The following is a 70,810-nucleotide window of genomic DNA, read 5'->3' on the forward strand; positions in this document are numbered from 1 at the left end:
CAGTGGGTTCTACCGCAAGAGCTAAGATAGCGTCCCAAATGTCTTGAGTTATCAAGAATTTTCCAGAAGGACCCGAATGGATAATCTCAGCATCCTACATTCGAGCCCTTTCCAAAATGAACCTTGCCGACCGAACTGCTTTTTCAAAAAGTTTAGGTATTTTCTGGCCAACTCGATATGATAGACAATATAGATAATTGTAAGTGTAACAAATCTGAAGGGCAGCCTACTAGAACTGCTCCTCAGGTACTCTATGAAGGTATCAACTGGGTCGTTGCATAGAGCATCTTCTGAAAAATTGTAGCCAATCTCCGTACCCGCACCGTGTTTCCAAACTGAAAGAGGACATGACAATGTACCAAAAAAAGAGGACATGATAGATTCCACCGTCTCTCAGCGGGAGCAAATCACGGTAAGCTCAGAACGCATACGGTCGGAAGGCACCTCCAAATATCTTTAGAAACATGTAGTAACAACGCAAGTGGCTTGGATGTATATCTGTATGGTAATTTATATGATATACAGCAGGCTTAGAGACATGCAGCACTGCCCGAGGAATCGTGATGCAAATTTCAGCTCTCGCTGGTTTTGGCTTAGGAAATGACAGCCTTTCCGATGAGAAATCCTTAATATAGGTGATTTATGGCCAGCTTTACAAACAGCTGCAGCACCGTCCTAATGTCGGCAGATATGAGGGCACTGCGATGCAGCTTTCAGCCCTCATTGTTTTTGGCTCAGAACGTAACAATGGGAAGCATCGCCGGCAGCTTTTCAGAACTCACTTGTGTTTCTCGATATCGCCAGGCTACCTGGATCGAACCTATATTGGAATAATAAGCAGGCAGTTAAGAGGTAGATCTTTCCAGACAACAAAAAAATGATAACTAGAACCTGATACTGCCTATGCAGCGCAATTGCTGCCCGGAAACCAATTTTCCCCAGTAACTCAATTTCGTAAGAATGGAACTTTTTTTTTCTATTGCAGAAAAGGCTAAAAGAATAAATGGGAACTTATGCGACGAGCCAAACGAGGAACCAGCATCACTTTCGGCTCACCGTGGGCAAGCCTTCTTTGAGCGGAGCATGCAAGGTTACTGACATTTCAAACAATATTTTAACGTCATTTATGCGACGTGACACATGGAAGCATTGGCGAAGTTATCATTTCAGGGAAAAACTGCCTCACAAACCCTTGTTAGTCGTCGGTGTCATGTTTTCTTTTTTCTTTTTCCTCACCTTTTCTACAAATTTCCAGGAAATCTGCATCCACAAAAAAATTTAAGCCATGAGAAAGAAACAGAACACAAGCAATGAGTTCAACAGGAAGGATGCCAGCTTTCTCCAATAGTTCGTAGGACAACAGAATGGACTACAACATAAAGATGCACTCCACATAAATAGTCCAGGGGATAAAGTTTACATCCGTTAAATTATAAAACATATCCATATCTAATGTAATTTAACTGGATAAGATTCTTCCTAATAGCTCGCTGTTACTTCTTAAGGTGGGGAAAGCACTGATAGAGATCGGATTTTGGATGCTTTGCTTCAGCATGTTCTCTGCACTTCACTTCTGATGTGGTACAAATAAAGGTCTGCATGCATACCTTGCACTGCATTCAGGTCAAAATAGCAATATGAATAATTGAAAAAAAGGCTTTCAAGCGGGAGACCTACAATACATAACAATGATGAAATTTTGGCTTATGATGATAACACAGTTCAACACAAATCATAACAATTAGCCTGGAAATTCAAATCATAACAATTAGCCTGGAAATTCATGGAATCGTAGCTCTGCACTCAAAAGCCAGAAAGAAAGTGTCATTAACGAGGTCTCTATCAGCAAGTTCAATGTTAAAAAGCAAAATTGTGAACAATAATCCTTCCCCCACAAGAGAGAAACCTACTTCACATTCAAGTATTCATATCAAAAACTCTTCATCGCCAATTTCTTTCCATATGTTTGCCTAAGGATAAGGGCAGCCTTGACACAATGTAATAATATAGAACTTATCTAATGTAAACAATAAATTATCTCATCAGAGAAATGAAACAATGTAGCAAGGTATTGCTAAGGTACGTCCATGACACATACAATCCCTATATCTTAAGTTTTCTAGATCTGATATATTAGCATCAGAATTATAATTGTAACCAAAACCATGATTAACTTGTTTGCGAATTTCTAAATGAACCATAAAATATCTCCATAAGAGAGAGAGAGAGAGTAACAATTCAGTAAAACTTTGCATTTCCATCAACGTGACAGAACACTTGTTTGTAACCAGCTAGTAAAGAATCAGATGACCTGCTATTGTAGCTATAGTTGATGAGCTGGAATTGATGGAATTGAGCTAATAAGCCATATTTACCCTTGTAACCTCCATACAAAAAGCGCAATGGAAGAAGCTACCTATAGTTACCTTATATGATAGTACAGATCTAACACACACAGCCGCATAGACCCATATAAGGATGTCCTTCACAATCAGTGATCATATTCCTCAGCTAAAAGAAATTTTGTTTCCACAAATTTAGTTTAGCCAAAACAAAATTACCAAAATGAATTTGGTAAATTCTACCTTATCTTTGTTTGATACAACCCTCACTCCAAGATACCTTGAACTTGATAATTCAAATACCCCACAAGTCCGAAGTTCAAAAAATTCTTGACCTGATGAAAACAGCCCTGGTTTGCAGCGCCATTGTACAACAGAGTCACTAGTTGGGTCTTTTAGGCAGCATGCAACTATTGCAAGTGTTATAATTAAGTGCAGCAAATCTATGCTCAAATCACTTTACGGATATTGCGAGTTACATAGATTTTATTTACCTCTTTAGCAAAGGTCAATGATGGTTAACCACCAACATAAATGGTCAACCAAAGTTGGCCATGCAAGATGATCTTTGTCCTTGTCTTCCTCTAACATTAGCAAAGGGTCAAATTTATCATGCCAGCTTCTTGCATGTTTTCTTTTTAATATTCGACTATTCATTGCTCCTATGGCCTTTAGTTTATTTCCTTTCACTGACTTGAAGTTGCAAAATTAACTTTGCCACTGACAAGTATGGAAAAACCAACTTGTTCCTTTTACTGCTCTGTACCCGATTTTTTGAATAACAATCCTCTACATATAGATATAAACAAGTCATCTACTTCATAATTGACTGAAGCACTTGATCAACTATGGTTAGATGCTTTTTACTAATATACATGAAGCTTAAATTTACAATAGATTTAGAATTAGTTAATTTATTTATTTCAATTTTTCATGTATTATATTACCGTTATAAGTATAGATGTTTTACATTTCTTGCAAATTTGGTGCTCAGTGTTAGGGCTATTTTCTGGTGAGTCTTGGATACTTATTTTAGCAAGGCTGCATTTTCTTGCGAGATTAACCCAGATAAGAGTGGGGACAGTGGGTTATTCCACCAACCTCTGCATCTTTTTTCTGGGACAGTTATTCCCGTCAACACAGCATACCCTCCTTTTCATGTAATAAGTCGATTCTGTCCTCCCCCATAGAACTGACTTATGTGGTGATTTCTGCTATGGATTATTCCTATCTTTACCATTTTTCACTATCCCTTTCCCGCTTCTACTTTTTCTATTACATTTCTTTATTCCCATGCCTTTCACAATTGCTCCAGTTACATAAAAACAAGATCATTCCCTGACTATGGGAAAAGTACCTTTGTGGAGGAATAACAACCAATAAGGATTGCTATCCCCCCCAATTCCCTCTTTCACAACCAAATGAAGCTGTAAAAATTAGTGTCAATAAGTCCTACATTAGATCTAGCTGCACTAGGAAAGTTCTTTGAGTAACTATGATTGTGTCACCAACTGATTTTGAAGGCTTTCTATGATGGACTCTACAAAGGGGGGAAAAGCATGCTACTTTTTGGAAGTATTACATATGTTTCTTTTTCTTATTCTTTCTCAGGGTCATGAAAATGTCCAGAGGTGTCCTAGTTAAATAAGGAGGCTATTTGGTAAATCTTGATGTTTTTAGGTACAAAAGGAGGAGATGAAGGCGTAGTTGATTTGATGATCATTTGAAAAAATAAAACTCTCTTATTTTGTCTTTTCCATCTACCTTCTCCCCCTTTTTCATATTCTACTTTTCACAAGCCCAATTTAACTCTATACTCTGTTCACTTTGTTCTTCTCTTCTAAATTCTAATTAGGTATATCTAATTAGGTATATCAAATTAACAAACTAATTTCTGCTAATTACATCAGCCCAAATCTGATCTAAATGAACCTAGAATCACCAACACGTAGCTTTCAATCAATGATGCACCATCAAAAGGTCATGCAAGATAAGGACAGGAGAAACTTGCCAAAAACATCACAGGTAGTTCAGCACCAATTATGAAATTATGAAGAAAGCAATCACCACTGATGGCTCAAAAAGACTTGTCTAGTCCTATGACCGTCCACATTAGTTGGATGGGCCACAACATAAAGAAAGAATAGTAGCAAGCTCGTTAAAAGTGATTTTTATCCCTTTAAGTGGTTCTAGACAAGTAATACATAAATGAGGCAAATCATCACCATTCAAACAAAGACCAATTGACCCTCATCCTATTGAAACCCAAAATTGTTCCCAAAATAGTTGATACACACAAACAAAAATGTGTTGTGTATAGACACAGTGATAACAAAAGGATTATTTGCACAAATCCCTCTAGTGCCTGATCATTGTCCTATGGGAGGTCTATAATGCTAAAATAAAACATGCAAAGCTACATTTAACCTCTTATAGCACTTCATAATCATAGACTACAAAAAAAAAAAGATACTTAATATTACATGCAATTAAACATTAGATTTGATAGGAGAATAAATGTACAAACTGATCAGGAAAACTGTGGAGTGATTGATTAAAACCCTATTTGATTTTGATGAGCTCAAAGCATTTGAGTATATCTCTTGTTTACTAATGAATTCAATTAAGTGTTTCAGTGAAAATCTTGTCTAAGTGTCTCTAGACTTGGTTCATAATATTTTGGATAAGTTAAGAAGTCAGCTTGAACCAAAGTCTGAGACTCGAGTCGACTCCAGAGTATCACGAGTCGACTCCAAGCGTATCAAGTTCACTGACACGAGCTCGAGTCGACTCCGGATCAGTACGAGTCGACTCCGACTGAGAACAGACAGACGAACAGAAAGCATCAACTCAAAACCTGTCAGCGAGTCGACTCCTGAACTGCGCGAGTCGACTCCGATGTTCACCGAGTCGACTCCAGGGTAGTATGAGTCGACTCCTAGAAGTCACAGGCAGAAAAGTCAGAGAGCAGTTTTCGGGTCTGAGATTCGAGTCGACTCCAGTGGAACGCGAGTCGACTCCGATGGTTGGCAAGTCGACTCCAAAGAAAGTGAGAGTCGACTCTCAGAGGAACACAAGGAAAAAGTCAAAGAACGTTTTTCGGACTCTGAGATTCGAGTCGACTCCCGCAATACGCGAGTCGACTCCTAGACACCGCGACCCCAAAGAAGACAGAAGACCAATCTGCTGTGTCTGAGAGCCGAGTCGACTCCTAGAAAGCTCGAGTCGACTCCAAGGCAGCGGTACACCAAAAGGGCAGAAGACTTAGTTTCGGAAACTGAGAGCCGAGTCGACTCCGGGGAAGTTCGAGTCGACTCCAAGACTGGACGAGTCAAAAGACAGAAGATCGGAAGTTCGGGCTCTGAGCGCCGAGTCGACTCCCAGGACAGTCGAGTCGACTCGAGTTGGCCAAGTTGAAAATTGGCTCCGTGGACTTCATGGGATGAGCCGACTCCGAAAATGCCAAGTCAGCTCCAGAAGTTGGCGAGTCGACTCCGGGTCAAGACGAGTCGACTCCCAGTCAAAGAGGCTACTTTAATTCAAATCCGAAACAGTTGCCGAGTCGACTCCAGAAAAGCATGAGTCGACTCCCGCTACAGCCGAGTCGACTCCTGATCGCGCGAGTCGACTCCAACCCACCAACGGACATATTGTCAGGCTGTGCAGAGTGTGCAGAACGGGCAGAAAAAGGTCTCTAACGGCTAGTTTCCGTGGGGGGTGGTTTAAATAGCCACAGAGGACTGTAGCAAAGTAGAGAACAACCATTCCACTCAAAGTAATCAAGCTTTCAATCTCTGCAACCTGGTTTTCAACGAAAAGAGGAAAGAGCAACATTAACTGCATCCACCTACTTCTTCCCAACATTGAAAGAGATCTCCTCCTGCATTCAAGTCGACCAGACATTCAAGAGGAGACCCGAAGTTCAAGAAGCCCTACTCTACTCCAACTCAAACGTGTTTGAGGGCTTCTAACTTCTCTTTTGTTTATATTGTTATTTATCTGCTTTTGAGAAGCTCTGTTTTTTCTGTTACTCCTTTTTTACTTCCATCTTGTCTTTGCTTGGTTCAATCGGGGGATTGAATCAAGGGTATTGAGGTTGGTTGGTGAGCCGAGTGTAAAACCAACGTGTAAGAGTTCGATTGTGATCCCGGGAAAACAATCGGGTTGGTTCTAGTCGGTGAGCCTGGGAAAACCGACCGAGTTCGTTGTGAGCTCGTAAAACAACAAGTTTGGTTGTGAGCTTGGAAAACAACCGGCTGTAATCCAAGGAGTTATAGTGAATTCCCAAGTGAGACTTGGGGAGTGGACGTAGGAGCAAGGGTTAGCTCCGAACCACTATAAAACATTGTGTTTGTGATTGTTTGTCTCTCTCTATCTCTCGCATTTCATTCACCGCACATAGAAACTAATTAATCATCTCGCTAAAGAATTAATTAGTTATCCACAAAAGATTTAATAGCCAAATTATTTTAAAACCCAATTCACCCCCCCTCTTGGGTTGTCTATCTGGGCAACAAGTGGTATCAGAGCCTAAACTCTTCTATTCTAAGAGTCAAAGATCAAAATGACAACCCCATTTGGATCTTCCCACATTGAGGGTCAGTCCACCCAAAGACCCCCATTCTTTAATGGATCTGACTACTCATATTGGAAGGCTAGGATGAGAATATTCATCCAAGCCCAAGACTATGAGATGTGGACCATTGTAGCAAATGGGCCATACATCCCATCCATTTATGTAGAGGGGGTCACTGTACCCAAACTCGAAAAAGATTGGGATGAACACGACATGAGAAAGGCACAACTAAATTCTAAAGCTATGAATGTGCTTTATTGTGCCTTAGATAGAAATGAATTCAATAGGATCTCTACTTGCAATTCTGCAAAAGAGATTTGGGACAGACTTGAAGTGACCCATGAGGGCACGAATCAAGTCAAAGAATCCAAAATAAATATATTGGTTCATAAGTACGAATTATTTAAAATGGATTCTAATGAAACAATCACATGCATGTTCACTAGGTTTACTGACATTGTCAATGGCCTAAAAAGCCTTGGCAAGAACTATACTAACAGTGAGCTTGTCAGAAAAATTCTTCGCTGTACACCAAGGTCATGGGAAGCCAAGGTGACGGCAATCCAAGAAGCTAAAGACTTGAACAAGCTTCCACTTGAAGAGCTCCTTGGATCCCTAATGACTCACGAGCTCACAATGAAGCAGCACAGCGAAGAAGAGTCCTCCCATAAGAAAAAGGTAATAGCTCTTAAATCTACATCATCTAATAAAGACTTGTCTTGCAGCAGCAGTAGTGAAGAAGAAGAGCTTGAGGGAGATGATGGTGAGGCTCTTCTTGTGCGCAAATTCAGAAAATTCATCAACCACAAGAAGTCCTATCATCAAAGGAGAGGCCCCTCAAATTCCTACCGCAAGGACAAAGGTAAGAAAAGGAAAAATGAGGGGATTGGGTGTTACGAGTGCAAGAAGCCGGGTCACATAAGAGCTGAGTGCCCTTTACTGAAGAAGGGGAGCAAGTACAAGAAGAAGAAGGCTCTTGTCACAACACTATCCGACTCTGACTCATCATCCTCTTCATCGGATGAGGAACAAGAGGAAAAGGCCAATTTCTGCTTCATGGCCAATGAAAATGAGGTAACGTCCGAATCGCCTTTAGATTTTACTTTTGATGAGCTTTATGATGCTTTTAATGAACTAATGATTGAATATAAGGCTATAAATGCTAAAAACAAAGAACTAAAAGTAACTAATCAAACTTATATCCGTAAGTATGATTCATTAGTTAAGGATAAAGATGTTCTTATCAAAGAAAATTTAGAACTTAAGACAAGCAATCAACTCTTAACTCAAAAGACTAATACCTTGAGTAAAGATAATGAAAAATTAACTAAGAAAACTTCAGAACTTAAAAACAATAAACAAAACTTAAACGAGAAACTCATAAAAGATTTAAACATTCTAAAAACCGAAAAACAAACTCTAACTAAAGAACTTGAAAAGTACAAACCTTTGGTAGAAAAGTTTACATATAGTTTTGAAAAATTGAACATGATACTAAATAGTCAACGAGCAGTATTTAATAGAGCGGGTTTAGGGTATAATCCAAAAAATAAACAAAAACTTCTTAGTAACTTCTTTGTTAAAGCTGGAGAAAGCAAAACTAAGAAAGTAATCTGCTTTTGTTGTGGAACTGTAGGACATAAGGCAAATGTATGTGACTATAGGAAAGGGAAAACTAAAAGAAAAATTAAAAGGGTATGGGTTCCAAAAGGAACCAATATGACTAACCATAAAGGACCCAAGAAAACTTGGGTACCTAAGATTATATGATCTGCTTGTGTAGGAGTGTCTTGCAGCCAAGGTCAACAAAAATTGCTGGTACTTGGATAGTGGCTGCTCAAGACACATGACGGGTGACAAGGATCAATTTTTCACCATTGAAGCTAAGAAGGGAGGTGCTGTGACTTTTGGAGACAACAACCAAGGTCACATCATTGGTATTGGTAAAGTTCAAATTACCTCTTCTACTTTTATTGATAATGTTAGATATGTTGATGGTCTTAAGCATAACCTATTAAGCATTAGTCAATTATGTGATAAAGGGTATGATGTTATGTTTAAACCATCACTATGCATTATAACAAACCCAAATGACAATAGTTTAGTTTTTAAAGGAATTAGACGTGGGAATGTGTATGTTGTAGACCTTGAAGATCTTGCCAAACATAACCAATGTTTAGTTGTTAATGAAACTAAGGATAATGATGCTAGTTGGTTATGGCACCGTAAGTTAGGTCATGCAAGCATGGACACAATAACTAAACTAGTTAAAAGAGATTCCGTGATAGGTTTGCCAAAATTAAAATTTGAAAAGAATAAAATATGTGAAGCATGTCAATTTGGCAAACAATCTAGAAACTCATTTAAATCCATAAAATGTGTCTCTACCTCTAGACCTCTAGAATTATTACACATGGACCTATTCGGACCAACTAGAACAACAAGCCTAGGTGGAAATAAATATGGTCTAGTTATTGTAGATGATTATTCTAGGTACACATGGGTCATGTTCCTAGCACATAAGGATCAAGCATTTTTTGTTTTTAAGAAATTCCATAAAGAAGTAACCAATGCTAGAGATACCTCAGTAATAGCTATTAGAAGTGACCATGGTACCGAATTCGAAAATCAGTCATTTGATGAGTTTTGTAGTAAAAAGGGGATAACCCATAATTTTTCTGCACCTAGGACACCACAACAAAATGGAGTTGTGGAAAGAAAAAATAGAACTCTAGAGGAAATGGCAAGAACTATGTTATGTGAAAGTAACCTCCCTAAGTACTTTTGGGGAGAAGCCATTAATACTTCTTGTCATATATTAAATAGAGTTTTATTAAGACCCATTATAAAGAAAACACCTTATGAACTTTGGAAAAACAGAAAACCAAAAGTTAATTACTTTCATGTTTTTGGATGTAGGTGTTTTGTTCATAATAATGGGAAAGATAATCTAGGTAAATTTGACTCTAAATCTGATGAGGGCATATTCTTAGGTTACTCCACAACTAGTAAAGCCTATAGAGTCTTTAATAAAAGAACCCTAGTTATAGAAGAATCTATACATGTTGTGTTTGATGATTCTAGTGATTTTTCCTCTAGTAAGAAAGGTAATTTTGATGATGAGGCTGAAATTCTTGAAGAAAAGATAAATGAGATGACATTACAAGATGACAATCAAAAATTGATTGAAGATGCATCATCAAGCCAAGAGGCTATTGTGGATCATGGGCTAACTAAAGCTTGGAGGTATGCTCACGGGCATCCTAAGGAACTAATTCTAGATGATCCATCTCAACCGGTTAGGACTAGAGCATCCCTTAGAAATTTAAATAACCATCTAGCTTTTGTCTCACACTTTGAGCCCAAACACATAGAAGAAGCCGAAAATGATGTAAATTGGATAAATGCAATGCAAGAAGAATTAAACCAATTTACTAGAAACAAAGTATGGAATCTAGTTGAAAGACCTACTGAATATTCAATTATAGGTACCAAATGGATTTATAAAAATAAACTTGATGAAAATGGTACTGTAATAAGGAATAAGGCTAGATTAGTAGCCAAGGGTTATAATCAAGAAGAAGGTATAGATTTTGATGAAACCTTTGCTCCGGTAGCTAGACTTGAAGCAATTAGACTTTTACTAGCTTTTGCATGCTCTAAGGACTTTAAGTTATTTCAAATGGATGTAAAAAGTGCATTTTTAAATGGGTATATTAATGAGGAGGTATATGTAGAACAACCTCCTGGTTTTGAAAATCATCAATACCCTAATCATGTTTATAAATTGAACAAAGCACTTTATGGTTTAAAACAAGCACCTAGAGCATGGTATGAGAGGCTTAGCAAATTCCTATTAGAACATGAGTTCTCTAGGGGTAATGTAGATACTACATTGTTTCTAAAGAAGAAAAACAAAGATATGTTGTTAGTACAGATTTATGTTGATGATATTATTTTCGGTGCTACTAACAATCGTCTCTGCGAAGAATTTGCTGATTTGATGCAGAGTGAATTTGAGATGAGCATGATGGGAGAGCTGAACTACTTCCTCGGGCTTCAAATCAAACAGTCTGAAGGAGGCATCTTCATCAATCAAGCCAAATACATCAAGAAGATGCTCAAGAAGTTTGATATGGAGGGAAACAAATCAATCAGCACCCCCATGAGCTCATCATGCAAATTAGACCAAGATGAATCAGGTAAATCTGTAGATCAGAAACTGTATAGAGGTATGATAGGATCTTTATTGTATCTTACTGCAAGTAGACCTGATATTATGTTTAGTGTTTGCATGTGTGCTAGATATCAGGCTAATCCTAAGGAATCACATCTAATTGCAGTAAAGAGAATCTTTAAATACCTAATAGGAACAAAGAACATAGGGTTATGGTATTCTAAAGAATCTAGCCTAAACCTAATAGGATACACAGATTCAGACTTCGCTGGATGTAAGCTTGATAGAAAAAGTACCAGCGGGTCTTGTCAATTTCTAGGAGAAAACCTAATCTCATGGTTTAGCAAGAAACAAAACTCGGTTGCATTATCTACTGCTGAAGCTGAATATGTTGCAGCCGGGAGTTGTTGTGCTCAAATCTTGTGGATCAAACAACAATTAGAAGATTATGGCATTAAACAAGATAAAATACCTATTAACTGTGATAATACAAGTGCCATTAATCTAACTAAAAATCCAATTCAGCATTCAAGAACTAAACACATTGAGATAAGACATCACTTCATAAGAGATCATGTACTGAATGGTGATGTGACACTACAATTTGTTTGTACTGATGATCAATTAGCAGACATTTTTACAAAACCCCTAAGTGAAGAGAGGTTTAGTGTGCTTAGGAGGGGATTAGGAGTGATTGATCCATCCTAGTGGTAGTTTCCACTAGATTCGTTGATTTTGATGATTAGATTGTGGTTAAAATAGAGTTTCTTTTCAATGATCATCAAACAGATCATAATTTAGCGATTTTCCCTCATTCGGCACGAACATAACATGATTTTTAGGTGCGTGCCAAAGTTAGAGACGACTCGAGTAAGTTTCAGAGTCGGCTCCTGAGGGGGAGTCGACTCGCGCATATTCTGGAGTCGACTCGAGGTCGAGTCGACTCGCAACTCAGTGGAGTCGACTCGCAGTCGGGATCCGACTTTTTAACCCTAACTTTGTCGTTTCGAAAACACTTCTATTCTCCGCCGCCACTGTTCACAAGCCCTAGAGCCGACTCCTAGGTCGTCCCCGGTCGTCCCCAAGCCTTTTCCGTCAACCTTTCACCGTCCCTTAGGGTTTTCCTCCCAATCTAGGTCCTTATGCCGCGTAAAACCGTAGTCCGGAAGAGGTCCCGACCCGAGGCCGGTCCCGAGAGGCGCTCCAAGGCTCGGCACGATCCCGCGAGGCAACAACCTCCGGCTCGTTCCCCGCCGAGGGCGGTTCCCGCAAGGCCGTGCGCCGGGAAGGCCGTCACCACCGGGAGATATGTCGATTTCGACTATCTCTCCCGGGAGGGTTTCACCATAGGTGAGAGATTGCGTGTCCAGGGCTTAGAGTATTTCCTCACATTAGATCTCCCAACTTACCCTGGATTAGTTAGAGAGTTTTACGGTACCGTCCATCGAGGAGATGGGGGTATCGAGGACACGGTAGCCGGTGTCCCTCTGTTCATTACGGAGGATCTTATTGCCCACATCCTCCACCTTCCACAAGTAGGGGTGGCTCCCACACACCCCGAGGACAGGGTTGAGGCCCTTACGGCCATTCTAGGGCATCCACCCCAGTCACCCTTAGACGAGGTATCCGCTAGCTCACTTCCGATTGAGGTGCGGATCCTCCTGAGTATATTGTCTAGTTCCATCTTCCCTAAGACCGGGAGATTTGATTTTGTATCTGAGAGAGACCTAGCTCTCATGTTCTACATGCTTCAGGACACCCCAATCAACTTCCCCAAACTCATTTATCGATACCTGTGTGAGCCACTAGACAGACCTAGGCTCACCCTACCCTACGGTATGGTATTCACTCTGTTGTTTAGGGAGTACGAGATTTCTATTCCTGAGGGGGAACCCTTTCGCGCATTGCGATGGACTGATCGCATGCGTCCGGGGACCCTACACAGGATGGGGTTTCGGAAGATAGAGGGGACATAGGTTAGGAAGTCCTCCATCACCACACAGACCACCAGACACTCCCCTAGTCCTGAGCCAGATTCTGACTATCCTGACTTACCGGACTTTCCATCCACTTCTGCTCCTACCACCTCCGCCGGACCCTTCTCCTCGGCTCCACCACCCATGGAGGTCCGCATCGCTCCTGAGCAGCTCAGGGAGCTGCGGCAGGAGATAGTCCGAGATCTGCGGGATAATCTGCTTCGGGAGCTCCGAGGTTCAGTGCTTGCTCCCTCTCCCGCTCCATCTTCAGCGTTGGTCCCTTCCCTGACGGCCGTGACTGACATGACGGCTCATGTGCGGGAAGAGATCTACAACATGAGGACTTTGCTCCAGGCCCAGTTCCATAGCCTGAGTGAGGTCACGAGCACCACTCGACAGATGCGGGATGACATAGGACGTGACATGCACACCACTACCGAGGGGGCCGAGCACTTGTCGAATGTGCTCATCGACAAGCTGGACGCACTTCAGACGTCGGTGACTGAGCTCTCCACTACACATAGCAGAGCCACTTTGTCGATTATCACTCAGCTCGGGCATGTTACAGATGCAGTCACCCTCCTCATGGAGCAGAGCAGATTGAGAGGAGGAGCCACATCCTCGAGAGGAGGAGCCACATCCTCGAGAGGAGGAGATACATCTTCGAGAGGAGGAGCTACATCCTCGAGGAGACCATAGCTGTTTTTTGTGTTTTGTTTTGACATGTATTGTTTTTGCTTTACTTATTGTATTCTCAAATGTATTTACATACAAATCAATACAATGAGTAGCCATATCTTCTTCAATTCTGTGCCATTTGATCTATGATTGATTGTGTGCTTACCTCCTTTTTGATACGATGACAAAAAGAGGGAGAAATATGTATAAAATATGTAAAAGGAATCAATAAAAATCAATATAAAAAAAAAACTTTTAAAACACACAAAAATTTGTTCTAAGTGGATTTGGTACCTCGAGGCTCATTATCTCTCTTTTGGGGCTCCTAATGGAGTAATCTCCAGAATCTATTCAAGGGATATTCGGAGATTAGCTGAATCCTACTCAAGAACAAATTGACAGATTTTCCCTCTAAAAACCAAAAATTTAAAAGTCAAAAATTCTTATGAATCAAAACAAAGTAGATTGCATATGTTGAGGGGGAGAATCTGAATTTTAAGCAAGCTAAATCATTAAAGATATATAAGCCAAACAATTGATTGCATGATATGAAGGCTTATATAATTCCAAATGAAAGGGGGAGCTTTAACTCCGAAATTTATTGTTCACACCTTTCAAACTTGGATAAATTAAATTACCAGACATCTGAATTCATTTATGGATTTTACTTCCTTGTTTATAGAGCAATTCACTTTACATATACTCAATGTTTTGTCATCATCAAAAAGGGGGAGATTGTGGAGTGATTGATTAAAACCCTATTTGATTTTGATGAGCTCAAAGCATTTGAGTATATCTCTTGTTTACTAATGAATTCAATTAAGTGTTTCAGTGAAAATCTTGTCTAAGTGTCTCTAGACTTGGTTCATAATATTTTGGATAAGTTAAGAAGTCAGCTTGAACCAAAGTCTGAGACTCGAGTCGACTCCAGAGTATCACGAGTCGACTCCAAGCGTATCAAGTTCACTGGCACGAGCTCGAGTCGACTCCGGATCAGTACGAGTCGACTCCGACTGAGAACAGACAGACGAACAGAAAGCATCAACTCAAAACCTGTCAGCGAGTCGACTCCTGAACTGCGCGAGTCGACTCCGATGTTCACCGAGTCGACTCCAGGGTAGTATGAGTCGACTCCTAGGAGTCACAGGCAGAAAAGTCAGAGAGCAGTTTTCGGGTCTGAGATTCGAGTCGACTCCAGTGGAACGCGAGTCGACTCCGATGGTTGGCAAGTCGACTCCAAAGAAAGTGAGAGTCGACTCTCAGAGGAACACAAGGAAAAAGTCAGAGAACATTTTTCGGACTCTGAGATTCGAGTCGACTCCCGCAATACGCGAGTCGACTCCTAGACACCGCGACCCCAAAGAAGACAGAAGACCAATCTGTTGTGTCTGAGAGCCGAGTCGACTCCTAGAAAGCTCGAGTCGACTCCAAGGCAGCGGTACACCAAAAGGGCAGAAGACTTAGTTTCGGAAACTGAGAGCCGAGTCGACTCCGGGGAAGTTCGAGTCGACTCCAAGACTGGACGAGCCAAAAGACAGAAGATCGGGAGTTCGGGCTCTGAGCGCCGAGTCGACTCCCAGGACAGTCGAGTCGACTCGAGTTGGCCAAGTTGAAAATTGGCTCCGTGGACTTCATGAGATGAGCCGACTCCGAAAATGCCAAGTCAGCTCCAGAAGTTGGCGAGTCGACTCCGGGTCAAGACGAGTCGACTCCCAGTCAAAGAGGCTACTTTAATTCAAATCCGAAACAGTTGCCGAGTCGACTCCAGAAAAGCATGAGTCAACTCCCGCTACAGCCGAGTCAACTCCTGATCGCGCGAGTCGACTCCAACCCACCAACGGACATATTGTCAGGCTGTGCAGAGTGTGCAGAACGGGCAGAAAAAGGTCTCTAACGGCTAGTTTCCGTGGGGGTTGGTTTAAATAGCCACAGAGGACTGTAGCAAAGTAGAGAACAACCATTCCACTCAAAGTAATCAAGCTTTCAATCTCTGCAACCTGGTTTTCAACGAAAAGAGGGAAGAGCAACATTAACTGCATCCACCTACTTCTTCCCAACATTGAAAGAGATCTCCTCCTGCATTCAAGTCGACCAGACATTCAAGAGGAGACCCGAAGTTCAAGAAGTCCTACTCTACTCCAACTCAAACGTGTTTGAGGGCTTCTAACTTCTCTTTTGTTTATATTGTTATTTATCTGCTTTTGAGAAGCTCTGTTTTTTCTGTTACTCCTTTTTTACTTCCATCTTGTCTTTGCTTGGTTCAATCGGGGGATTGAATCAAGGGTATTGAGGTTGGTTGGTGAGCCGAGTGTAAAACCAACGTGTAAGGGTTCGATTGTGATCCCGGGAAAACAATCGGGTTGGTTCTAGTCGGTGAGCCTGGGAAAACCGACCGAGTTCGTTGTGAGCTCGTAAAACAACAAGTTTGGTTGTGAGCTTGGAAAACAACCGGCTGTAATCCAAGGGGTTATAGTGAATTCCCAAGTGAGACTTGGGGAGTGGACGTAGGAGCAAGGGTTAGCTCCGAACCACTATAAAACATTGTGTTTGTGATTGTTTGTCTCTCTCTATCTCTCGCATTTCATTCACCGCACATAGAAACTAATTAATCATCTCGCTAAAGAATTAATTAGTTATCCACAAAAGATTTAATAGCCAAATTATTTTAAAACCCAATTCACCCCCCCTCTTGGGTTGTCTATCTGGGCAACAAAAACCAAACAATACCGTGAAATATCTCATTTTCTATGTGTTTTCACTAACACAAAGCATGTAAGAAACAGAAACAACATATGTACAAGAATGAATGTCAAAACAGTCATACATAGTCATACTACTGAATATAGAATAACGTATTTTGCATATAATGCAAACAATTGTTCCAATGGGGGATCCATAAATCCATTTGCATAGCAAACCACAAAATAGTTCAGAACAGATATAAATTTGGTTTGCTCCAATAACTAAAAGATTAAAATGCTTATACAGTGAATGACAAATAGTAACAAGATTTTAAAAATATTTTATTGGTTATGAGTATTAACCAAGTCTCATTCACCCTCTTCAGCAATGGAAAGTAATCCACCAAATTCATAAAATCATCAATATTCGGTGTATCCAGTGAAAATTTCTCATAGATGCCAATGTATTGTTTTCTAAAGGAGCATATCCTCTCTTTCGCTATATTATTGTAACTATAAAAATATCTGATTTTTTTATCATCGTTTTAATCTCTACTGAGCATTCTTAGAACATTCTTCCAAGAACCACCATGCTGACAAACAAATCCCCCAACAAAGCAAGATAACCAAACAAACAAATAACCTGCCATTAAGCTATAAACTTCAGTGGGTAATCCAAAGGCCTCGAGATAAAACGCTGTCCTCCTCCATTATGACTAGTACTCACCTTAACCATCTAAATTTCCACTAAACAAGAACGATTCTGCAAGATCTGACCGATTTCATATGATCTCGAAAGAGACAACGGAAAGATCAAACCCTAAAACATCTTTGAAAAAATCAGAACATTATTCCAATTGAGAAGGGGAACGAGAGATGAACCTGGATGGTCATGGCCTTCTTGTTGGATTCCAACTGGCTCCCTGCACCGAAAACGTCAAAACAGTCGATCGATCGGTGAGAAAACAGCTCGAAATCTAAAGAATTCCAACAGATCGAGACATCGAGAGAGGGGGGATGAGATCAAAACCCTTGGGGGGCTTGTTCTTCTCCACGTTCCTCTCGCGCGCCATCTTCGACTTCTGCCCGTTGCCTCCTCCCATCTCCGCTACCTTTCTCTTCTCTTCTTCTCTTCGAGGTTTCTTCCTTCGTTCGCTGCTCAGTCCCAAGAAGGGAGAAGGGGGCGGAAGGGAAGCGTCGCGGTGGGGGGAAGGCAGGGGCTGGAGCTGAGCGAGAGGGGAACGAGAGAGGCCCGGAAAATCTTGGAAGCGATCCAAGGGTTAATAAGAGGAAGATAAACAGAGAGAGAGAGAGATGTATAAAAAAGCGTGGCTTCGTGGACAACGGGAATAGATGCAAGCGGAATTATAATAGTCTGATACGGGATTGCTTTAAGTGATATTTTTTTAAAAAAATTTCTGGTAATGACCTCCTGATCCTAGATTCCAAATTCCCTATAATTTCGTGTAGTATTCCTTTTTTTTCACAAAAAAACCCTTCCCAGATTGGTATTTGTACATCGCTATAGTCTAAGCTGGTTTACACTTTATATTAAGCCCCTTGTTTTAGATGAGTTGTAAGAAGCTAGTCCTTTCTCTTAATGATTATTTTAGTCTTTTAGATCCATATATTGTAGGGCTTTTCTTTTTTTTATCTTTTGAAGTAGGTCCTTTGCGTTGGTCAAAAGCATCAAAATCATTCTATTTTAGAGAAAATATTATAGCTTGCTCAGAATATGATTGGCATAGCGATCATTGTTCAAAGTGATTCCTCACTCTAATTAACTCTACGAAAGAAAGTAGTAGCTTCACATGTTCGAGGATATTCAAAGCTACCTTAAACACATATTTCTATTAAAATACAGAGGTTAACAGAAATACAAATTGGATTATCAATAAAGGTCAGTTGGAAGAAACCAGCCTGTTTCGGGATCATGCGCCACTCGATTCTTGCAATATTTTGCATTTTGATATTTTATCTATTTATATTGAGTTGCCGGAAACCTCCTTTTCTTGTTTTGTTTAAAAATATATATATATTTTGTAGTAAAAAGAATCATTCCACTTCAATCCTTCTTAATATTTACTCAACTTCAAAGTGCTCCTTTCCTTTGATATATTAGCCTCTTCACTAGAGCCATATCATGCGCCACGTATCACCATTTTGGAAGAGCTTTATCTCCCTTTTGCTCTACTCATGCTTGGTTGTATTATTGCCACTAGTTTTAAGAAAGCTTGAGTGGCCAAACTGCAGTTTATACGTCACTAGGTGAAAACCCAATCCAAACGCAAAACTAGGCGAGAATAAGTACTTTGCAGGAGGTGATGTTATAAAACGAAATAATTCCATACCATTAGCCGTCTAATATTGACTTTAAGAGCAACGTAGCCGCGGACCGCTTTGCCAGTGGTCTTATCCGATCTCCACCGGAGAGGAGAGAGAAAAAAAAGATGGCATGCTGTTTTTGGAATAAAGTAATGCTTTCAAGGAAAAGCTCAATAAATGGAGAAGCGGCAGTTGGCAGTTGCTAACCTGTGGTGGACAGGGAGGACAGGTGTACGTAGGGCCCACTCACCCCTACATCAATGAGTGTGCCTCCTGAGCTGTCCTCCACTTTGACGATGTATCACGTGACAGAGGACCTGCAGTCTTAAATTTTTTTTTTTTTTTTTTTTTTGCACCATGCACTAATGTCGCATAAGTTCAACCAACATAGTAAAAAAAATAAATAGATAACTCAACAGTAAAGACATTAGATTAGAAACTGCAAGATGCTTAGAGATTCCCAAATATAGATAATGATAAAATTTATTTTAAATTTGATCCGAATATATATATATATATTATAATTTTTTAAATAAAAATAATTTATATGTGAAAAAAATATTTTTTATAATTTTATGCAAAACTCTATCCATCTTGTAAACAGAAATCTGGGATCCATCACAACCTCAATCTAGTCAAAATCTGGGATCCAAAATCTGTGCAGGTTCCATATCTATTGTGGATCCTTTTCATAGACTGCAGATATTGTGACATCTTGGTATCCTTAATAATATTATAAAGCAAACTTCCAGCTTGAATGGATATCCAAATAATCTCCTATCTTTCTAACAGGAATACATAATTTATCAACCAAAATGCTGAACCGGAACAACAGTAAAAGTGGCCAATCTCTCTAGAGGTGTTTTGTGAGTCACAAATAAGAAGCTATCTAAAGTGCTCTATAAAGTACTGTATTTTGATCTTTTTAGATATAAACGTATTAAAATTATATAAATTATTTATTTTAGCAAAAAAAAGAAGAAGAAGAAGAAGGAGAAGAAGACTGTAAGAGCCATTGGTTGGTGGGGTGGTTGCACACTGCATACATGAAAAGCATGAGTACTTGCGTATCGATAGGCTGATACAAAGTTCTCATAACAGGTCTCTTCTTAATTTTTGAGGATAACAATAGAAGCAGTGGTCATATTATCCAAGCCGAACTTTTGGGAAAAATTCCATATAGGTCTTGAACCCTGGACATCCTCTTCCTCTCAAGTGATATGCAGGGGAGGAGTCCTATTTGCATAGTTTTTTACGACTTTCAAAGAAAATGAAAAATGAACTACATAGTGTCAGAAAAGTAAGGAAATTAGCTCACAGGCTGCATTTTTATGTGAAGCTGCTATTCTTGGTTAATGGAAGGAACAACTTTAGGCAAGAAGGCGACATACTTCAACATAAATTCTCTGCATTTAACTCAGTCCCAAGCTAAGCCTGGTATTAGTATATAGACCTAAGGTTGGAGCAAGTCTTGAACTTTGGGCACAAATAAATATTCGTGAAATCAGACGCAGAGCAGTTCCAATGAAAACCAGCTGGAATCAATTGAGGAATGATACAAAATTATTTAGAAACGATACCAATGATCATCCAGATTCGGCCCAAGCAAAATCCTGAAAGGGTTATGTCTAGTCCCAAATTTTAATTTAAATCCAGCTAATAGAGTTCTAAGATGATCAGTTTAAAGCCATGCAGTGCCTATATTTTTAGTAACCTCGCTTAGATTACTATTTTATTTGTGTATCAAAAACAAATTTATGGAAAAACAATCAAGTCTATACTCCTTTATTTTGAATACCTTCTTCTTGAGTAGAAGAAACACCAAAGACAGCATGAGAATCTTAACAGTAAAATAATAAATCTTCTCCTTTCCCTTTTTCACTTCTGAAACTCTCCTTCTAAGGTGGTTTTTAAATTACCTTCCTTGGTTTTGTCGTAAATTCATAACATGCATAAATATATATTTAAAATCTTAGCTCCCCTTCAAACCTGATTTAACTTTGAATTTTCTGGGTTCGGAAAAAAAAAGAAACGTCAACAAGAAAATAAAAAATATTTTATATTTAGTTGGAATATTTGTAAAAAATCTATAAAAATAAATTTTTAGTATTTAATAAAAAAAAATTTACGTCGAGCATGAAAAAATTCAATTCTCACCAGCTGCGCATTAGAGTTTTTTTTTTTTTGGAGGGGGGGGGGGGGGAGGGGCGGACGTTGGCGAAGCACGGCAGGAGCGAAGGTTGATGGTATTACGACAGCTCATGATCTTGCGGAGGAGGATGCCAAAATTGAAAGATGTCGGTCTTGGTGCTAAGATTTTCCGGGCCGGGTGATGTGGCGGGGGTCAAGATAGCTAGGTGATATGGGAGCAGCTTTTATATAGTACTAGAAGGTTGACTATTTTTGACAATTTTGATAAAGATCGATTAAGTTTGGCACAATCAATTATAAACTAATTAAAATTTTAATAAAAAATATATCTAAAATAATTCTACCAGTCGACGAGCCTGCATCTCTCGCCGGAGGCACTACTCGTCGTAGAACCACTTATTGGAACCCAGAAACCACCCATGAGGGATTCCTCCAGCGCGACAAGAGGGGTGGAGGCCACCAAGGGTGGAGATCAGCGGTGAAAAGAGAAGAATGGGGTTCGGGCGAGGGATCAGAAGAGATACTTCTCTCCCTTATTGGAAATGACCCAAAACTTTTAATTTTTAATGGTTAACAGAGTTAGCGTACAAGAGATCATGAAGCTGAAATGATTACGAATGAGCTAATTTATCCCAGACCTTCATATACCTGCTTTCAAAAATCAGACCTTCAAATATATCCCAGAAAAATCCTGCACAAAATATATGATATCTCCGTGATATAATCTAATTTATCAGGAAAAAAAAACATCAAAATACAAAATACAAGATATGATTTCAAAATTCGGTTTCCAAAACAGACTAATAACAAGAACTCCATTGGGAACGGAACCAGCATGGGATAGCTTTGATCGAGGAGTTGGGCTTTTCTTTACTGATGAATCGATTACATTATGTACCGATTAACTCGTTGGTTCTAAAAATGGATTAGACTTCATTCCTGGTTCATCGCTCATCACCACCATGAGATATATTTTGAGATAGATCAGATTTTCGAACTATATATAAATTTATTTTAAAACCGGTTTTGCATACATAGTCCAGAGTCCAGTTTTCCATCCGATTTTACAAAACAGACTTTAATAAAAAAATTTAAAAAATATATATTATTCAAAAAGGTACTTGGCTGGAGCTCTCTCTGACAGTGCCCTCTCTGCTACAACGATAGCTCACATAAGTCTAGTATAAGTATTATCAGCCGAATTAAGAAAAATAAGACGAAAAAATTTAGACCATTTTTTGATTTATGCGTATCGTCCTTGTGCAGGAGCCATGCTAATCTCCTTTATATGGTTCTAATTTTATCGGATGTCTCTGAAAAGACCATCGTCCCTTCATTCTCTCCCAAAACCACTCCTCTCTCCCTCTATTTCTCTCTTTCTCCAGTTCTCTCCCAAAGCCATAGCGATCTCCTCACCTCTTTGTTTTTCCCGTTTTTTCCCCAAACAGCCAGTGCCCTGCCTTTGTAGGCAACTGGACCTCCCGCCCTCGCTTTATCTCTCCATTCCTCTCCCTACTCTAAACCTTTCTTCTTGTCACCATACAAGGAGAACATCAACGACTTAACAGTTCAGGCATTCTTATCTTTTTTTTTTTTATTATTTCTTGGATTTTGGCTGTCTTGTTGCTCGACATCCATATATTGATTTAATATGACATATCATGCATCCGTTTGGTGCTAGAAATCCATTATATTAAGAATCATGTGCAAAGTGACATCGATGGTGAAAAATCCACAAGAGCATAAAGAGCTAAAGAAAACCCTTGCATGATAACTTAGAAAGATATAGCTTAAAATGAAACAGTATGATGGTTTTACATGTTTACGTTAAATCAGGAACAAATCCCTTTTTGGCATTCAAAAATGCATCATAGTAGAATGGATATGTCAATCATTAGTTTCAACTTTCAGATTGTCTTTGTTTTCCATAAATCCAGCAACTTAGAAGCACCGAGAATATTAAACAAATAATTTATCTTTTTTTGAGCAAAATGGTGGGGTTACTATCACACCCCAAACTCATCACCCGGGTTGGCCACATGACACGGTCATACGCTTCCTAGGACAAAACCCTAAAAAATATGCTAGGCCTGAAAAAGTTATTACAACCTCAATATCTATGAACAAAAATAATCTCATTTCATAACAAGTAATAAACTTTATACATAATTACAAAATTCATTCATCCAACCAAGAATAATGATGCTCTATCTATTTCATCCCTTTCATTTGTGATCTCAACCATAGCCAAATACTAAAAAAGAGAGAAAAATGATTGTGCGCTTTACGACCTAGTAAGAAGCTCTGCACATTTGCACCAATAAAATAATATAGTTTGAAAATAGCAATCAATACCAAAATAAAAATATAAATTATGAAATCGCTTTTCAAACATCCAATACAACTCAATTAAACCAACAAGAAAGAAATCCAGAAAAGAAGCTTGGAGTTCGTGGTTATTTCTCAAAAGATTAGTGATGGAATTCAACGAAGGAGGAGGACTTTAATAGATGAGAACCTAAAGTTTTAGATAAACTTGGATTGCCCTAGGAGTCTCAGATTCCGCCGAGATAAACTTGGGAGTCTTCTTCCTCGCCCACTCCGCCCACACGTGCAGCGCACGTGCTCCCCCACTCTAGGGCCCTCACAGGCCGGCCCAATAGCCCAAGGGATTGGGCTATTACAGTTACCACCACTCGTCACATGAAAACAAGGCATCGCCTGTTACAATAGAACACCCTAAAAAGACAGCCAAAACACCCCAAGGTCTCAACACACAACCCCGCAGAAGTTAAAAATCCATCCCTTTTCCACATGAAGTATATTAGTGATGGGGTTCAGCAGGGTCAGTTCTGACCTTTGATTTGAAAGCAGACCTTTGCAAGTGGTAGGCACATCTCTTCCATTTAATCTTGGCTATAGTGTATATTGGAAGCTGAAATTACTAAAGTGACAATTGAGATTGTAAGTTGGGTGAAGTATATATTGAAATTAGTAGATTTCGTAATGTTAGAAATTAAGCCACAAACAGATGGAAGCCATCATAGTTTCAAGAAAGAGCTAGTTTTTGGCAACTAACTGGTGCATGCAAATCCTACAATGGAGGTGGTTTTAAGAAAGCTCTGAGTTGATCCTAAGTAAATCCTATTTAATACTTGATAAGTGGTCAAAAGTCAAATTTATCTCATAGAACGAGTTTTGCAAAGCAAATTATAAAAAAATATCCCTGGAATATTATTGTCGGAATTTTCCTTCAAGGAACTTCAAGAAAGAGAAAACTTTGTTTAGTTTAATGCCTACCTACTATAAGAAACTCAATAATAATAAGAACAACTGTAAATTTTAAGTCTTAAAATTAAAATGAATTAGTGATTAAAAAAAAAAACCTATAGCATAGCCCACCAAATGAACAAGTGGAACATAATTTTTTTTACTTCAAATCTGAGATAGAGTGATGTGTTTCTATATGCAACGATCTTGTAGAAAATAAACAGATTCTTGTAATTTACATGTGGCCATGATTTAAAAAGGAGATCTGGCATAGTTGGCGTAAGCTACGTGCTTTGTCTATAGGCCTTGGGAATGATTCAGCTATACCGATGTAAAGTACACGTTCTAATCCTCATATATTTGTGATTATGCTTGATCTTTCGAGAATAACAATGCTGTGGATCACTGAATATGCTCACATTTTGTTCCTAAGACCAGAGGCCTGCTTGAAAATTTTCAGTATTTGGGAAACTTGTTCATGAATCATGATAGATTTAATATAAGTTCTATATCTTCATCGATTTTCAATAGAATTGGACCCGACTTGGGCTATTGGGCTCAGGAAAGGATGGAGAACATTAAGGATTAATTTCCAATCTTTCTGCAAAACTAATGTACGTTCTTGCTGTGAGGAGTAAAGCATCCAGCAGTTTACATTGACCATTCATTTCACGTTTAATTCATCTTCTTAAAATACATTTTTTGCCTAATTCATCTACTTAAAATACTTCTTTCTGCATCAACTATCAAGTAAATGATAAGACCATACCTGCAGTCGCACCACTATAGTCACCGGATAATGGGCATGTGACTCACAAATAGGGGCTCAATTTGCATAGCAAAATAAAAAGCCTTTTCCTCCCCAAGAAAATAAAAAGTTTTTTTTTAAACCATTTGGAAAGCAAAGAGTATCTGATTTAGATGGTGAGATTTCATATTTGAACTGGATAATGGCTGAAAATGGACAGAGTTTACTTTTCCAATTTTCATTTGTTTACATCTTAGACACCAAGATGCCCACACATTGTGAGGATATAAAATTAAACTGATAACTGCACGAAAAAGGGAAAAAAACTTTGTAAAATTCCCGAAAAGGATAAGAGTAAATACAGCTCAAGCTCAAGTAATGCCAGCTGAGGGTGGAGGCACCTACCTTATTGGTTATGCGGTTGAGTTCAAGTAACTGAGGAGCAGTCCTCCATTGTCCCCCTGGACCTGGAAAGAGTTCAAACATGCAGAGAAATAGGCAAGGGTTTAAGTAGTTCCTGCAAAAAGGAATCAAAATATATTCATACAGTAATAAAAGTATTATCTTCTGTAACCATAATATGGAATTCTTATTTTTGATTTACAGATATTTTGTAATGGCAGTTTCTTGAAACGTTTTCGATCCTTTGAAGCATGGGATTAACATAAAAACAGTAAATAAATGACATAAAGGATAACTTAATTCCCATATTCCGTCTATGGAATACTATTGCTGGGAGAAGAATGAAGTTGGCTATTGACCTTTGCTGGTCTCTGATGCGAGGAGTGGTGGTAGGACATGTTGCATGCTCGAAAACTGGATCCTCCTTTTAATTTCATAGGGTAATGAGTCCAAGTTGTATTCATTGATATCATTAAGATACGAAACCTGGATATTCCTTCTGTACAATACCAAGAGATAAGAGCTGCAAGATTGTCTTGTTCATATAACTCACCGTTCTTGGACCTACCATTCAGTGAAGCCACGTCTGAACATCAATGCACACAAATGAAAATTTATAGAAGTTGCATTATAGCAGGGTCCACCATATTATATCCTTTTGCAACTGTTTGCTACTTTCAGGTGCACTGTTGAGACACGAACCACAGATGATAATGGTGACAATGACACATCCTTTGAAAAGATAAACTGAATATTGTCAAAAGGTCCCAAGATAGCAGAAGGTCCGTAAAATTCCTCCTCTTCCTATGTCCAAAATCCAAATTTATCAAATTATAGAAGCTTCTGACACCAATGAAGAACACTATAAAATTTTGCTTCCACAAAACCCCTAAAACTTCGTTTCCTTCTTTTTGCATCCTCAAGATCTAATGTTCTATATGCCAGAGCCAGCAAATACATGGCAGGATGCAATCTCCTGCAATTCACATACTTAAAAGTCTGTGACATGCAAAAGAACCAAATACAAACTTCTTATCAAGATTTTAGTTTATCTAAATATATTCATAAAGGACTTTTAATTGGCCATGTAACCAGAATATTTAAAGACAAAATCAGAATCAATATATATGAAGCAGCATTGCCTAACAATTATGACTAGATTATGGTCACACCAAGCTAAGCAAACATAACTAGCTACTCCTCCTAATTGAAGTTAAAGTATTGTAATATAATGCAAGGAATGGAATGTGCTTCTAGTTTTGTATGTACTTGTCATCTTGGAAAGTATCCTTGTTTGTTTGTCAACAGTGAGAGAGAGAGGAGGGGGGATTGTGCTGAGATTTTCTAGATGTCAATATACTAGTGATGTTTGTTACGCAATTACTGGCATGTACTACAACATAAGAAATGCAAAGGCATCATCAGAAATCTAGATATCCACAACTATTCAACTTTTAACTCTTTTGTTACATCAAAGTCATGGACATGTCAATTGTCCATGCCATGTTACATATCCATATCACTGTTCAAAAGTTAAAAGATTGTCTTGTTCATAGAGCAGAGGATAGTCGTTGGTAAAGTCTAGGTGTATAGTATTATGGTAACCTAATAGCCTGCTGATTAGAAGTGCGCAAAAAAGGGATGTATGATGCATGATGGTGATACATTGGAGAACAGTTTTGTGGATGAAAGCAACGTATATCATAATGGTCTACATTGTTCTGTCATGTGTCATTGTTGAATTGTTGAGCACAATAATGAGGTATTGGATTTGTCAAACCCTTACTGGATTCAGAAATATGAGCAAATTCAGAAATCGGTAAATGAACATCTAACATTATGAGCTACATGTCCAATAAATAAGAAATGTGTAAATGCAAAGAATAATTTAATTGAAGGTAAAACATGCTTGTATAGCAGAAGATGACGATGTGTCTATCATAGCAGCAAAATAAGATGATTACAGAATCAGGCATCATAGTCACATGGTACACTTACTTTTCAGGATGTTCAGTCATACCATCCCATTGCCTTTGGGAAGGCACAGTCCTTCTTTTCTTGTCCTGACCAAATGTTTCAATGTACCAGCCACCAATGTCATGCATGCTACAACGAGGCTCAAACAGCCAATATCTGCAAAATAGAGATGCATACGGCATGACATCTTTTTTTTATTTAAGAAAAAAGAGTGCATATCAAATGTCTAGTACTCGGTCACTAAGAGCAATAGTAATTTAATGATAGTGTGCAAGTTTTTCTGTCCACTTTGGACTCTCTGGCCCCTATGCTCCAGTCTCAGTTTTACATCCAAACTGCCACAGCTTTGTAATGCTTTTGGACCGCTCATGAGTTTGTTTTTTACTTTTTTAATGCATATTGTTGTGAAAACAATTCTTGTTTCTATTGAAGTCATACTCATTCTTCCAACAAATTAAGAGTCCAGATATCATGGGCTTTATAAAACAGGATTACCTTATTTCACTATAAAGTACATTTACAAGCACCATTGAAATTTATTGCATTATCTCTTACTTCATATATAGCAGATCTTCAGAAGATTCCATGACCAACAAGTCAGTCGGTAGCACCTATGGATTTGGTTTGATAATCCGAGTCATAATTTGTTAGAAGTTTGAGAACATTTCATGTCTGGCTCGGCCTATCATCAACAGTCTACAAAGTTGAGGTGGGGCCAAACACAATTTGGCATGAGAAGGAATCTACACATAACCGGTACTGGTTGGCACCCATGAAGACTGTTAACGAAATTTAAACCCATTCAAAGTAGGAAGCAATATCCAAGATTCTGCTGAAATTGGAATGCCTAAATGAAGTTGAAAGAACACAATGTTGAATATAAGAAACTGCTTGTTAATGCATAAATTACAAGCCAAAGAGTCAAATTGCTAATGTATTGCCATTTAAGTCAAAAGGCATAGGTAGCTTAAACTAGCTCGAATATATCGGTAATATATTACTATTGATCAATCCTGACATTTACATAATCACACTCCACTTGTGCCCTGCATGGAAGTCTAATGACACCTTACATGGTCACCTTCCACTTCCGCCCATAACACATTATACCCAAGAACCCTTGACTCAGACCAGTGGACTAGGCACTATAAAAGAGGAGTTCTAAGGATAAATCTCTGTCACTTGCAAGTTACCTGTATCTATTTTAGCAAAAATCCATCATGTAAGACTCCAGTAGTTTCTCATCAATATCCACACAGTTATCCAATGTTTTACCATGTGACAAATGTTAAAGCCAACTTTATATTTCTGGCATACATTCCCTTGCCAACCACAATGCCCACAAGACTGCGAGGTATCCAGCTTGCTAAAGAAACTACAGCATAAGCTTAAATGGTTAATCTGCTAATATGGGGAAAAACTAAAGGTGAGGTAAGCATAAGATTTGACACTATGACAGTTAGCTAGAAGCCAATAAAAGGGTCCATCAAATTATAAAGAGTCTGGAAACAAGAAGATAACAACTTACTTGCTAGGTGGTAAGCCTGCTCTACTACACTGGCATTCACAAGATGAGACCTCACCCCCAACTCGAAACCAGCGCACGTGCTTCACCTGGGAGTCGATAAAAGTACTATTACCAATTGTAGAATGTGCAGCAGAAATACAATAGATACATATAACCACTCAATCTAGGGACATGAAGAACACTTGCATTAACTTTTTATAAAAGAAACACTGTTTTAGTTCTCATATTCTGTATCAGATTATAAGCTGACAGGTCAATTTTTTAACAAAAAATTTAATTCTAGATGACATTCAAACATTTCAGGTTTCTTTGAACATTAGGTGTGTATTCATATTCCCAACAGATTACGGCTCTAAGAACATGGAGCCACAATCATGGCAGTCAACGATGAAGGTTGCTATCTTTACCCCTTAAAAAAATTTGACATTGCTGGGAAGCTCAGATTCCAGAGAGATGACCTGACAACCAAATAACAACAAATTTCAATTTCTCCCATACTAGAGCAAGATCTTTCTTGCTCTCGTATCAAGTTGTAGCTCTTGGATCCTAGAGACGTTAAGCAATCTAAACTACATAGATGAACAACAAGAAAGAATATAAGAAATAGAAGAGGAAGGAGAGAAGAAAAGAGAAGACGAAGATGAATTAACCGGGTCCAAAACTGGCCCATGCAACTGAAGATAAGCCAAACAGCCTGTTTATGCTTAAAACTACATGGTCTCGTCTATGCGGTACACAGTCTGTACCACTCATGACAAACAAAAGCATGCTTTCTTTCTTTTTTTTAATTGTTTAATCATGATTCTTCTTAGACTTCCTCTCCATTCTCCTCATCGTGCTTGGACAAAGTGGAGATAATGACGAAGCATGCTCTAACACCTAACTCAGTAAGATGAAATGCAACTTACCTAGTATGATGGACAACAAAGTCTATGCATGCTTGCAAGAGGGTCCCAGGATGGTGAACAAAAAACTGAAGAGGTGAATATAATGTTGGAAAAATGGAAACAGAAATGCACCATATAATTTCATTATAGCACTGCCGCAAAAAGAAAAAGATAATCATTTGAAAATCAAGTTTTTTGATCATGAAAGTTAAGAAATATGCAAAATAATTAGACCGATTTAAAATATCTTCTATTTCATGAGTAAAGGATGATCAAGGTAAGGTAAGGTAAGGTAGAGAAACCCTTGCAGCAAGTTGAAAATAATGGCACTAGACTAATAAAGAATCAATATTACATCTAAAATAACTAGGAATATGAAATTAAAAAATCCTAAAGTGAAATAAAATTACAGACCAGCAAAGTTCTGTGTTTCATAATCACATGAGTTTTTGTACCACTGCCATCATAAACAGAACAGGATGCTTCTTCTGCACTTGTTCCTAATCCAGTTATTGTGCCTAGGAGAATTTTCGATCCAGATGAAACTGCATCTTGAGCATCATGTAAAGTAAGAAAGACATGAATGTGATCTTCAGAATCTATTGTTTGTGTGCCAATGCATTTGCATTTAGGGCTCCTAGTCGCAACAGCGACTGCTCTTCCATAGATATGCAATTCAAGATCTTTGTAAACATCTGATTGAAAATTACTGTCCTGTTTAACATCTTCTTCATGGATATTAATGCTTCCAAAAGAATCACAACATTTTTCCATTGCAGTATGTGTAACATACTGACAAAGTCCAGAAGCCACGGAATCAAAGGGATTCAGCTTTTCATGGCTTATATGTGACAACTGAGGAATCTTATCAACTATATTAACAATTCCAAATAGATCTCGTCCTGAAACCAAGTGCAACACCTCAGAAGTTTCATATACAGACCTCTCTTCAGCTTCAAAACAGTCAGGAAGAAGATCCATAGACTCAATAATTGGGCCATAATATGCAGTACGTATTGCTGAATAAAGTTCGCTCTCAAGTTTACCGAAGTAACCAGATCTTGTCACAACTTTTTTCTGCATAAGAATGTCATCAATAGTAAGTCTGTACCACCTTAGCCACTCCACTACATTATTTTGCTTTGTCAAAATTACAGGTGAATTGTATGCATAAACAGCTGAACCAAGCCCATGATCTTTATGAGGTATTGTTCTCTGGGAATACAAATAGCTGTCGTAGTGGGCTCTTCTCTTAGAATCCGAAAGAATCTGCAGTAGAATAACAACAAATATGACAAGAATTAGAAGGATATAGCTGATGCACATCTAACAAGTTTCTTAGGAAGCACAATTTAATTTAGTTTGTTCTTGCAAAATGCAATCATATGCTAGTACAGCACTGAATTTTTATGCCTATGGAGATATACAAGCCAGCATGTTAGCCTCCAACTAACATATTTAACATTAAAAATAATAATAATAATAATATCTGGGCCAATATAGTGAGATATTGTAAATTTAGTGACGGGACATTATACTTTCCGGTAGAACAACTGCAGAGTTTAGGTTAACCAGTTTACAAGTTGTCTATTGACTACTCTCAATAGCACCATGCTATTGTCCTATCATCTTATATGATATAGTTTGCGGTAAGATGGTATTGTTGTGTGATTGCTCCTTCCTTTCATTTAATCTCCCTCCAAGTTTTCGCATCATAGTTTCACATCATCATGTGCACCTCACAAACCCAACAATCGTTCTTCAAATCACTTATCTAGAATCCCATGTATCATTACACATTCAGCTCACCTGCCCAATGCTAATCCTATACAACATAAGTAGAGAGGGGAAATTCTTAAACAATAGTGATCGGATAGCCCGGATTAAATCTAAAATTTATAACGAAGAGTTGAAAAGGATTGCAATCATCAGTCCCACCAACATTGACATCAAATCATCAGGTAAACAAACCTCAACCCTTGATGCAGCACACCAACTGTCACTCATCCTTAACCTAAAAACTCTGAACGAATTTAGTAACTCAAACACTAAGCTTACTCACTACTACCAGCTCACAGGAGATAATAATCCCAAAATTCATCAACCTAAACACCATAATCTTGACAAATTCATAAGAACCCTCTATCTTGTCAAATCCACCAATTCCCCTCGACTCGTAACCTAAGAGTTGATTCTTTTTTCAATAAAAAAAGAACCAAATTTTTGTCTCCTTGGGACAACCGAGTCATTCGAACCATAGTCTTAATCACTACCAACACTCCACAGTGATCTAATTCCCCTAAATATATCAATCTCTACGAATCCATAATAGACACATATCAAATTCAGCAAAACGTCAAAGATATTAAATTCTCACCCGATTCAGATCAAGCTATCAAGCACTCACAAGGATGGCAACTTCGTACCTCATAAGCGGCGAGGATCTGGAGGAACCGCTGGGAGGCGGCAGGGTCATCCGGCGACGGCGAGACATCGGGGTGGGTCTCTTTGGCGAGTTTCCGGAACGAGTCTTTGATCTCGGCAAACGAGCTGGTCTCCGAGACCTCAAGCACCTCGTAGGCGCTCTTTCCGGCGAACTCCTCGCCGCTGGTGTTCCCGGCGCTCAGCAGCCTCCTCCCACCGCCGGCCATCCCGTAACCTCCGCCCCTGGAAAGCGATCCAAAGGCCTCTGGGAGTAGGTATTGAAGGCGGTGGAGCTCTCTCGCTCGAAGTACCATTGCGGCCGGAAATCGGCGTCGGAGAAGAGAGAGAGAGAGAGAGAGAGAAGAGGCCGTCCTCCGCCGACCGAGCGCGGCTAAACGGCGAATTACCCTGAAGAAAAGTGGTGACGTGGCTTACCAATAGACCTCCACGTATGAAGTAATTCTTTTTGGGGCCGCTGGCTAAGAAATGGATTTACGGTCATTTAGGCCTGTTAATGATAACTTGGGCTTGTCTCTTTTTGGGCCGTTTCCGAATAACCTTTGCAGGTTTATTCCTTGGTCATGCAACAGGCCCATGCACAATCATATACTTTTGTATTTGTAATTTATTTTCAATTTCTTAGGTTCTATTGGTCCTAGAGAAAATAAAAAATATAAATTAACCAAAAAAAAGGAAGGAAAGAAAATTGAATATTTTTTTCACATTTTTTTGGAGACTTGGAGTAAGATTTTTTTTTTTTCTCTAGTAAAAGATTAGGCATAGACTAGACTTTTTCATCAAGAAAATTAAAAGGCGAAGGTACAAAGAAATCCCAAGGGTTCAAGATAAAGAAGAAGGGAAAAGAAAGAATAGTAAAATAGATAAAACAACATGGACTAGAAGGATGACAGAGTCATGCTCAAAGCAGAAAGGCAAAATCTACTAAAAGTAACACATCCTTCACAATGTCTGAAATTGGTTTGATCTCATTTCATAATCTATCGCTTCTTTAGAATAAGAAAATTGAAGAGATCATAATTGAGAAAGTAATTAAGATACAAATAAGTTATCTTAAGCTATATGCCTGCTTATTTTCTCTCAAAATCACTACTTTCTGAAAAAAATAAATTATATTACATGAAAAGAAAATTTTGATAATATAAATCTTCTCTTTGGATTTTTTTCTTGAGTTTTATTTTTAGTGCCAACAAAATTAAAGAAATTAGATTCTTCTTTAACAATGGTTTTTTTCTTTCGATTTATTTCCCATCAAAAAAAGCCTTGATGAATTAGCTTTGTCAAAAGCAGGATAAAAAATTCAATGTTGATCGACTTATATAATTTTGTATTTATTTTTATGATATAAATGATATACCCAAACTTTGTAAAAGGATTTACTAGTAACTGGTTGAGGAAATTTTCAGCATACAGGAATTAATTGGATAAACTATTTCTATATAGTTTCTAATTCACAAATTCTTTATTCGTATTTATTCTTTATTTATATTTTTTTATCAAATTAAAATTTAAATTTACAATTCATTTTTTTATTTTTTGTTTCCTTTATTATACCAAAATATATAATTTATAAATTCGAATCACATCAGCTATTGAGTTGCTTCAGAACTAGAATTTAGGTAATTATATCCATGGTTTAAATATGGGCCATTAGTCCATCGAATAGCAGGAACGTACGGCGACTGTTTTGTTAGTGAATTGTTGCATGTGAGAGGACCATTCAATCTGCGACTGTTTCGTTAGTGAACTGCTACATTTGAGAGGGACCGTACAATTTTATTGCTGTCATCCTTTGTTTTGCATTAGCCAATTTTTCTAATCGAAATATCCAATCTTGAGTGGATATCAGCATCAAAACCCTAATCATATGCTGCACCTTGCTGGATTTTGTAACAACTTAAAACCTTATCCAAAATGGCTAGCCGAAATATATTATTTGGGTTCCTTGGTCCTATATAAATACCTAAAATCTATCCAAAAAATAACCGATGTGGAACTAAACACACGTCCGCACGGGTCCTCACACACTCCTCCTATTTAAGCTCTAACGTCTTTATCGAGCTAAGAGTTCAAATCCATATAAATCTAATTACAAGAATTACAATCGACCCATGGTCAACACCAATAGATCCGTGCTACAGTGCCCTCTAATCCATATATAGGTCGGATCCGCTCTAACATTATTTGTAGCTTAGTCAAAAAATATTATTTAGATTTTTTGAACTTATATAAAATTCCTAGGATCCAGCGAATAATTGGTATAAGACCAAACATATATCCGTATATTTCCATATAGTTTTAACAATGAATATGATTGATCATTGAAGAGAAAAGCTTGCCGTTAGTTTAAATTACTAAATGACTCAAATCATATCAACATTGACCGCGGTCCCAAAATTTGGCATTAAGCATGAGAAATGACGTGCTTTCTTTGTCCATTCTCCCATGCAAAGTCTCTCTCTCCTGGCCCTCTGCATGGAGCGAGACAAAGATAGCTGTAAGCCAGCAAATGCCCCAATTATTGAAGGACGCGATTATTTCGGATAAGATCTGTTATCTGAAGGAGAGAAATGGTTGGTAATCTTTGCCACAAATCCCGGTTGGATTTGTTCTTCCATTCCGCTACCAATTTGCAATCCAACTAGATTCCTTATCTGGATGCCAATTTTCTACTACTCAATATTAATAAAAAAAAAAGTCATCTTCCTTCCAGGTATGGAAGACCACATATTATGAGCTATCTGGACGATGACTCGCAGCTGTGGTTGGTGTCTCAGCTCACCAGTGGGACACCTAAGAACCATCTTGATGCCCAGCTATCATGCTCATAATTTTATACATGCATGCATAGCATCCAACTTGGAACAGATAAGATAGATTTTATTCCAGTTTTATAAAAGAAAATAAGAAGGGCAAAAGAGGACAAGCATTACGTAAGTAGAGAATGTGCAAAAGGGAAAAATTCAGAGATCAATGAGGCACTCAAACCACGTAAGGCCAACATGAGTACCACAAATCACCTTTTTCAGCAATAATCTTAGTGCATAAAAATCTAACTCAAACTTCATAACAATGATTTGCCTTCTCCAATAGTAAGGAAATCAAAAATCATGGTTGTTCCAGCAGTACCTCAAAGGTCTATTAATATGTTACATGTATACATAAAAATGTCAATTATACAAGTAACATGCTTTCTAAATATAACCACTATTCTACTATAACGGTCATTATATGACAAAAATAATGATGAAATTTTGGCCCATTTAAACCTCCCAAAAAGTTGGTACTGTGTCGTAGATTTTAAAAAGTTATCCAATCTGGATAAAAAGAATCATCTCAATTGAATGTCGTATGGCTAAGTTTTTGCCTCCAAAAATAGCACACAATTCGGCTTTCAATATAGTAAATCTTGCTCATAGATCCTATCCATCCCTACTTGTAGCGGCCAATATAGTTCATATTGAGTTTTTTGATCCTTCTAAATCAAACCAATACTTTTTTTGTTAGCGCTGCTGAAAACTTTGATTAAAAGTGGGTCTATTTTTCATATATAGTTTGTCTATAATGTAATGGAACACCCAGTTCAAGAATATAATTTTGAATTTAATTATTAGATCAAATCTTTGGTTAGGAGGTCACTCATGCTAAAATCTCCAAGAAATGCCATTTCGAGTGTACATAAACCATTCTACCATCGTAGTAGAAAAAATAAACCATTTTGATAAAAAAAATTGCCACTAATTACCATAAACAATTTTACTAAACATTTGCAACCATTAACTCTTTCCTCTATTGGTTTTCCACCTTAATTATAACTTATTTATAGGATTTGCTGGCTAACCTGATCTACTAACTCTTACTCTACGCATAGTATTTGAATATTCTAGTCTTGCAGTTAAGGATGTGGCTGCTTTCGAGAGCCAAGGCTATAGCTTACTAGTCCCTAAAATCAATCCAAGTTATAGGGTTTGGGTCTGAAAAATAGATCCAGTAAATTATTAGGTCTGGTTTGCTTGAAAAAATTAGGATTGAGTCTTATTCAATCTGCCATGAATTTAGATCGATACACACATACTTGAAAACTTTAATCTGACAAAGTATATATCTATATGTACACACACACACACACATATATATATATAATAAAATATTGAGTAGAGAATAAGCAAACCATAATCCACTCTATTCAACCAAATTCTATCCATTCATGTATGGCTATGACCAATTGATTTTATTAAAATTTTAATATTTTAATATATAGAGACATAATATTTCAACTAAGCTTGATTATTTTGAAAATATTTCTTTCTTCTTCATGTCTTTTAATTGCATTGATGCTTAACAATATAATAGAACTAATAGCTAAAGAAAAACCATTTGGCTTTTTTTCATATTTTCTAAATTAATTTCCTTTTTCATGTTTCATAATTTATGATTCATCATTTAGGGTGCATCAAATAATCTAAACAAATGATCCAAAAGTGTAGCAAATAATTTACAAATCATCAAATTGGGTTTTTTTTCTCTCTCTAACATTGGATATGGATGGAAGTTTTATTTGCATTTGGTTTTTTTTTTCTATGTTTTTACTAAGATGGGTAATTCATACAATACGTGTACGGATACACCCCATGAAGTCGGAAAACAGAACATCACAAAGCCCCCGAGGCAGCTCCCTATCTCTTGCCCACATGATGTTGTCGGTGTAGTTGGCTACTTCCGCAGCTCCCCATCTCCTGCCCACACGATGCTGTCGGCGTGGTTGGCCACGTAGGTAGCCATCTAGTCCGCAGCCCCATTAGCTTCTCTAAACACATACTTAGCCTGGACAATCCCTCCATCCCTCATCATCATCCAGATGTCTCGAAGCAAAGGATGGTCGCCAGCAGCAACCCTCAGACCCTCTGGATCCAGCAGATGACCGTAGCCGAGTCACTCTCCAATATGACTAAACTAGCTAGTAGCACATGCTAGGCACGTTGAAGGCCCGCCTAGGCGGCTCTCAGCTCTACACCAAGAACCATGCAGTCAAATAATTGACAGCCACTCGCTGCCACAACCCTAGAATTTGAATCCCTAATGACGAATCCTGCTCCACCCTTCATGCCTCTATTCAGCACCGACTCATCGAAGTTGACCTTAAGGAAGCTGGGAGGTGGGGGCTCCCCGGTGAAAAACACCATGCGGGGTGCTGCCAAGGCAGAATGAGAACTTCAAATATCTCGAGCTATCAAAGGTCCTTCTAAGAAGGAAGCGTGACTAATCTCTGCCGCCAGCACCCGGACACTCTCTGCTATGAGCTTGGCGACATACTATGCTCACCGAAAGTTCGAGCATTCCTTGCCAGCCAGATCTGGTATGCTATGCAAGCCGCTCTAACCGCCACCTGGCATGTCAGTAGGTTGCCCGACCACCAATTGCGTTTGGTTTTGAATATAGACATGGGTATAGCCAAACTTGAGCATATTCACATCTTACCATTTTTCATCGAATCTTAGTGTAAGTTTTTATGCCTTCTAGATAGAACCACATGCATCTAATAATTCTAATACCTTCATCCGCGCCATACATATTGCATGATCAATTGCATGTAAATATAAGTTGAAACAAAGGAAGCCAAGAGACAAAGAACTGATCAGAGACCCAATGAAGCACCAGAGTACAAAGATGTTTCAAGATCGTTGATGTTGACGTGTCAAACGCCTTTGGGCGTTCAATGTGGAGTCCAAAGTATCAGACACGTCCTAATGGTCCGTACCGTTAAAATTATTAAAAAGCCGGTATAATGAAATAAATTTATTTATATATTTTATATTTTCTTACATGCACGCATAATTGAAGTAGGTGGTGCGCTCATTCACCCCCGAGATAGCGACCAATCACAAAAGATCAAGGGACGTCAGGATGATGGGGCCTTCCTACCTCGGCAAAATAACTCATCAGATTCTTGGTCAGGATCCCTTTGGAATTGCTCTTATTTTTAATTTTTATTTAAAAATCCAATAAAAAAATCTAGACTGAACTGTGCATATATATGATGAAATGCTTTTATTTCTCAAAGTTGTTTATAATTTTTTCATGGTTTCTGGAAGCAAAGAATTTATAACATTTTAAGCGAGTGAAAAATAAAAGCAAGAGGTAGCAAAAATTTTCAGCAAATACTATTTAAAATATTACATGCGTCACTAATTTCCTTTTTCTTTCTTTTGCTTGACAGCAGAAACCTATAGAACTGATTGTTTGGTTGAAGTGAGATGGGACGCATCTCATACGTTTGAAACAACTTGATGGGGTGCTATGGCACTCCAATTGCACCAATTTAACCTACGCATTGATGGCATCCTGAGATGACATATACTAAACAGTATTTTGGCTAGTGGAAAATACTTAAGTAATGAAAAATGCATGGAATGAAGAAAAAAAAACTTAGAGAGACTAATGATGCAAAAGTTATTGCAATTCGGAATTGGCAGCACCATAAATCACCCGAAGAAAGATACTTGGTAGAAGGATGATGTTCATTAGTAGGCGATTTAAGTCCAGCTGAATAATATGGGTACACCAAGCAAGAGATTTTTTATTAGAGCTGTTGAGGAGAAAAATGGACCACCCCACAAATACAATTAAAGCACCCAAATCCGACAGCAAGGCCGAGCTCATCCAGGCCGAGCTCATGCAGGCTACCGAGCTCAGAAGGCTGCCGAGCACAGAAGGCCGAGCTCAGAAAGCCGAGACCAGAAGGCCGAGCTTAAAAGGCTTCTGAGCTCAGAAGGCCGAGCACAGAAGGCTCCTGAGCTCAGAAGGCTGCCGAGCTCAGAAGGCTACCGAGCTCATTCAGGCCGAGCACAAAAGGCTGCCGAGCTCAGAAGGCCGAGCTAACCTCAGAAGGCCGACCTTGTCTTCCACATGCTGCGGCCATGCCCTGCAGCAGTCTCACCGCACCATGCTTTACTTACCGGCCACGCCACGATATATCAATCAGGGACCATACCCTGCTACGACTGTCAACGCCTCACCATTTCCAAGAATAGACTGCACTGCGCGCCACAAACAAGCTCTGGCTGCACGTCATCTCCTCCCATGATGGGAACGGGCCATCCACGGCAACTCATTACTTCCACGCCCACGTCGAATCGTGACGGTGATCCATTAATTCGTCCAGTCACATCACAGGTAACCCTGGCACTCCCCCTATAAAAGGGGAGCTTCTTCCTCTAAAAAGGGGCTTCTTCCTTCCAAGGAAGGGCTTCAGACTTCTACATACAGTCCCTCTCCTCCAAAATTAAGCCCCTCTCTAACTTAAGCATCGAAGGGTCGGTGCCAAAAACCCCGGCCACCGGCATTTTGCAGGTCTCCCGGAGGACGTCGCCCGTCGACGGACTGCCACCCGCCATTCTCGCGCCGGAACTCCTCCTCCTCAGCCAACGGCTGCCCCCGGGTCCAATTTCCAGTAACAGTTGGCGCTAGAGGAAGGGCCCGAGTTGCGGCCATGAAACTAAGGAGCAGAGGAGCCTTTAATGCCTCTCGGCATTATGCTCCAAGTTCCGAACGCTCAGTCCAGAATTCACCACCAAGATCTTCGGTAGATCGGGTTCCACAAGTCCAATCCGAGCACTTCGACGCGCTAGTGCAGCAAGTCCAAGCGCTAGCCATTGCAGCCCAAAGCCTGCAACAAGTGGAGGCCCCTCCTGTGCCGCCTCCACGGGTTCATGTTAAGCAGAGGAAGAAACTTTCTCCCGAGCCATCTCGAATCAGGCATGGCTCCCGCTGCAACGACGTATGTGGGGGCAACCAGTGAGAAGTAATAGCCCAAGTTTCACGTCAACGAGTTGGAGGGAAAAAAAAATAAAAGCTGAGGTCTGGAGAAGGAGAGTTATGGAGCTTTAAAATGGAATTGTAAGCCTCTGTGGCATAGGGTACAGCCCCATTAAATCTCATTGTCCTTCCAAGTCTTCTGTCTTTCGGCAGCAAGTAGGAAACCAGCATGTACTCCCTCCTCACGGGTGTAAGTCCTCAGGGCGGCGCCCGCAACATTGCTCTCCTTCAGAGCGTCGCCATCACTGAAGCCCCCGCCGAGCTCATGCAGGCCGAGCCGAGCTCAGAAGGTCGAGCTCATGCAGGCCAAGCCGAGCTTAGAAGGCCGAGACCAGAAGGCTGCCGATCTCATCCAGGCCGAGCCGAGCTCAGAAGGCTAAGCTCGTCATCCACATGCTGCAGCCACGACCTGTAGCAGTCTCATCCAGGCCAAGCTCATGCAGGCCGAGCCGAGCTCAGAAGGCCGAGACCAGAAGGCTGTCGAGCTCATAAGCCCGAGCTCAGAAGCCCGAGCGCAGAACACCTCTCCTAGAAAATCGAGCCAAAGAAAGCTGGTACTAAGCCAAGTCCTGAGGGACTTCGAAGTTCGAAAGCCATCAAAATGTCTCCAAAAGGTGGGAACGCACGATCGCCAACAGACAAAGCCATCTCCGGTCTCCATCTCCATCTCCCTCAAAGATCCCGACTAAGTTCGGGATGCCCCGAGTGTTGATAGTGCGTTCCCAGATCCCTCGACCTCGGGAAGCGTCGCAGGTCGACAGTGCGTTCTCAGACCCCTCGATCTTGCGCACGATCCCTCGACTAAGGTCGAGATGCCCCGCTGAGTCGACAGTGAGCCCAAACTCACCCGGCCTCGGGAAGACGGGATAGTACCTTCGTGGCCCTCCTTGGCGCTCGACATCGACAACAGGGTAGTACCTTTGCGGCCCCCCGTAGCGCCTCCTTGACTAAGGTCGAGATGCCCCGTATGTCGACAGTGCGTTTTCAGACCCCTCGACCTCGAGAAGCGTCGCAGGTCGACAGTGCGTTCCCAGACCCCTCGACCTTACGCACGATCCCTCGACTAAGGTCGAGATGCCCCGCTGAGTCAACAGTGAGCCCAAGCTCTCTCGGCCTCGGAAAGACGGGGTAGTACCTTCGCGGCCCTCCATGGCGCTCGACATCGACAACGGGGTAGTACCTTCGCGGCCCCCCTTAGCGCCTCCTCGACTAAGGTCGAGATACCCCGTATGTCGACAGTGCGTTCCCAGACCCCTCGACCTCGGAAAGCGTCGCAAGTCGACAGTGTGTTCCCGACCCCTCGACCTTGCGCACGATTCCTCGACTAAGGTCAAGATGCCCCGATAAGTCGACAGCGAGCCCAAGCTCCCTCGACCTCGGAAAGACGGGGTAGTACCTTCGCGGCCCTCCGTGGCGCCCGACAACGACAAAGGGATAGTACCTATGCGGACCCCCGAGGCATTCAACGACATTCGATGACATTTCGACGACATTCAACGCCATTCGACGCCTCCTACGACAATACGCCCCGATCTGAGTGGAAGCACCCTGCTGAGTCGACCACAAGCCAAAGAAGGCTGCTGAGTCGACTTAAAGCACATAACTCCAACTGCATGAGAGGTACACCCTATTTGGCACACACATCTCCATATATATTTGGCTATATTACAGGATGATCAACGACTGGACTACTTCCTTCGCCCGAGCCAAAAAGCGGCTCGAACTCGGAAGTCGGGGGGTAGTGTTGGGGGGAAAAATGGACCACCCCACAAATACAATTAAAGCACCCAAATCCGACAGCAAGGCCGAGCTCATCCAGGCCGAGTTCATCCAGGCCGAGCTCATGCAGGCTGCCGAGCATAGAAGGCCGAGCTCAGAAGGCCGAGACCAGAAGGCCGAGCTCAAAAGGCTGCTGAGCTCAGAACGCTGTCGAGCTCAGAAGGCCGAGCACAGAAGGCTGTCGAGCTCAGAAGACTGCCGAGCTCATTCAGGCTGAGCTCAGAAGGCTGAGCACAGAAGGCCGAGACCAAAAGGCCGAGATCAGAAGGCCGAGCACAGAAGGCTGCCTAGCTCAGAAAGCCGAGCACAGAAGGTTGCCGAGCTCATGCAGGCTGCCGAGCTCAGAAGGCTAAGCACAGAAAGCCGAGACCAAAAGGCCGAGATCAGAAGGCCGAGCACAGAAGGCTGCCTAGCTCAGAAGGACGAGCACAGAAGGCTGCCGAGCTCATGCAGGCTGCCGAGCTCAGAAGGCCGAGCACAGAAGGCTGCCGAGCTGAGAAGGCCGAGCTGATCTGAGAAGGCTGACCTTATCGTCCACATGCTGCGGCCATGCCATGCAGCAGCCTCACCACACCATGCTTTACTTGCCGGCCACGCCACGACATATCAACCAGGGACCATACCCTGCTACGACTGTTAACGCCTCACCATTCCCAAGAATGGACTGCACTGCACGCCACAAAGAAGCTCTAGCTGCACGTCATCTCCTCCCATGATGGGAACGGGCCATCTACGACAACTCATTACTTCCACGCCCACGTCGAATCGTGACGGCAACCCATTAATTCGCCCAGTCACATCACAGGTAATCCTGGCACTCTCCCTATAAAAGGGAAGCTTCTTCCTCTAAAAAGGGGCTTCTTCCTCCCAAGGGAGGACTTCGGACTTCTATATACAGTCTCTCTCCTTCTCCAAAATTAAACTCCCCTCTGACTTAAGCATCGGAGGGCCAATGCCGGAAATCCCGTCCACCGGCATTTTGCAGGTCTCTCGGAGGACGCCACCCGCTATTCTCGCACCGGAGCTCCTCCTCCTCAGCTGACGGCCGCCCTCAGGTCCAATTTCCAGCAACAAGAGCATTAGAACATGTATGTGCTGAAAATTATGGGTGACCTATAAAGCATAGAGGCACATTCATCGGTGAAGTATATGCCGACAATGCGTAGCTCAACTAGTTGGCATCCTTTTCTTTTCGGGAGAGACCCAACTTTTGGATTTTGGCGTTGGAACAAAATTTTCTGGTCCGCGCACCAAAGAAGATCGTTTGAAATCTCTTTTTTTTTTTTTTGCTACGTACCATGCAATATGGACAGATCTTGAAGTGGAAATTAAAGGGACCAAGAAGGAGACTCTTTCTAGCAACAGAGTCCCTCGCATCTCTATTATTTTTAAAATCGAAAATGATACTTGAAAATTTCTATATATCCAATAATATCCTGGTATATAGTGTGTGGCCAGCTGATATACGCCTGGTTTATTAGTTATCTAATGATCTAATACACACTTCCAATGATAATAATAGTTTCTAAAATATAGTATTTACTAGTACACATCCATGTCTATGGCCAGTTGATCACTAGGGATTGTGTGTGTGTGTGTATTTATACATATAAATGCATCATATATGTGTGTTTATATGTATGTATTACATTTTTGTGGTCAAAGTGGGACCATGCTATCATTTATATGTGCCAAACTAGGAACTATATATTTTGGAGCCATCAGTTGACTCATCAATGACCTTATATTAGACGAAAAATGCTGCCATGCGTAAGAAAGAGAGTGTGGTTGAGGCAGCTTGATGGCAAATGAGGGCTGGCATGGAACATGTACATGTCTAAAAGAAAACAGCTGTCCAGTTAAAGACTATTGGGACGACGATCGATATATGTGGAGGTGTAGCTTATAGTCATCTATATAACTTCATGCACGTCAACATGCTCGTTTCAATCACGACGACTTTCAGAAGAATCCTGCAAGAAAGCTGAAGCTCTTCACATGCAAGATAGAGAATTATTTTGGCTCCACCAATAATTGGGGGTGGTTGCACCTTCATTTGATGGCCTATAAGATTTCATGCATGACACATCGCCAGCTCATTTATTCGCATAGATCTCTGTCTTTTATCAGAATTCATGGAGGTCATGGTTTTTCCTTTTTCTTGAGAAATGGAGTGTTTTAATATATGAATTTCACCATCACACCTTTAATTGCAAGCTCATGTTGAAGAATAATTAATTATCCATCCTGACTAATTTATACATGAATCCAAGTTCTTGAAACAATCTAGTCTATTATTAGTATAAAAGCTTGATATATATATTGTTGACCACTTCCATAAAAAGTTAAGATTTTAGGGTTTAGCGGTAGGTTAAGTCGATATTCAAACCAGAAGTCCTGAGTTTGCATCCCTGTTCGGGCTAAGACTTGAGTAATAGGTTTCAAATTGAAGAGGTAAAAATCTTTTTGATGCATATACTTAAAATACTAAACTATCATGAAAGCATAATAACTTTGAAATGTCAAGTACGGATACTCCTATGAGCCACCAATTTTCCATGACACAACCACCTATTTTCCATCTATCTTATAGATATTACATAATAAAATTAACTTAAGGATGACTAGTGTTTCATGCCATTATGGAGCGACAGCATATTCTATAATGTCTATTTGGATTCCTAGATGGCTTATGGCTTACCTATGGAATAACAAAAAAAAAAAAACAGATATTTGAGGATAAGTGATTATGTAGGGAGGAGATTTTTTTTTTTTTTTGCTATGATTGGAATCTTTCATCCTTAATAGCATGGATGAGAAAAATCATCTCTCAAAATGATTAGGGTTTAAAAGATCGAAGGAGAAGAACTTCCGATATACAATTGATATAGGACTAAACACAAGTCAGCATGGCTCTTCCATATTCTTCCCCTTTAAATCTTGGTATCCTCATTAGTATGTCTCTCACTTACTTTCATGTTTAAGCTTAGCCTGATATTATTTGTAGGAACCTACAACCCCACTCAAAAAGGCTACCTAAAATATTTTATTTAGGTTCTTAGACCTTGTACATATACCCAAAATTTATCCAATGCATAATTATTGTGAAACTAAACACACGTCTACACCGTGATACGAAGAATAATTACTCACATTATATAACATAGAAAAACTGAGGAATTTTAGAGCTAGAGACACATCATCTAGGAATGAAGAGCGCAAACGGTGCATCAAGAGCGTCTCGCATGCAATATTTAGTTCCATATTCCCTAAGCTTTCTAAAATATCTACGATCCAAAAGCAGCATGCAGCATCCAATTCCACAAATTAAAAGGAATATGATTGAAACATCTGCTGATTATTAGTGCCTGAAGGAAACCCAAATGCATCCAAAACAAAACAGCGTTTCATCAATAATTGATGCCGCTTTCTATCCCTCTCAGCTAGTACCCAAGAAGACAGACAAAGACAACAGTACTTGATCAGCTTCTGGTCATGCATGGCTCACAAGAATTCATAATCACCTTCTTTTTGACCACGTTAAATTTTTACAAGGCAAGTGCTAACTACACAAGGCAGGCATAAAGATGAACTTTTGGCAAAAATTGTTGAATTAAATTAAATATTTTAAAATTTTGAAAATCAAATTAGTTAACGACCAAATGGCAAGCATCCGTGCGCAAGCAAAGAAACAAATATGAAAAAATTTCCAAAGAAAGAAAACCATGACAAGTGTCATGCGTCCAGCGCAAGAGCAAGCATGGAAAGGCCCCTCGAAGAAGGAAGGAAGCATGAATGGCCAAGATGCAATAAGCCGCTTGATCAAAAGAGCACAAGAAGACACGTCATCAATCCGCGGGAGGAGAGTTTGCTTCTTTTGACGCGCATAAGCCTATATAAAGGGCTCTAGGGATCATGTCAAAGTACAATCAAAATTTTCTCTCCTCCCTATTTCAAGAGTCTAGATAAAAAGGACTCTAGGGATCATTAGGGAGAAAAGAAATAAAAAAATTTTTTATTCTCCTCATAATTTTTCTAAGTTTCTTTTGAGTTATCTGCAAGCGTGAATGTGCTCTTCTTTCTTCCGTGGAGGCGCACTGACGGGGAAGACGTGGTTCTGTATTGGGTCGTCGTATCTGTAGGAAATCTATGCCAGTAGACCCGTGCGTGGAGAGCATAAACTTTTCTGAGACAACGCATCTGCGTGCTTCAATCCACATGCCATCTTCTCTCTCTTTCTTCATTTTATTATTATATTGTCAAGTTAATTATTTGCTAGTTTATTCTTCTTATTTATTATTTTTAAATATTAGAAATATTTAATTTATCAATTATATTTGTGTATCTAGGCTAACAAAAATACAGAAAAAAAAGCACGTAGAGAAACTCTAACATGCAATCGTTTTTCTCTTTCTTTCTTTTTTTTTTTTTTTCACTATAGCAATCGCCATCGACTACGTACCTTGCTCATTTACTACAGCATCATAAACCAAAGATTAAAAGAGATGGTGATGGAAGGCTCAAACGGGCAATCTATGTTCAAGGTTCTTTGTAAGCTATCTGAAGGTCGCAAGCTTCTAAAGTGAGGGTGACCTCCTCCTGGACGCCTGGCATGAAGACTACGACCTCTCACCGTGCACCTAACTCTTTACAACAATGAAGGTAAATAGATAATAAGATCAAACTTCCTCCTAGGAAAATGCTATGCCTCCCCAAAGGATCCCTACAAATGGTTGTAAACTATGGTTATAAGAAACCATCCGGATATATTTGGCATTTTGATCCCATATTTTTTTTTTGATAAATTGGATTTTATTAAACCAATTTAGATTAAATATATCGATGGAAATTAGAATATGAAATTTCTAAAAATTTAGAAGAAATATCTAAAAAAATTCCCAAACCCCCTTATAGAGTTATAGTCGACCAGTAACTGGGTTTACACTCATTTGAGGGAGGTTCTTGGGGAAGAACACCAGCATTAATTCCTCCTCTTCACTAATTACTAGTGAGTTGCAAAGCTACTGTGATGTCATGATCCGACCATATATAAAAGCCACTGCAAATAAATCCATAAACGGTCAGGCTTGCGTTTGAGGAAAGTTTGACTTGCATCATAACCTGATTTGGTATTAATGGAACCGAACCCATTCAGTTTATTGTGAAGCTTAATTTGATTTGTTTGATTCATGACATAATATCTCTGTGTTCGCACCCTGTTATTTACTTTTTTTTCAAAAAAAAAAATCTCGTCCAAGTACCTATTGCATCAAAGCGTGAATATAACATATTAATATACATGAAAAGTAACACATTTTAGAATACCCGGAGGAAGTTGTATAAAATATTTATTATGTTCTTAATAAAAAAAATAACCTTATCTTATTCTATTTAAAAAATTAAGGGTACTTTTGAAAAAAAAAAGAATATCTTAAATTTCAATCAATAGGAAGATGATTTTTTCTTGCATGAATTTTTTTTCGTAAAATGTGAAAATCTTATTTCTATAGAAAAGCCATTTTTCCGTCTTTTTCATTTGAAAACTCCGGCTAAATATGAGATATTTCTCCAAAAAAAATAAAAAAATCAATGGCCATACTTTTTTTTTTATCCTCTTCTTACGAACCAAATGAGTATATGTTTAATTTGAACATAGCCGTGCCCAAATCCTGCCCAGTAAAACATTAAGTTCAATATGCAAAATCCAAACCCGACTGAGTTCTAATTAAAAAGTTACTAGATATATAAATGGGAAGTGTATCAGACTATTTCCTATAAACAGAGTCAAACTATCCAGCTTCAATCGCCAAATTATGGACATTTTGGTTATCATAGCTCGGCTCTCAGCATGGCCTACATGAGCAAGAAATCTCTTCTAAGGCTAACCTCATTCTTAAAGGGATTGCAACAGCCACGCATCTCTCAGTGCCATGAGTTTATTGCACAAGCTTTTTGCCTAGAACCAGGGGTGCATGATACATCTACTAAATAGGTTGCAAAGGTATTTTTTCAGTTCATATGAGCTATAACACCATTCATGGCTGCCCATGCATCTGATTCTAATTGACCAATGCACTCGATACATTGAAAGAAGAGGTGATCACGAACGATTATATGAGCCATGAAGAAGTTTCAATGGCGCATGTTGCAAGCCAATACTTTAGTGCTCGAGGGCGACTCGACTACTGTTATTGGCTAGAAGCAGCAGAGTATGGGAGCCTGGGAGGGATGGGTGATTACCATCCGCTCCTTAGGAATATGCAGGCGATAATGAGGGGAAGGATGACGTTGCAGGGTAAACATGTGTATCGAGATGCTAACGGGGCAGTAGATTAGGTAGCCTTTTATATGGTTAACCATTCTGGAAAGACTCTGTGGCTGAGGGAGAGGAATTAAACTACCTAGTGCCCTCCGAAACTTGTTATTTTTTGTTTTCTTTAGGTGTATTCGTACCGCTATGTATGATGCATGAATTTTCCATCCCAGCCAAGGCTATTAAATCCTCTGCACCCTAACTAGCTGATGGTTGTGTCCAAGATTTTGCACCACTACTTCATGGCCTTCTCTCTCTCTCTCTACTGTAATATCGCCTTAATCCTCCACAGGCGGAATCCATCCAACTTTATTTTATTAAAAAACATGCAACATGGTAAAGCTGTATGTCGATGAAGTTGTAGGAAAACCCGTGGCAGCATTGTGTAGGATCCGGTGCCTCAGTTAAGGATGCCATGCATATTATTATTTACCTTCCAACTATCTATTTACCAAGATATATATTATTAAATTGTATTTATTTGGATCCTAAATTTAGGAGAATAGATGCTGTGAAGACAATGTCGGTCAAGATAAGAACAAGTTCTGCATCTACTTGCAAAAAAGACATAAGAAGAAAAAGAAAAACATGGTGCGTATTTCAACTGCCGGAGAAAGCTACATTTTTGATACATCTGTTTTCACTGCAAAATTAAGTGCTATCTAGAAAGGCATGGACTATGCAAGGCTCGCCTTGGGGGTGAAGTGCAGAAGACTATGCTACGGTGATCAAGTGGATCCAAAATCACTATAGGATGAACTGCGAGCATCCACTGTTGCAGAAGACGAGGAACTGTACAGTATTTTAAGCGGCTTATAAGTACAGAGAGGCAAATAGGATGGCTAATCCTTCGTTGCTCAGCTTTTTATAGGACAGCTATGAGACCATCTCTTCCCTCTTAAATCATCTCTTATTCTTTAATTTTATTGAATATATTCCTAGTAGATGTGCACGATCTATCCACCTTGTAATAAAAAATGTATATCGAGTGATGGTGAGATACATTTGTTCTGGATTTCTTTATTGATGCAAGAGCAAAAAAAAAGTGATGACGGTAGCTATATAATATACCTTAGCAAGATTATGCATTGCACCCAAACAAAAAGCCGGTTTCCATCTCCCCAGAACGGCCCGTGACAGCGTGATCTTATCCGTAATCGGTGCTCCCACCACCACCACCACCGGTGGTTGCGTGTCGCTCCCGCGCTCCGTGTGTAATATCCACCGTACGACCAAATTCCCACTTACTAGTATGTGGCAGGAGAAGTCCAGCGACATACCCCCATCAAAGGCACCAGGCCAGCGGAAACCACCCCGTATTTCAACCCGTGCGGGCCCCTCCACCACCGGTGGTGAGCCTTTGTGGCTATGAGCTTTCCATAGTAGCCACACTGGCCCAGCTTTCTTCCATCCTGTGACAGCACAAAAGCTTAATGTTTCTTTTTCTCGCATGCAGCATGTTTGGTGTGCTTTGCACGAGAGGAATGTCCTCTTTGAGAGAGACTCTGCGACGATAATTAATGGATCATACAGATCTCGAGAGGGTCTGTGATTACCACCTCTTGCTGGGAGATATCCGAATCATGGCTTGTGGAGGGCTGAGGATTCTAGCGAAGCATGTTTTTAGAGAGGCTAATGAGGCGGCGGATTGGGTGGCTTTTTTTGTTGCTGCCGATTTTCGTAATGTTTTGTTTTTTGATTTTCTATACTTTCTGTTTTTTTATAAAAAAACGAGACTAATGGTTATCCTATGACTGTAGTCACTCTTATATTTATGAATATCCATACATATGTGTATTTAATTCTATATCAGTTATTCGTCGAGTAGATCTTGGAATCAAAAAACTCAAATAATACCTTTCGGCTAGTCATTTTGGATAAAGTCCTATATTGTTATAAATAATATCATAACTTATATGGACTAGAGGTACTGTAGTATGAATTTTTTGGAGCTGACCACGAACTGGTTGTGGTGCTTGTGATTAGATTTGAATAGATATAAACTCTTGATTTTTTTGGTTAAATTATTATAATATTGATCAATTATTATATATATCTTCATTGTTTGAATATGAATTATTTAAATTCTATTGTCTTCCGTGGAATCCGTACATACAATCATTCAATCCTTTGATACTTTTCTCAAATAATTGCAACAATTCACGCTTTCTCTCATGCGTCCAAATCCTCTCATATGTGGAGGAATCCATGCATTTACGGGATGGTCCATGATTCCATGGATCCCGTTGCGATTGCAACGTCCTATCCCATATAACCGTCATGGTTGAATGCAGCAGTGAAGTGCTTCAATTCCATCTCTACCGGAAGGAATTAGAACCGGAGAGCTCTCCTATTTGTTAAATATTATTACTCCAACATAAAGAGAGTCCAGTGTAAATGCATGCAAAACCTCATTTATTTTAAAGAGGAAAGCAGCAACAATGCACCGTTGAATAAGAACTATTCATTAAATACATAAAACAAAAGCAAAGCCATCCTTTCTCCATGAATGACATTTTCAAGATTGTTATATTTTTATTGTAATACTAAATACCATATATTTTTAGAAGGCATTTATTAATTGGTGACGTGTTACCAATTTTTTTGCTCACACTCTTCATTGTGGCATCAATATGCCCTTTTACAGCTAATAAGTTAGCAGCATGGCTTAAATTTACAGGCCAAAATAATATTTAGATCATTTTTTTAAAAAATATGAAATCAAAGAAACATGAATCATTAATGCTTACCTAGGTGATTGGTTTTTTCTTGGATAAGGTAGTGATCAAAACAATATAAAAGGCCTAAACCAATTAGCAGATTGAATCTCATACCTACATGGTGCGTGATTTTTTCATATATATATATATATATATATATATATATATATATATATATATATATATATATATATATATATATATATATACGAATAATTTTTTATCTCTTGATAAAAGAAGATTGGCATTTTTGCCAAACTTAAGAGATTGGTTGATTATGAAGCTGTGTAATAGTTTTACATATTACACTAATGCCCTCTTATCGTGGTAATTTAGATATCGGTTTAATATTATTTGGGACCATTTGGGGTCCCCATTTGATTGGATCAAGCCAAAATTACATGGCCAAAAATTTATCAGATTTTCTAAAAAATATTTGTATCATGTAAATAGTAAAAAAATTCTATAAGTAGCAGCACAGAGGATTTGCTCTTACGCTCCTCCTCTCATCCTGAGTTCTCTCCCACTTTTCTTTTGCTCTTTTTTTTTTTGTTGGGCCAAGAGTTCTCTCCCACTCATTCCTGCCCTTTTCCTGCTCTCTCAACTTTCTTGTGACGGCGAGCAGAGCGGAGAGAGAAAAAAAAAGGAAGGAGGAAGAAAGAGCGCGCCTGTCAAGAGAGCGGCATGGGACAGACTTTTCCCGAGATTCTTCATTCTAATTAAAATACGTACATTCAAAATAGAATAACAAAACAGAGGAGAGCAAACGCTAAAGAAGACGAAACCCACGTGACCGTCCTCTCACACTTCCCATCTTCCTTCTCTCTCTCTCTCTCCTTCTTCTTGGTCTCTTCCTCACCGCTCTTCTCTTTTCTTGCCTGCTGTTCTGTACCATCTTCTTTGTTCTCGTTCTCAGCAAGAAATCATTCCTCCAGACGAAACGAAACCCACTTTCCCACCCTTCCTCACCAACCCAACCCCACTCTCACTCTTCCTTTATATAAACATCATCCCGACGCCACTGCAACGGCGAGACTAGCGATGGCGACGGCGACCACCACCACGGCGGCGCTTCTCCTTCTCCTCCTCCTCTGCTCCTCCTTCTCCTTCTACGTGGCGGTAGGAGAAGAGAAGCGGCAGACGTACATCGTCCATATGGCCAAGTCCCGGAGGCCGAGCACCTTCGCCGAACATGGCCACTGGTACGACGCATCCCTCCGCTCTGTCTCTAGCTCCGCCGAGATCCTCTACTCCTACGACACTGTCGCTCACGGCTTCTCCGCCCGCCTCACCACGGCCGAGGCCCAAGCCTTGGAATCCCTCGATGGCGTCCTCTCCGTCCTCCCGGAGGTCCGCTACGAGCTCCACACAACTCGGACACCGGAGTTCCTGGGCCTCGACAAGAGCGATGACCTCGTCCCCCAGGCCAACACCGGCAGCGACGTCGTGGTGGGAGTTCTCGACACCGGCGTCTGGCCGGAGAGGAAAAGCTTCGACGACACGGGCTTCGGGCCCGTGCCGGCCGGGTGGAAGGGCGCGTGCGAGGAGGGGAAGGACTTTAAGGCGACGGATTGCAACCGGAAACTCATCGGGGCGCGGTTCTTCTCCAAGGGCTACGAGGCCAGCATGGGCCCAATCGACGAGACAAGGGAGTTGCGGTCTCCGCGCGACAGCGATGGCCACGGGACCCACACCTCCACCACCGCCGCCGGCTCCGCCGTGACGGACGCGAGCCTCCTCGGCTTCGCCGCCGGCACCGCCAGGGGAATGGCGACCCGGGCCCGCGTCGCCGCGTACAAGGTGTGCTGGGTCGGCGGGTGCTTCAGCTCCGACATCCTCGCCGCAATAGACAGGGCGGTGGACGACGGGTGCCACGTACTCTCTCTCTCCCTCGGCGGCGGTATGTCGGATTATTATAGGGACAGCGTAGCGATCGGGGCGTTCAACGCGATGGAGAAGGGGGTTCTGGTCTCGTGCTCCGCCGGCAACTCCGGCCCCTCCGCCTCCAGCCTCTCCAACGTCGCCCCCTGGATCACCACCGTGGGGGCTGGAACTCTCGACCGGGACTTCCCAGCCTATGTGGTGCTCGGAAATGGCAAGAACTATAGTGGAGTCTCCCTCTATAGTGGCAAGCCGCTTCCGAGCTCGCCGCTTCCCATCGTGTACGCCGGGAACGCCAGCAACGCCACCGGCGGGAATCTTTGCATGCCGGGGACGCTGATGCCGGAGAAGGTGGCCGGAAAGATCGTTCTCTGCGAACGCGGGATCAGTCCCCGGGTCCAGAAGGGCTACGTGGTGCGCGACGCCGGCGGAGCCGGGATGATCCTCGCTAACACCGACGCCAACGGCGAGGAGCTCGTCGCCGACGCCCACCTCCTCCCCGCCAACGGCGTTGGCGAAAAGGCCGGCGACGCCATCAAAAGGTATCTATTGTCCGAGATGAGTCCGACGGCAACCATCGTTTTCGGGGGGACGAAGGTGGGGGTGCGGCCGTCGCCGGTGGTGGCGGCGTTCTCGTCGCGGGGGCCGAACGTGGTGACACCGGAGATCCTGAAGCCGGACCTGATTGCCCCCGGGGTCAATATCCTCGCCGGGTGGACCGGCGCGGTGGGGCCCACGGGGCTGTCGGTGGACTCGCGGCGGGTGGAATTCAGCATCATCTCCGGGACCTCCATGTCGTGTCCCCACGTCAGCGGCCTTGCCGCCCTCCTCAAAGGTGCCCACCCGGACTGGAGCCCCGCCGCCATCCGCTCCGCCCTCATGACCACCGCCTACGCCGATTACCCCGGCGGCAACGGCGGCCTCCTCGACGTCGCCACCGGCAAGGCCGCAACCCCCTTCGACTACGGCGCCGGCCATGTCGACCCCCGGCGCGGCATGGACCCGGGCCTCGTCTACGACCTCACTGCCGACGACTACATCGACTTCCTCTGCGCCCTTAACTACACCTCCCTCCAGATCGCCGCCGTCGCCAAAAGGACCAACTACACCTGTGACCGTAAAAGGACCTACGCGGTGTCAGGACTCAACTACCCGTCCTTCGCGGTGGCGTTCGAGACGGCGAGCGGGGACCGCGTCGGCGTGGCTACGGTGAAGCACACGAGGACGATGACCAGCGTGGGGGGGCCTGGGACGTACAAGGCAACGGTGGCGACAGCGGTGACCGGCGGAGAGGTGAAGGTGGCGGTGGAGCCGGCGGAGCTGAGCTTCACGAAGGTGGGGGAGAAGCAGAGCTACACGGTGAGCTTCTCGGCGCCATCGTTGCCGTCGGGATCGTCGGGGTTCGGCCGCCTCGAGTGGTCCGATGGCAAGCACGTGGTCGCCAGCCCCATCGCGTTCACCTGGACTTGAGATCGCATCATCGCAACGACCGACAAGAAATGGACGGTGATTGATGGGGTGGGGAGTGATTGCTTAGGTACGCCAGCAAGCCGGTGGACCACAGCGTCCTTGTTGCTGCTATTTTCAGATGGCAACGTGACAACTAAACGTTGCCGGTGCTTGCTTCCTTATTTACTTGCAAATTTGCGATTTTATTGCTGTTTTCCGCTAATTAAGCAGGATGGAGGGACAAGGAAATGAAAAATCAAGAAAAAAAAAAGCTTACTTGGGCAATTTGTATACTATTTATATACAAAATAGATGCAAGGTGCTGAGCTGGTTTGGGTCCCTAAAATATGGAAATCGAAGTAAAGGAGCTTAGTTTGTATGGTGGCTGTCTGTTGATTTGGTTAATGATGTTTATGGCATACCCAACAACAACAGGAAAGTGTATCAATTTACTTCAACTGTAGCGATAATTAAATGTTAGGTGATGGGCCGGAAATGTAGCCATTGATTTGAAACTTAGTATGAAGGTTTATTTATGGTTAGAGGTGCAAATAAGTTGGGTCGGGTTTTGAGTGATTCCGACTCAATTTGGTTTCTTGTTCGAATTTTAATTTTGGATCCAGATTCAATCCAATAGATAAGTGAGTCAGATCGGATCCACGGTTATAAGTAAGAAAATACATTGATTTTTAGAATCGAAACGGTTAGAAAGCTTGAGCACCAATAAGAAAATGCTCCTCTTGGTGCATCTTTAGTTCCCAATACATGATCATACTATCTAATGCTGATTATAATCTTCATTGTTTTGTGTTAGAGAACACAATTTTCGGATACAACTCCATATGTTATTAACACAGTTGTGATCCTACTATTTTATAACAAAGCCTTTTTATATACGCTTCTCTTCATGAATACATGTTCGAGGATTTCTGCACTTGCTCATGTATGGTGCTGCTGCTGCAGGGTCTCGTAGCCTCGTTCCAGAATTTTAAATGATGAAAAGCTGCACCTTCTAAGCATTTAGAAAGTGGAGACTGTCCGTTACATTGCGTAGAATGCCTGAGCGTGAACCTCGGATCCGTTCAAAGTAGACGCATCACGCGTGGCGTGGTTGGACAATCCAGTGGAAGCTAAGGGCATGCCAACGAGAGTCCAGTACTCGTCCAATCTAACAGATATAAATATAAAATTTTTTTAAAAAAATTATAAATATTTTTTTAAATATCAAATTTTGCATAACTATTTTTCTAAAATTGATATTCGCATTGATAACCTCGTAAAATACTTGTTTTGCTATTATATTATTTTTTTAACTTTATTTTTTCACATGCATCCACATCATCTAACGTCATTAAAATAAATAATAAATATGGCTTTATTAATGATATTAAAAGAATTGTTATATTAGGGGCATTTGTGCAAAAACAGTATTTTGTGAAGGTACAAAAATAAATTTAAATTTAAAGAGGGTATTTACGTAAATTTAAATTTTTAGAAGAATATTCATGCAAAAAACCAAATTAAAAAATATATATAAAAACTTATTTTTATATAAATGTTCAAATTAAAATTTTATGAAAAGTAGAATTAAAATTTTATATAAAATTTAATATTTTATTTCTATATGGGTTCTTATTAGAATTTTGAATTTTCTATATAAATTCATTACTAAATTAATTAAAATATAGTTTGTATTATTAAGATTTGAAAATATAAAATATTAAATTATTTTTTTATTTTTTAATGTTGATAATTATCTACAGTATATGTGCCAAATAACATAAATTATCTGCCCGGGTGGGCGTTAACGTAAGAGTAAAGGTTGCCAAATAAAATGAATCGGGTCGCCGGTAACTACGGAGGGATCTCGGGTCACGTGACTCTTTTTTCTCTTTTTATAAAGCATGAGCAATATATGGCTAAAGACAGAGAATGTAATTATAGTGGTTGGGCGGCTTTTCAGAAAGAACGCAGTTGCATGCTTTTGGGCAGCAGGCACGTGAAGTGGTTGGATCACTACGATAAGATGCCTGCGATCAAAAGCACTAATTGGGTTTGCCTTTTGGCCTCCCGATTTCTCCGCCCACTGTAATTAATTCCCCACCCTCCAAAAGACCGCGTTATAACAAAAAGTCCCCGTTGACTAGTCTTAAAATGTTCCGTCCAATATCTCCACCAAGTTTAATTCCCGGTCCCTGAGCCCCTTTTATTTTTTCAAAAAAATGCCGAAAATATCCCTGCCCCTCTTAATCTCCTATTCCAAGAAGAAGAAGGAGGAGGAGGAGGAGGAGGTACGGACCAGTTGACCATGGTCCATCCCTGCCCAAGCTCCCTCCCGCGGCCGCGACCGGCCCCGGCTCGCCCCCTCCCCCTCCGAGCCCCCTCCCACGGCCTCGCCCCCTCCCGAGCCCCCTCCCACGGCCTGCCCCTGCCCGAGCTCCCTCCCACAGCCGCCGCCCGCCTCGGCTAGCCCCCTCCCACGGCCGCGCCGCTAGGAATGCCCCCGCCCCCGCCCCTTCACGAGCCCCCTCCTGTGGCCATCGCCGGCCACGACTCGTCCTCCTCCCGCGTCCGCCGCGGCTTGGCCCATTTCTGGAGCCGCCGACCTCGCGGGAGGAGAGGCGTTCTCCACTGGCCAGCAGCGGCCGCCACCACCGACGGCCACGCCCCCTCACGCGGCTCCCTCTAACGGCCGCCACGGCCCGGCCCCCTTCCGGCATCGCCGGCTTATGGGAGGAGAAGAAAGAAGAAGAAGGGAAGAAGAGAAGAAAAAGAAAAAAAAAAGGAAAGGAAAGAAAAAGAAGAAAAAAAAAGAAAGAAATATATATATATATAAATGAACGAATAAATAAATAATATATTTTAATAAAATAAAATAATTATAAAATAAATAAATAAATAAAGCCACCACGGTCAAGCCCTCTCCTGCGGCCCCCTTCCGGCGCCTCCAGCTCGCGGGAGGAGAAGAAAGAAGAAGAAAAGAAGAAGAGAAGCAAAAAAAGAAAAAAAGAAGAAAAGGAAAGAAAAAGAAAAAAAAGAAAAAAAAAGAAGAAAAGAAAAAAAAAGATTTAAGTGTATGCAAAGAAGACTTAATTGTGTATAGAGAACACTTAACTGTGTGATCTACATAGTTAAGTGTTCTCTGTACATAATTAAGTTTTCTCTACACACTTAAATATATGATGCATAGAATACTTAACTGTATGCAGAGAAGATTTAAGTGTGTGCAGAGAAGACTTAATTGTGTACATAAAATATTTAACTTAACTATATGATGTATAGAATACTGAACTATGTTGAGAAAAGATTTAAGTGTGTGTAGAGAAGAGTTAACTGTGTGTATGTGCAGAGAAGGGAAAGAAAAAGAAAAAGAAAAAGAAAAGAAAAAGAAGAGAAGGAACGAAAAAGAAAAAGAAAGAAAGGGAAAGAAAAAAAAGGAAAGAAAAAGAAAAAAAAGGAAAGAAAAAGAAGGAAAGAAAAGAAAAAGAAAGAAAATGAAAGAAAAAGAAGAAAAGGAAAAGAAAAGAAAAGAAAAAAAAGAAGAAGAAAAAGGAAAGAAAAAGAAAACAAGGAAAGAAAAAGAAAAAAAGGGAAAGAAAAAGAAGAATAGGAAAAGAAAAAGGAAGAAAAGGAAAGAAAAAGAAGAAAAAGAAAAAAAGAAGAAGAAGAAAAAGGAAAGAAAAAGAAGAGAAGGAAAGAAAAAGAAAAAAAAGGGAAAGAAAAGAAGAAAAGGAAAGAAAAAGAAGAAAAGGAAAAAAAAAAGAAGAAAAGGAAAAAAAAGAAGAAAAAGAAAGAAAAAGAAGAAAAAGAAAGAAAAAGAGTACTTAACTGTGTGATGCATAAAACACTTAACTGTGTACAAAGAAGATTTAAGTGTGTGTAGAAAAAATTTAATTGTGTATAGAGAATACTTAACTTAACTGTGTGATGCATAAAATACTTAACTATGTGCAGAGAAAATTTAAGTGTATGCAGAGAAGATTTAATTGTGTACAGAAAAACTTAACTGTGTGGTGCACACAGTTAAGTTTATCTGTACACAATTAAGTATTCTCTACACATACTTAACTATGTGATGGAGAGAACACTTAACTGTGTACAAAGAAGAAAAAAGAAGAAAAGAAAAGAAATAGAAGAAGAAAAAGGAAAGAAAAAGAAAAAAAAGGAAAGAAAAAGAAAAAAGGGAAAGAAAAAGAAGAAAAGAAAAGAAAAAGAAGAAAAAGGAAAGAAAAAGAAGAAAAGAAAAGAAAAAGAAGAAAAGGAAAAAAAGAAAAAAAGAAAAGAAAAAAGAGAAAGAAAAAGGAAATAAAAAGAAGAAAAAGGAAAGAAAAAGAAGAGAAGGAAAGAAAAAGAACACTTAACTCTGTGATGCACGCAGTTAAGTATTTTCTGTACACAATTAAGTATGTGCAAAGAACATTTTTAAGTGTGTGCAAAGAAGACTTAATTGTATGCAGAGAATATTTAACTTAACTGTGTGATGTATAGAACATTTAACTGTGTGCAGAGAAGATTTAAGTGTATGCAGAGAAGACTTAATTGTGTACAGAGAATACATAACTATGTCCAGAGAAGATTTAAGTGTGTGCAGAGAAGACTTAATTATGTACAGAAAATACTTAACTTAATTGTGTGATGCATAGAACACTTAACTGTGCGCAGAAAAGAATTAATTGTCTACAAGAAACACTTAACTGTGTGATGCACGCAGTTAAGGATTCTCTGTACACAATTAAGTTTTTTCTGCACATACTTAACTATGTAATGCAAAAAATACTTAATTGTGTGCCGGGAAGGAAAGAAAAAGAAAAAAAAAAAGAAAAAAGGAAAGAAAAAGCAAATAAGGAAAGAAAAAGAAGAATAGGAGAAAAGGAAAGAAAAAGAAAAAAAGGAAGGAAAGGGAAAAAAAGGAAAGAAGAAGAAGAAGATAAAAGAAAAAGGAAGAAAAGGGAAAAAAAAGAAGAAAAAGAAAAGAAAAGGAAGAAAAAAAAAAAGAAAAAAAGAAAAGAAAAGAAGAAGAAAAAGGAAAGAAAACAAAGAGAAGAAAAGAAAAAGAACACTTAACTGTATGATGCATATAACACTTAACTGTGTGCAGAGAAGATTTAAGTGCGTGCAAAAAAGACTTAATTGTGTACAGATAATACTTAACTTAACTATGTGATGTATAGAATACTTAACTATATGCAGAGAAGATTTAAGTGCGTGCAAAGAAGCTTGGCACATAGGTAATATACCATAGCACATATTTAAATAAGCTTGGCACACAGTTAGTCAATGTTTGAACACTTAATCTAGCCTGACACATAGTTAAATCTTCTCGGCACACAGTTAAGTAGGATTTAACTGTGTGCTAGGCTGGATTAAGTGTTCAAACATTTACTAACTGTATGCTAAGCTTATTTAAATATGTGTCATACTATATTATATGTGTACCAAACTTACTAACCTAACTGTCACTCACTAATCATTTTTCTTTTTCTTCATTTTTCTTTTCTTTTTTTCTTTTTCTTTCCTTCTCTTCTTTTTCTTTCCTTTTTCTTTTTTTTTTCTTTTCTTCTTTTTCTTTCTTTTTCTTCCTTTTCTTTCCTTTTCTTTCTTTCTTTTCTTTTCTTTTTTCTTCTATTCTTCTCCTCCCTTCTTATTTATTTATTTTTATTTTATTTCATTGAAATATATTTAGTTATTATCTTAATTATTTATTTATTTCTTTATTCATTCATTCATAGATATAATTATTTATACATTTATTTATTTATTTATTTATTTATTTTCTTCTTTTCTTCCTTTTTCTTCTTTTTTTTCTTTTCTTTTTTCTTCTCTTCCTCTCCTCCCTTCTTATTTATTTATTTATTAGTTTATTTCATTGAGATATATTTAGTTATTATCTTAATTATTTATTTTTTTATTCGTTCATCGTAAATATATATTTATTTATTTATTTATTTCTTCTTTTCTCTCTTTTTTTTCTTTCCTTCTTTTTCTTTCCTTTTTTTCTTCTTTTTCTTTTCTTTTTTCTTCTCTTCTTTCCGAAGCTTCTTCTTCTTTCTTCCTTCTCCTTCCCTCCTTTCTTCTCCTCCCGCGAGGCCGGTGACGCCGGAAGAGTGCTGGTCGTTATTTATTTATTTAGTTATTTATTTTATTTATTATTTTATTTTATTGAAATATATTTATTTATTTATTTATTTATTCGTTCATTCATATATATATATACATTTATTTATTTATTTTTCTTTTCTTTTTTCTTTCTTTTTCTTTCCTTTCCTTTTCTTTTCTTTTTTTTCTTTTCTTTTTTCTTCTCTTCTTCCCGATGCCTCTTCTTCTTTCTTCTTTCTTCTCCTCCTCCCACGAGGCTGGCGGTGCCGGAAGAGTGCCGAGGCCGGTGGTGGCTCGGCGACGTGGCCGGTGGAGTACGGCCGAGATCCTTTCTTCTCCGGATTCTCTCGCGGGCGGCGACGGTGGGGAAGAAGCACGGGTGGAGGTCGAGGGCAAGGGAGGCGGCGGCGGAGAGGGAGTCGCATTTAGCCTGGAGATCGGAGCCGATGATGCGGAAATGGAACGGGCACACGCGGACCTTACGGGATGGCTTGGAAGGAATAGGATTCAAAACAGGGGAAGAAAAAGGGGAAATGAAGATGAAGGAGGTGAAGGGCATTATGGTCTTTTTATTAAAATTTATTATGCATTGGAAATGGGTATGGACCGGTTGTTAAAGTTATGTTCAATAGGGATTAAACATTACAGTCCGGTCAAAGAATGGACCGGACATTAGTTTCCCTTTTTTTTTTTTATTTTCTTGTTCCTTTTGATAGGACGGCAGAGTCAGCTGCCGTCGAATAGAGCTCGACAGGGCAATGGGCGTGACGTGAAGACGGATTGGACGTCTGCAGCCGTTCATTCTGCCTACAAGAATGCAAGTTTTTTTTTTTTTTTCTCTTTGGTAGATCACACCAAATGAATATAAATAGGAAGCCCCCACTCCGAGCTTCCTCGAGCTCAACTTTAACGAATTAGTGTTGGATGAAAGTACACACGACAGGATAGACTTTGTTATACGGAACTCTCATTTTAGGATAGTGGCAGCAAACCGTTGCCAGTTGTTCGATGCATCAGTTCCAAGGACGGAGTTGCGAGCTGCCTGGGCAGATCTTTGCCATGCGCGGTAGATGCTGCGGACCAGTTCGATCATTCTAAAGGGCGATTCGGCTACGGTTATTGGGTGGATTTGGAGGGGACCGAGTGGTGAGAGCATAGACCACCCTCTGATCCAGGACATTGGGATGATGGTGAGGGATGGTGTGGTCTTTGAGGTGAAGCATGTATTCAGAAAATCTAACAGGACGGCTGACTGGGTGGCTGCCTACGCGGCCCACCACTCAGGATATGCCCTGTGGTCAGAAGAGAGGGAGCTGCCACTGGCACTCCACGAGCTTATGTATTTTGATTTTCTTGAGTATATTCGTACATGCGTTGCACGAAGAACTCGTCAAAAAAAGAAAAAAAAAAATAAGTACAGATGGAAAAAAAAAAAAAAACTATCTAAACGGATAACGTCCGCCTAATTTGACGCGTAGTTTCATATATAGCATTTATGCAAGCTATTAAAATTATTTACAATACGACTATTAAAAAATCGATAATAAGAATATAAAGGACATAAAACTCACCAACAACCTCACTTATTAGAATAGCATTTAAGGTCAAATTTAATAGTAGTATCGGCAATAGAGTCGAAAAAAGAGGAGTGAGTTTTATGATCATGGTCCGAATTCTCAACTTATAACGGCTGCTGGTGGAATACAATTTTTTGATGCATCTAGAGCAAAATTGAGGATTGCCTAATAAAGGATTCGATATGCTACTTCTTTTTAAAAGCCAAATATATTCTACTTAAAGGCGATTTAGCTATGGTGGTAGGAACATCTTCTATTATTTGACATCTGAAAACTAGTAGAAAATTGTATTTTATTTGTTGCAAGTCATGTCTATAAGTAGTGAACCCGAGTAGCAGATTGGGTGGTCTATAATCATATATTCTATGGGCAGCATATGTATTCGTACTAGGCAGGCATGAGATACTAGTTTTATCTAAAAAGAAGAAAAAAAAGGATGGATCTCATCTCATATATATACTTTTTTTATTTGTTTTAGTTAAGGAGAAAGATGTCATGGAAATCAACTTCATCTGCTCTACTGTTATTATTTCACCTAGTTGAAGGCTTCCAATTTTTAACGGTCTTGTCGCCATAAGTTTCCACATGTCTGTCTCTAAATGTTGAAGAATATTATTGGGATTTGGGAGGCCTTTCTTTTTTGGCAAAGGGAAATCTTGATATCATCCAGTTTCCTCTCGTGCTAGCCCGGTTTACCTTGGATGGCAACGCAATCAACATGGTGGACCTGCGGTGGAGAAGCAGCACCGGAGACGTAGACTGCGCCCTCACGGTGCAGTGCGGTCCGCACGGTCCGTAGACCGCCATCGACCAAATTGGCAATGATATTTACTGCCATGCTAACGATTATCTATTGTTTTTTTTTAAGTACATCGGCGGCTCACATTAGTCTCCTGTGAGCATTGCCATCAGAGTCAAGAAATAAAATACTCTACGAAGATGGAAGAACAGATACAAAGTGGGGCAAGGCTCCACGATGTGCCCCTGAGATCGTCGAGCAAGGCTCCTGTTCAAAGCATTGCCTTTGGTATCCTAAAGAGGAAATTTTTTTTGTTTAGCACCGGCGGCCTAAAGCTGGGCTTTCACGATGTGCCCCTGAGATCGTCGAGTAGGCCGGCCCACAATTGGAAGACGCCGGGCCAGCCCGGTCTAGAAGTAGATCCAGGCCGGCATCCCGGTTGAACAGTCCCGGTCCCCCTCCTACGCCGCCCTAAAACTGCAATCCCGCCTGGCCGCCTCTCTCTCTCTCTCTCTCCCCCCCTCCCTCGCTCCTGTCATCGAACTCGAGACCGCACGCAAAGAATGGAGAAGGAACCGGAGGATCTCCTCTGCGAGGCGGCCACCGCCGGAGACTCTGCCAGGATCCAGGACCTCCTCGCCGCCGGCGCCGACCCATCCTACTTCGACTCCCAGGGGATGACTCCACTCATGCACGCCGCCCGCCACGGCCGCGCCGACGCCGTCCGCCTCCTCCTCGCCGCCGGCGCCCCCTGGAACGCCCTATCTCCCTCCGGCCTTTCCGCCGGCGACCTCGCCATGGAGCACTCCCACCAGGACGCCTTCGACGCCCTTCTCAACGCCGCCATCCAGGCCGAGCTCGTCCTCGGAACCATCGCCCGCACGGACCGCAAAAACGGCGGCGGCGGCGGTGGCGATTCCAACTATCTGGAGGAGAGGGTCGCCTTCAGCGAGGATAAGCTGATGGATGCGGAGAGCAAGGCGGTGATGATGGCGTGGGAGAGGCCGCTGATGGAGGCCCACGCGAGGGCCATCTGTGGGAGCGGCGGCGGGGGACGCGTCCTTAATATAGGCTTCGGGATGGGCCTCGTGGATGAGGCTATTCAGCGGTATAAGCCTCTGGAGCACACTATCGTGGAAGCTCATCCGGAGGTTCGTGACCGAATGCTTCGACTGGGGTGGGGAGAGAAGGAGAATGTGAAGATCGTGTTTGGCAGGTGGCAAGATGTCCTCTCTCAGCTCGGATCTTACGATGGTAAGATTTGTTCTCTCTCAATTTGATCGCTTTGATAGATAAAACTCTACGTGTTTTCTGAATCCTGCGAAGAGGAAATCTCATTCCCCGATCTCGCCACAAGAATTCATGGATGGGAGAACTGTATCTTCCCCTCTTGTCCATGTTTAGCTCCTTGCATGTTTATTGTGGGAAGGTTTCTTCACGGTTCTTGTTTGCTTTTTAAATTTATTTTTATTTAGATACAAATGATTTCTCTTACAAAAACTCATATTTTATTACATGCTTAGTCGATTTTTGTTTCTAAAATATCTCCTTACTGCAACCGTTAAAATATATTTCTTGAATATTTATTTTACTATCTTACAAAGAAGTCGTTCATTAAGAGTGATATTGTAGGCGATCTATAGAAATATGAAATAAAATTTAGAAATGTTTGCCAACTCGACCTTAAGGGAGAGGGAACCTAAGAATAAGGAATGAATGAATCAATAACCATCATAGTTATGCCAAGATGTGAATTACTGACTCCGCCGCTAGTATTTAGGGCTAGAGATAATGTGCATGAATTCATTCATTGGTGCTCAAGATCTTTTCCCCGCAGAAATGAAATATTTATGATGTTAAAAACAAAGAAGATAAGAAGATAAATAATAAATACGTGATAATGGAATCATATTCACAATGTTGAACCCTTCTAGGGCATCTGAGAAAGGAATTAACTTATTTTAGTCACCTGCAAAAGGAATAGTAACACTTGTAGACTCTTCTAGTTTAATAGCTTGCATGCAAACATTTCTGTGGTAGCACGTTCTGTTTAACGTCATCGTTCTCAAGTATTAATCTCTCATTGGTTCGCCATCTTTTGGCGATGAAATGGCAATTGGTGACCTTTTTTTCTTATTAACAACTTAACTGATGGAGTGCTTTGTAGATGCAATCAAGTTATGTTTTCGATGGCTTATGTGCGTTTTTCTGATTTTTGAAGTAAAAAAAAAAAAGAGAAGAAAAATTAAAGTCTAATGAAACATTTGTGCCTGTACAGGAATATTCTTCGACACCTATGGGGAATACTATGAGGACCTGAGGCAATTTCACCAGCACCTCCCTAGGCTACTAAAACCTGGAGGAATCTATTCATACTTCAATGGCCTTTGTGGTGGTAATGCATTTTTCCATGTAGTTTACTGTCAGTTAGTTTCACTAGAACTTGGAAATCTAGGATATTCTACACAATTCATTCCCTTGCCTGTTAAAGATTGCTTGGCGGAGGAGGTTTGGGAGGGTGTGAAACACAAATACTGGCAGCTGGACACATATTACCTCCCTGTTTGTCAGGCAGCATGTGATTCTGAATGATATTAATTTGAATTCGAATGTTTAACTGTTTGGAATTTGAGGCATGTATAAAATATGCACTTCCGCTGCATGCTGGATAGTTTTGGTATCTTTAACTTAAAGAAATGCAGTCTGATAAAATATACTTGGAAGCTTATTTGATGAACTGATTAAAATGCGACTTTGACTGTGACCAACAGGAGCCATCTATTAGATTTGGGCTTAATTTTGTGTTCTGAACTATTTACTGAGGCATCTGTCTTATTTCCTTTATAGGCTTATAAAGTTTTCTTTTTTCTAATGGCATGAACCAGGTTGGCTGTTGAAACCCGAAATGCCCAAAACCACCATAGAAGTCCTAGATATCATGCTCATTTTTCTCAATTAGCAGCAGGAGATTTTGGCCCTTTGGTTAAACCAATTTTATGCATGTTAGAATTTACCTTCAACAACAATTTTTAAGCTTTTTCTATGATCAGTTTCTGTTCATATTGCTGAAGATCCTTCACCTTTCAATTCACTTCTTGTAGCCTCATTATTTTCTGTCTTTCTTTCTTTCTTTCTTTTTTCGGGAAAACTATAGCTGGGACCAGAGACATTTCAAATCCCTGATCCCTTAAAGAGTCGTGCTCCATATGTTGTTTTTATTTGGGATCCATCCAGGTTCTCATCTCATTGGTTTACATTATATTATCCAAAAATAAACGTATATGATAGGATTTATTAAATGAGGTTGTCAGACAACTCTGAACAAGAATCATAGTTTATGTTCTTACATAATTATTGTGACCGGACCAAATACAAACTTATTTCTTGTGGCACAATATGCTTTTGACCATTTTAGTGACAACTTGATTATCTAGAGAAGAATTCTTTCAGACTGCTTAATACTATTTGAGTTGTAACGAAATCCATACTCGTGTAAGCACAAACTAGCTGACTGAAGCCTTTTCATGTTCCACTTAAGCTCTCAACAGCTTGATAACAAAGATTGCATCCATTAGAATTCCCTTTTTCTTGGATAATTATAGCATTTCTTTAAAAAGGTGAAGAAAAAAATATATCATTAATGCCTAATCGAGTCCTTCCCTCATCATCTGGATGTCTTTCTCCTAGTCTTTGACCAGTATATGGGCAGTGATGCCATCATTTTACTGATGTCTAGATGCAGATGCCCCAAAACTTAAATATTTACTTTGCAATATTTAACTGGCTTCCCCTGCCAGTTTCTGATTGAGTGGTTGGTAGACCTTTATGCTGTGAGATTTCTAGTAATAAATAGTCAGAAAAATCATCATCGAACTTTCATTTGGATGGTACCTCTTCTTTGCCCTCTACCGTTTTGATCCTCGAGTCGCCTCTCCTGATCTCAAAAAAAGAGGTTAGTAAAATTCTATGTTTGCCTGGGGATCTAGGCTTCATGTCACCATTTTGTATTTTAGCGGACAAGCATAAGAATCCTAGCAGTTGCAAATGTGCACCCTGATTCCTTGAAAACTTTTTCCTCAAATAAATGAATAACTAACAGTGCCATTCGACTCCTAAAGTTTCCTCTGTTTTTGACATTAGGAATATGAACACTTCTATAGGATTTGTTTTGTATGGTCTTGTTTTATAAGTATGACAGTGGCACTGTACTCCTGAATTTCCTCAGAAATCATTTCATCTGGTCCTATCATGCCTCATCAAAAGGAACTGATGCGTTCTTTGAATCAAATCAGTGGTATTCTCACACTTCTCTGGAGAGGTAAATGTATCCAAATTTTCCTGCATTCCAAGCAGCAGAGAGGAAACACAATTTTCCGTTCTTTTTTTTTTTCCTCTCTTTTCCATAAAATTTCTTGCAGCCGACCAGACCTTAACTGAAATTGCTATTATTAATAATTATTGCTAAACAGATCAGCAGATTGTATTACCACTAAATAATAGGATCATTTTATGTCAAACTTTAGCATACACTGGCATTTATTAGTCTCCTGGAGCAGGTTAATTAGAAAAGCTGACTCATATGAGTGCTAATCTCAACATTAATTCCAGGGCCCAATTTGAATAAAAGTCTGATTTTTCTGAGGATCGTATACTGGGAGACCATGAACTAGTCTGCACTTTCCCAGTTCTCCAAACCAGAGCTATTACTCCTACCAAAACAAAACTGGCTCTTTAGTGGACAAATCTGTCGACTGGATTAGACAACTTACCTAGTGTACCTGGAAGGGTGAAATCAGGATATGCTGGAGAGGCATTGGATGACATCACCTTTTGTTTATATATAAAAAAAAAAGGTGGACTTCTTCTATGGAGGGAAGATGCTCCAAGGCTTGCATTATGCGTGCATGGAAAGTTCATCAATCCTCTCTTACCATTACATGGCATTATTCATGCATTTTGGATGGCAAAAGTTCAGTTGCCATGTCAAGGGCTTACGTATTTGAATCCTATAGTACAAAGTTGGGTTATGAAGCAGAAAAAGTCAAGATGCTAAAATGGGAGTAAAAGGATATTATGAAACAGAAAAAAGGCAATCTAGAGGATGAGTGTTGTTCTTTTCTTTGGAGCTCTTTTTTGGTTTTCTTCTTGATTTGTAGCTTCTTCTTCAACCATGATCGAGGAAGAACCGACCATTTCATCATCATCGTTAAAAGGATGATTGATTTTTAGCCCTAGAAGATGCCATAGGCAACCTTAGTATAGTGTTGAAGTGGTGACATTGTTAGGGCTCTACTTGGGCTTGGCTTGGCTTATAAATAAGTTGCTCGAGCTTGGGCACAAACTTGAGCTGGGCTCAACAAGACTTGCTCGAGCCTAGCTCGGCTTGGTTAAGCTTTGAGCCGAGCTTTAATCAGCCAAGCCGAGCTTCTTTACTATATTTGAATAAGCTCTATGTTCATGCTCAGCTCATTTATGAGCCAAGCTTTAAAACATATTTGAGCTAGGCTGTTTTTTAGGTGACTGAGCTCAAGTGAGCCAGGAGCAAGCTGAGCCTAAGCTGCTCATGAGCAACCCAATTTGTTTGCAACCCTATCAACATTTACCTATCTATTACCATTTTTTTAAAAAAATCATTAAGTTGCTCAACAGTGTGAAAAAAACAGCATTATTTTATTCTAAACGCCATGTGAATCAAGAAAACAAAGTTTGCATATATATATATATATATATATATATATATATATATATATATATATATATATATATACATACTTGGGGCATGTTTGGATGACTAATAAGATCTCCCTTCAGGACATATGATAAGATCTTTTGACAGGGCATGTTCTTAATAAAATATAGTGGATGCCGGGGTGAAACAGGGCGACCAAAGGAGAAGTTAATCCTTAATTTTTATAGATAAGAAAATTTATCTCTTAAAAAGTAATTAGTTATCCCTATGTTTTTGAATAAGATAAAGAAGCGTTCAAAAGAAATTAGTTTTTGCTATAAACGAGGAAGTGGGTGCTCTATTTATCCCTGCGTTCATCATGTTTTTGAAAAAGATTCTCCAAAAATCCCTGATAGGGTTTTAATGGCAGCAAAGGATATACGAATTTATAAATGAACTCAAAATGTCAATTTGAAAAGTTTATATAAAATTTACAAAAGAATACCTACTCTTGCTCTTTAAGCAGGATGTTAGGAGTTAGATTCAGGGCGGCAACACTAATCTTTTCAATCCTCTAATTAGTAAATTATTGGTTCCATAAGTTGTGACTGTATGCATCCAGTGTCTCTACCACAAAGTATCTCATTGGCTTCCAATAATCCCTATTATAAATTTATGACATTAAGTAATTGTTGATTACTTTAAACATGCAAGTATAATGCTTAGCAATCTAATGACCCCACCTCCTATATCCACGATAAATTTTCTTTACAATATATAAAATATTTGCTCCAATTACTAGATTCCTTAGCAATTGTGCAATTGCGGCAACCTTTGATCTAAAAGATTTTATTATTGTCCCTTCTGTTTTGATGATTATTGCAAGAGAGAAAGAGAAAAAAAATTCTATGAAAAAAATTAAGAAACTCAAAAAAGAGAGGATGTACTTAAGCCAAAATAAAAGAGAAAAAAAAGAATGCATAATTACTCTTGTGCATATCGAAGATAGAACATTTAAACAATCTTTTTTAAAAAATAAAAATCTAGAAACCTAAGAAATTTGGAGATTCTCAAACGAGTCAGCTCTCAACCCAAGTCAAATAACCAGCGCTCACTCTCCCTTTCCCTCTTTCTTTCCTTTCCTTCCATTTTTCATATGTGTTTCACGTGCGGTTCGCTTGCATGCCGGTCATCTCCCGGTCAGTTTCAGGTAAAAAAATGCACGGCCATCTCCGAATGCCGCGAGATCCCTCAAATTCCGGTGGGCCCCCCTCGGTCCGCTAACGGCTGCGCCGCGTCAGTCTTCTTCGTCCCCACACGCCAAAGCCAGAGCGAATGGATCGGCTTCTTTCCCTTTTCCTCCATAATATACGCCTAGAAACCGAGTTCTAGGCTTGGGATTGGGGTTAAATACTTCTTCTGAGATCTAAATCCGGTCCTAGAGATTTCCGGATGGCTACGTGCTTCGACCGGTGGGAGAAGGATCCCTTCTTCGCCGCCGCCGAGGAAGTCCAGGAAGCCGCCGACAGGTACCAATTTTTGTGTAGTTTTTTCTCCTCCTTCCTCTAATTCTAGTCGCCGAAGGATCTTTGGTTTCATTTCTCCCGATTTCCCTTTTCCAGAATGGAATCGCTGTATAGAAGATGGATTGCCGAGAGAAAAGCGGCTTCTAGCAACACCGGCAATGGTGAAGACGCCTCTGGCGAGCTCCTCAGGGAGCTTCATACGGCCCTCGGGACTGCAAAATGGCAGGTGACTTCTAAAGTTGCAATTTTGAAGCTAAGATTTGATTTACTCTAGGGTTTTTTGGTAATGATTACTGATCAAGGAGGGATTTTGATTATTGTTGGATTATAATTTGCAGCTTGAGGAGTTAGATCGGGCGGTTAGGTCGAGCGATAAGGCTTGCTCGGCCGGGGAGGACGCGAGGACCCGGCACAGCCAATTCGTTGCGGCGATTGGGAATCAGATATTGCTGGTGGAGAATTCTTTGAGGGAATTGACCCGTGAGGGGGGGAAGGCTATGGCTTGGGTTCAATTGGATGAAGGAGAAAGGGATGAGCTTGCTCTTTTCCTGTCCTGTCCCTTGCCAGAACTAGAGAAAGTGGTGACTGTTCCATCTGTTGGTGAGGTCAAATTAGGGGGCAATCAGCTGAGGATGAATGGAGAGGCTGAATGTTCGAAGAATTGTTTCCTCCTGAATGAGTCGGGTAGAAGGGAAACAGAAGAGAAGAAGGTGCAAGGGCATCGGAGGACGGCAAGTGCCAACGCTGATATTGGGGTATGGAAGATTTCAGTTTCTAGTGAGGATGCTCCTAGGAGATCATTTGATGAACGGCCCAACTTACCCCTTCCGAAGATACCCAGCTTATCTTGCTTAACAAGGGCTATAGAGTCAACATCTAAGGCGAAATTGTCTAAAAATGGCTATAGGAAATGGAAAGGTGGGGATCAACATGAGGCAGAAGAATTGATCCCATTACGAGACAATCGATGGAGTCGGGTGAGGAGTTTCTTATTAATTATTATTTTCTGAAAATCATTTAATTATTCAAAACATTATAATTGTTTTTGTGATCGTGGCTGCTTCATTTAATGTTACTGTTTTTCTGG

General features: G+C 40.2%; 6 protein-coding genes and 1 non-coding gene across 27 annotated transcripts in view; 4 read left to right on the forward strand and 3 right to left on the reverse strand.

The window, feature by feature from the left end:
• Positions 1 to 1,311: 1,311 nt before the first annotated feature.
• LOC103700811 (uncharacterized protein At2g23090-like) lies at positions 1,312 to 17,714 on the reverse strand. The gene is made up of 3 exons (XM_008782690.4): positions 17,461 to 17,714; positions 17,313 to 17,353; positions 1,312 to 1,613 (listed from the first exon to the last, which is right to left on the reverse strand). Exons 1-3 carry the CDS (start codon positions 17,531 to 17,533, stop codon positions 1,494 to 1,496), a joined length of 234 nt encoding a protein of 77 aa, XP_008780912.1. The 5' UTR covers positions 17,534 to 17,714; the 3' UTR covers positions 1,312 to 1,493.
• Positions 7,235 to 17,056, forward strand: LOC148715009 (uncharacterized). Its single transcript, XM_088712377.2, has 3 exons — positions 7,235 to 7,992; positions 8,702 to 8,818; positions 17,000 to 17,056. Exons 1-3 carry the CDS (start codon positions 7,327 to 7,329, stop codon positions 17,054 to 17,056), a joined length of 840 nt encoding a protein of 279 aa, XP_088568503.1. The 5' UTR covers positions 7,235 to 7,326.
• Positions 17,518 to 32,923, reverse strand: LOC103700810 (Chaperone DnaJ-domain superfamily protein). Of its 16 annotated transcripts, none has more exons than XR_016399928.1 (8): positions 32,145 to 32,564; positions 30,133 to 30,987; positions 28,832 to 28,917; positions 27,325 to 27,459; positions 25,686 to 26,302; positions 25,330 to 25,391; positions 21,555 to 21,597; positions 17,518 to 19,072 (listed from the first exon to the last, which is right to left on the reverse strand). XR_016399928.1 is itself a non-coding variant. In XM_088718894.1 (5 exons), exons 1-5 carry the CDS (start codon positions 32,454 to 32,456, stop codon positions 26,158 to 26,160), a joined length of 1,533 nt encoding a protein of 510 aa, XP_088575020.1. In that variant the 5' UTR covers positions 32,457 to 32,564; the 3' UTR covers positions 25,430 to 26,157. The 16 variants fall into 16 exon arrangements, 2 of the variants coding, with proteins under 2 accessions (XP_088575020.1, XP_008780911.2); XR_016399929.1 differs by having other exon boundaries at positions 17,518 to 19,079; XR_016399930.1 differs by lacking the exon at positions 21,555 to 21,597 and having other exon boundaries at positions 17,518 to 19,079.
• On the reverse strand, positions 22,127 to 22,229 carry LOC120104143 (U6 spliceosomal RNA). Its single transcript, XR_005506597.1, has one exon. It is a non-coding gene; the product is annotated as a U6 spliceosomal RNA (small nuclear RNA).
• Positions 32,924 to 51,268: 18,345 nt separating the features above from the next.
• Positions 51,269 to 54,659, forward strand: LOC103700809 (subtilisin-like protease SBT1.7). The gene has a single exon (XM_008782678.6). The coding sequence runs from the start codon at positions 51,829 to 51,831 to the stop codon at positions 54,136 to 54,138; it is 2,310 nt and encodes a 769-aa protein (XP_008780900.2). The 5' UTR covers positions 51,269 to 51,828; the 3' UTR covers positions 54,139 to 54,659.
• Positions 54,660 to 62,973: 8,314 nt separating this feature from the next.
• On the forward strand, positions 62,974 to 65,156 carry LOC103700807 (ankyrin repeat family protein). Its single transcript, XM_008782672.5, has 2 exons — positions 62,974 to 63,783; positions 64,808 to 65,156. Exons 1-2 carry the CDS (start codon positions 63,093 to 63,095, stop codon positions 65,119 to 65,121), a joined length of 1,005 nt encoding a protein of 334 aa, XP_008780894.1. The 5' UTR covers positions 62,974 to 63,092; the 3' UTR covers positions 65,122 to 65,156.
• A 4,326-nt stretch (positions 65,157 to 69,482) lies between these two features.
• LOC103700808 (uncharacterized) overlaps positions 69,483 to 70,810 on the forward strand; it is a 5,236-nt gene continuing 3,908 nt past the window's right edge. For 4 of the 6 annotated variants that reach the window (XR_005506522.2, XR_005506524.2, XR_005506525.2 and 1 more), the window contains exons 1-3: positions 69,534 to 69,726; positions 69,820 to 69,949; positions 70,062 to 70,700. Coding sequence is in view for 2 of the 6 variants with exons in the window: in XM_088718951.1 (XP_088575077.1) it covers positions 69,650 to 69,726; positions 69,820 to 69,949; positions 70,062 to 70,700 (846 nt within the window). In the remaining 4 variants the exon portion in view is untranslated. Of the gene's footprint in view, positions 69,727 to 69,819; positions 69,950 to 70,061; positions 70,701 to 70,810 lie in introns of all 6 variants that reach the window. The other 2 variants (XR_005506523.2, XM_039114455.2) reach the window with 2 other exon arrangements.

The sequence above is a fragment of the Phoenix dactylifera genome, chromosome 1 (assembly GCF_051530095.1).
Source record: "Phoenix dactylifera cultivar Ajwa chromosome 1, Ajwa_hap1_PhDact_Kaust_v1.1, whole genome shotgun sequence".
NCBI classification, from domain to species: Eukaryota; Viridiplantae; Streptophyta; class Magnoliopsida; order Arecales; family Arecaceae; genus Phoenix; species Phoenix dactylifera.

What these genes read in the sequence shown, in the direction of transcription:
- LOC148715009 (XM_088712377.2), top strand. Translation starts at nt 7,327, where the DNA reads ATGGATTCTAATGAAACAATCACATGCATGTTCACTAGGTTTACTGAC. An exon ending in TCATGGCCAATGAAAATGAG is followed by an intron (nt 7,993 to 8,701) that starts GTAACGTCCGAA and finishes CTGCTTGTGTAG; the next exon opens with GAGTGTCTTGCAGCCAAGGT. An exon ending in AAGCTAAGAAGGGAGGTGCT is followed by an intron (nt 8,819 to 16,999) that starts GTGACTTTTGGA and finishes GAGCATTCTTAG; the next exon opens with AACATTCTTCCAAGAACCAC.
- LOC103700811 (XM_008782690.4), bottom strand. Translation starts at nt 17,533, where the DNA reads ATGGGAGGAGGCAACGGGCAGAAGTCGAAGATGGCGCGCGAGAGGAAC. An exon ending in GAAGAACAAGCCCCCCAAGG is followed by an intron (nt 17,354 to 17,460) that starts GTTTTGATCTCA and finishes TTTTCGGTGCAG; the next exon opens with GGAGCCAGTTGGAATCCAAC. An exon ending in AGAAGGCCATGACCATCCAG is followed by an intron (nt 1,614 to 17,312) that starts GTTCATCTCTCG and finishes ACCTGAATGCAG; the next exon opens with TGCAAGGTATGCATGCAGAC.
- LOC103700810 (XM_088718894.1), bottom strand. Translation starts at nt 32,456, where the DNA reads ATGGTACTTCGAGCGAGAGAGCTCCACCGCCTTCAATACCTACTCCCA. An exon ending in TGAAACACAGAACTTTGCTG is followed by an intron (nt 28,918 to 30,132) that starts GTCTGTAATTTT and finishes ATCGACTCCCAG; the next exon opens with GTGAAGCACGTGCGCTGGTT. An exon ending in GCAGGCTTACCACCTAGCAA is followed by an intron (nt 27,460 to 28,831) that starts GTAAGTTGTTAT and finishes TCTATTTTGCAG; the next exon opens with ATATTGGCTGTTTGAGCCTC.
- LOC103700809 (XM_008782678.6), top strand. Translation starts at nt 51,829, where the DNA reads ATGGCGACGGCGACCACCACCACGGCGGCGCTTCTCCTTCTCCTCCTC.
- LOC103700807 (XM_008782672.5), top strand. Translation starts at nt 63,093, where the DNA reads ATGGAGAAGGAACCGGAGGATCTCCTCTGCGAGGCGGCCACCGCCGGA. An exon ending in TCAGCTCGGATCTTACGATG is followed by an intron (nt 63,784 to 64,807) that starts GTAAGATTTGTT and finishes GTGCCTGTACAG; the next exon opens with GAATATTCTTCGACACCTAT.